Consider the following 72,089-nt stretch of genomic DNA (forward strand, 5'->3'; position numbering starts at 1 on the left):
CGCAGGCGGAAGTCGGCGGAGACACAAAACTTACCAGCTCGGGTGGGTGGTCCCTGTCATGGGGCGCCCGCCCGTAGTTCCACTCCTCAGGCATGTTCGCCTTGGTGATGTTGTTCACCCGGCGGGCGACCTGGGCCTTGGAGACCAGCGCCGTGGACGTCCGGTTCGGATCGAACCAGCCGGACATGTGCCCGATTTTGTGGGTGCGCATCTGGAGCGGCAGCACCCGACGCTCGGCGATGGTGCAGAGGAGGTCCTCGGCGGTCAGCCCGTTCGTGACGGCCGCCCCCAGGAAGTCCCAGAGCTGATTCACCTCAGCATCCGGATCCGCCGTGCGGGCGTTGTAGCTCCAGTTGATCCGGCCGACTGGAGGAACCGGGTTGAACTCCGGAAGGTTGATCCGGTCGACGAGCTGGCCCTCGTTGCGCACGTAGAAGAATGACATCTGCCAGTTCTTCACCGAGTCAACGGTTGGAATCTTGGGGAAAGGCGTACCGGGCCGGGTGTAGATCGAGGCGGCGCCGCAGGCTCGCAGGCGGCCTTCAGTAGTTTGAGCCTTCAAGTAGAACAGCCGGCTCCAGAAGTCGATGTCCGGCCACAAGCCGGCGTAGGCCTCCATGAACGCCACATAGCAGCTGAGGAGGATGCAGGCGTTGGCCGGCAGATGATGCGGCTGCAGGCCGAAGTTGTCGAGGAACTGCCGGAAGAAGGTGGAGGCCGGCAGGCCCAGCCCGCGATCGAGGTGCGCGCCGAAGACGATGCGCTCGCCAGGCTGCGGCACGGGCTCCATCTCCTCACAGGGCGCCCGCGTGACCACCGACGACGGGATCCGGCGGAGGCGCACCAGCCGCGCGATATCGTCCTCCCGCATATACGAGCCCCGCCACGACCCGCTGGCGGAGGCCATCGTCGAGGAAGAAGAAAAAGTTGACCACGAAAGGCGAAAGGGCGAGGAAGAACCTTGCGACGGCGGCGGCGAAAACGGCGGCTGAGGACGCTCCGTAGAAACGCGGGGCCCCGTGGCGCCGGCTCGACGGAGTAGCGGCGGCGGATCGGCGGAGATTCGCTCGCCGGAGTTCGCCAGCAGGAGACGCTCGCCGGAGCAGCAACGGGCTCGAGCGCGAAGAAGAGAGCGAGGAGAGCGGGAGCGCAAGGAATACGAAGTGGGCAAGTGGCCGCCTCGGTACCCTCCCCCGCGGCATTTATAGCCGACCGCGGCGGGCGGTTGGCCTCCAAGTGGCGATCGTGGCCACGTCGCCCGGATCTTCTGCGCATTAACTTCCGCCACAACCGCTGCCGTTACTGGAAACCGCCACACCACGTCGCCCACGACCGCACCAAATCCGGAGGGGACATTGATGTGACCAGACGAACCGGCGGCGAGCCGAGGCGTCGGACCGGCCAAGTCGGGTGCAGGACCCGAGGCGGCGGAGACTCCTGCGCGCCGCAAGCCGGAGCCGGACAATAAGTTCAACTCGGACCAAAAGTCATCAGCAAGGCGGAGGCGCCATCAAAACTTGCGAGAAAGCAAAAGCTTCATAAGTGTAAATAGCAGCCGGCTAGAAGCAGCCGGCGAGAACGAGCCGGATGAGGGCGCAGCCGGCTGAATGGAAATCCTCAGTCGGCCCCTCCAGGTGCCGCCAAGTATATTCGAGAAGCCAGGAAAACCTGCCTAGGTCCTTCTAAACGCAGGACCTTGCCAGCTTCGGGGGCTAATGTCGGGGGGAAGACCCCGGGTAGGGCAATGGACGCGGAGCAGCCGGCTGGGCACTGGCCGGCTCGCGGCAAAGGCCGGCTGAGGAGCAGCCGGCTAGCATCGTGGCCGGCTGGTCCGGAAGCCGGCTGGCTCTAAGTCCTAGTCGGCCTGGCTACGGCCGCCAATGCTGTAGCTGGGCCGGCTTCTACAAGCCATATCCGACTAGGGGTTTGTACCTCAGACCGACTCGAGGCTGGCGAGTCTTGCACCGGAAGGAACCGGGTTGGTGATCCGGGTTCCCAAAGTCCACGCTGACTTCATCTTCCGTAAAGCGCGGGGCACTGTGGAGCAATAGTGCCACGCGCCGGACAGGCCATCATGGCCAACGACGATCCGTACTGGCTACAGTGGCTGATGGCGACAGAGACACCTCCTCTCCATACCGCTGACCTTGGCAGCCGGATGGGACAGGCCATGAGGCCTCAACGGCTCCTGACGTCACTGCCTCGGGAAGGAGCGGAAGCCGGAGCCGGCCAAGCCGGCCAGTAAACTATAGGGTCTTATATGTAAAGTGCCGGTGCCTATATAAGCCGCACTACCCCTCTCGTGTAGGGGATCGATCATTCTCACTTCATTCCACCCTTAGCGCTGCCCTGTGAGAGAGACCATCGTCTCCCTTAGCCTCCCAGGAGCAGCCGGACACAGCTCTAGGAGCACCGTTGTATTGTGTGATCATCATCTACACTCTAGCAGGAGTAGAGGTTTTACCTCCATCGGAGGGCCTCGAACCTGGGTACGTCGCCGTGTCGCTCGTGCCCATACCCGCTTCCGGATACCGCCGTGAGATCCCTCAGGAACCACCTTCGATTAGCCACCCTATGGCATATGCCGTGACGATACCACGACAGAAATAGCAAACTAAAAGAAACACAGAAAAGCGAGATGGCAGAAATATGCCAAAACCTGACAGCAGTACAGAAATCGATTTTTACAAAAATCTTACGTTGCTCAGTTCAAAAAGTTTTCAACTAATGAAAGTTAGATAACAACCTGGGGAACCTGCACAAAAATTGGCTTCGCAAAATAACGTTCTGGCTGCGCGCACGAATTTTTACGGTAACAGCCCAGAATCTGTTTTCAGGCAGCACTTCCCCAAATATCATCTTCCTCTCAGTAGAAAACCACTCAAAGAGACTAAACAAGTATATACAAGTATCCAGCAACCATAATATGCAAAGAATGAGTGATGCCGGTATACCTCCCCCCAAGCTTAGGCTTTTGGCCTAAGTGGAGTTCAACCCCATCGAGGGTTTGGGTTCCACGCCGGTGGATCATACGTGGAGTAGTCATAATAAGGTACCGATGCAGAAGAAAAGCGTGGGGGCTCCTCATACCCAGCTTGTGGATGCGAAGAGCTTGCTGCATCGGATGACGAGTCAAGGTGTTCCTCGACCTCATCCGTGTTGTCTCGTGCACGATGGCTTCCTCCCTCGATGTATGCGTTAACCGCACTTTCCGTGACTGACCAATCCTCCCTGGAATCAAGGTTAAACAGAGAAGGTGCAGGCAATCCTACTAATTTTTCAACTTTCTTAGTCCTTGTCCAAGATTTCTTGTAAAATGTTATTCTATAAGACAGGTTCCCTAAATTAGACGAACCGAAAGAAATTCATGCTTAATCATGGAAGCTATGTCAAGTTTCTCCATGGGGAGCGGAATATCAAGATGGTGAGGTCCTACATTATGCATAGCTAATAAGCGAGAGGCGATGAGACCCCCACAAATTCCTCCTTTCTCACGGTTAATGGCAAGTCTGTTGGCTATCAAAGCTCCCAAGTTATAAGTCCTATTACCTTGTAATGCAGCAGCTAGAAAGGCTAGATCCGGGATAGTTACTTTACCTCCATTCTTTCTCGCTAGAACGCACTTGGTAATGAAATAAGCGAAGTAACGAATAGCTGGGAAATGAATACTACTGATTTTACCATCATCCTCTGAGAAGCTCCTTCCATGACAAATCATCTTGAAGAGGTCCAAGAGCTCTTGCGGCAATCCCTTTATCTTCTCGCACGATCCCCATTGCGGCACTCTGATTGCTGCACAAAAATCACTGAATGGCAAGTTGACGGTTTTATTATAAATTTTGTACTGAACCATGGGGTTGGATCGTGACCAATTGAATTTAAAATCTTGCACTACTGACATAGTCAGTTTCACATATTGGCATGGTTCCCCATCAACAAAATCATCCAATCCTGCACGAGAGATTAAATTTTGGACGTCCCGCAAGATCCTCGCACTTCTCATGAAATCCGCACACGGATAGTAAGTGGGATATACTCCTTCTTCTTGGTGAACTCTCATGACCTGTGGCACCTCCAACTCATGTTGGTTGAGTTGGTGCCTACCTCCTTCCATTTTCTGAAATTTTCAACAAACAATATAAAACTTGATTTGGTGACATATAATTGGGGGGAACTACCATAGGAACTTGCTAGAGTACTAATCATGCATCAAAACTAGTTTCTACCACTTAGAACAAGCATGCAAGCTCACTAAACATGTTACTTACAGCAGCAAAATATTCAAGATATACTCAACCAAACAAAATTCTATTTGGATAATCGAAGGAGTCACATACCGGAGAGCAAATGTGCCAAATTTCAAACAGAAATCTGGGCTGATCAAAGAGATCGAAAAATCCTGAGCTCTTGAGCAAAAACGCGAGTGAGAGAAAGTTGGTTCGAGTTTTTTCGGGAGAGAGAAGATGCTGGGAGAAAGAGATGAAGTAGTGGGGCAAGGAGGGGCCCACACCACAGGGTGGCGCGCCCCCTTGCTGGCCGCGCCGGCTCGTGGTGTGGCACCCTGTGGTGCCCCACAGGTCATCCTCTGGTGCTCCCAGGTGCCTCATTGAAAAATAGGACCAACGGTGTAATTTTCGCGAATTTTTAAAAACTTTGAAAAATGCACATTTCTGGGTATTAAGTTTATTATTACTGGCCAGGAAATTTTTTGAAATCTCAAATCAACTAAGAAACTTTGAAAATTAAAAATGCTGCAGCAACTAAAGCAAGTGGAGGAAGAAAGAGATGTTGTTTACCTCCTCTATGCATATAAAAGGTATTTGTTAACAAGGTTGATCAAGTCTTGCCACCATATAAATTTTACATAGCATATGAAGAAATAAACCTCAAATCAATCATGTTACCTTGAATTGTATTGATATGGATCCAATCACAAGAGTTTGATATTCTTCTTTAGGCTCATATATAGGACAATCGATAGTTCCAACTTTGATAGTTCTCACATGAGAAATAGTATTAACTCCGCATGCTTTTTCAATCCTCTTGGGGAAATAGACGGTGTGTTCCTTATCATCAACATTGAAAGTAACCTTTCCTTTATTGCAATCAATAACAGCCCCTGCGGTGTTAAGAAAAGGTCTCCCAAGAATAATAGACATATTATCATCTTCGGGCATTTCCAACACAACAAAATCAGTTAATATCAAGCGAGTTATTAGTAACTTGAACAGGAACATCCTCACATATACCAACAGGAATAGCAGTAGATTTATCAGCCATTTGCAAAGATATATCAGTAGGTATCAACTTATCTAAGTAAAGTCTCTTATAAAGAGAAAAAGGCATAACACTAACACCGGCGCCCAAGTCACATAGAGCAGTTTTAACATAATTATTCTTAATAGAACAAGGAATAGTAGGTATACCCAGGTCGCCCAACTTCTTTGGAACTTTGCCATTGAAAGAGTAATTAGCAAGCATAGTGGAAATTTCCTCATTGGGGATTTTCCTTTTGTTAGTAACAATATCTTTCATATACTTTGAATAAGGAGGCAATTTAATAGCATCAATCAAAGGGATTTGCAAGAATAAAGGTTTCATCCAATCACAAAATTTATTATAGTGTTCTTCTTCCTTTGATTTTAGTTTTTTAGCAGGAAAAGGCATTTGCTTTTGCACCCAAGGTTCTCTTTCATTACCATGTTTCTCAGCAATAAAATCTTCTTTAGTATACTTTTTATTTTTAGCATGCTTTTCGGGTTCTTCTTCAACCTCTTCTTTATCGAGAGTATCATTCTTATCATTATCTTTATCATGTTCATTACCACTTTCGGTTTCAAGCATCGAAATAGAAATACTATTAGGATCATTAGCAGGTTCAGAGGATTCTACAACATTTTTATGTTTCTTCTTCTTTTTCTTAGATGGAGCACTAGTTTTAGTTTGTTGAGAATCTTGTTCAATTCTTTTGGGATGCCCTTCAAGATATAGAGGATCCTGGGTAGAGACACCACCTCTAGTTGTTACTTCATAAGCATGTTTTTCTTTAGAATTATTTCCTAGCAAGTCATTTTGCACTTTAGTGAGTTGATCAATTTGAGTTTGAACCATATGAAAATGTTTAACAAGCATCTTAACATCATTGGAGGTTCTCTCCACAATATCATGCAATTGACTAATAGCTTGAGAATTTTCCATTAGATGATTCTCTACCCTCATATTAAAATTTTCTTGCTTAACAATATAATTATCAAACTCATCTAAGCATTGCGCAGGAGGTTTTGAATACGGAATATCTTCCCTAGTAAAGCGTTGAAGGGAATTTACCTCAATCATGGATGAAGGGGGAATTATCTCACATATATCTTCTATTGGAGGTAGATTCTTCACATCTTCAGATTTAATACCTTTCTCCTTGAGAGACTTCTTAGCTTCCCTCATATCTTCATCATTCAATTTAATTAAACCCCTCTTCTTCACTATTGGCGTTGGAGTTGGTTCAGGCGTAGTCCAATCATCATAATTCCGGCCTATTTTAGCCAATAATTCTTCAGCGTCGTCTGGAGTTCTTTCCCTGAAAACACAACCAGCACAACTATCCAGGTATGCCCTAGACTCAATGGTTAGTCCACTATAAAATATATCAAGTAAATCATGCTTTTCTAAATCATGGTCAGGCGAGCTCTAATAAGAGAGCAAAATCTCGCCCAAGCCTCGAGCAATTTCTCTTCATCTCCCTGATCAAAATTATAAACTCTCTCGCAAAGCAGCATGTTGAGCACTAGCGAGAAAGTATTTCCGGAAGAAAACAGCAAGCAATTCTTTTGGATTTTTAATAGAACTAGGTGGCAAACTATTATACCAAGTTTTAGCGTCATCCTTTAATGAGAATGGAAAGATTTTAGCAACAAAGTAAGTACGCTTCTTAACATCATCAGAAAACAAGCTACTCAAAGTAGATAACTCAGTCATGTGTTCAACAAGCACTTTCTTTTTCAGTACCACAAAAAGGTGTTTTCTCAACAATAGCTATATGAGATAGATCAAGAGAAAAATCATAATCTTTATCCCTAATGTTTATAGGAGATGTGGCAAATTTAGGATCGGGAGACAGCTTTATATCTAACGAGTATGTTCTGCAAGCAACTTTTTAATTTTTCTTGCATCAGTAGTAGCATGGCATTTTTCAATAAAATCATCATCAAGTTCCACATAATCTTCATCAAGATCATCACTAGAGTATTCAAGTTCAGGTGAATTAACAGTGTAGTAGCATCAGGAGTTTCAACATTTTCAATTTGTCTAGACCTAGCAATTGTAGCATCTAGAAAAGTTCCCAATGAACCACTATCATCAAGCACAGCAGAAATATTATCAGTATTATGAGAGTTTTCAGATTCAGCAGAAGTACCAGCATTTGAAGCATGTGGCGGTGAAACAAGTTTATCAATCACGGATGGTGAATCAAGAGCAGCAGAGGTACTCGAGTTGTACCTTTTCTTGTAGTGGATGGTAATATGGCGACCTTAGTTTCGCGAGTTTTACCCATGATGGAGAATTTGCAGCGAACAATATCAATCCAAGTGAACTTCCAAATAAAGCTATGCTCCCCGGCAACGGCGCCAGAAAATAGTCTTGATGACCCACAAGTATAAGGGATCGCAACAGTCTTCGAGGGAAGTATTACCCAATTTATTGATTCGACACAAGGGGAGACAAAGAACACTTGAAAGCCTTAACAGCGGAGTTGTCAATTCAGCTGCACCTGGAAACAGACTTGCTCGCAAGAGTTTATCAGTAGTAACAGTTTTATAGCAGTAGCAGTAGTGAAATAACAGCAGCAGAGTAACAAAGACAGCAGTAGCGATTTTAGTAAACAACAGGATTAAAATACTGTAGGCACGGGGACGGATGACGGGCGTTGCATGGATGAGAGAAACTCATGTAACAATCATAGCAGGGCATTTGCCAATAATAATAAAACGGTATCCAAGTACTAATCAATCAATAGGCATGTGTTCCAATTATAGTCGTACGTGCTCGCAATGAGAAACTTGCACAACATCTTTTGTCCTACCAGCCGGTGGCAGCCGGGCCTCTAGGGAAACTACTGGATATTAAGGTACTCCTTTTAATAGAGTACCGGAGCAAAGCATTAACACTCCGTGAACACATGTGATCCTCACATCGCTACCATTCTCTCCGGTTGTCCCGATTTCGTCACTTCGGGGCCATTGGTTCCGGACAGCGACATGTGTATACAACTTGCGAGGTAAGATCATAAACAACGAATATCTTCATGAATCAATAACATGTTCAGATCTGAGATCATGGCACTCGGGCCCTAGTGACAAGCATTAAGCATAACAAGTTGCAACAATATCATAAAAGTACCATCTACGGACACTAGGCACTATGCCCTAACAATCTTATGCTATTACATGACCAATCTCATCCAATCCCTACCATCCCCTTCGGCCTACAGCGGGGTATTACTCACACATGGATGGGGGAAACATGGCTGGTTGATGGAGAGGCGTTGGCGGTGATGGCGGTGATGATCTCCTCCAATTCCCCGTCCCGGCGGAGTGCCGAACGGAGACTTCGGCTCCCGAGACGGAGTTTCGCGATGTGGAGGCGTTCGGAGGGTTTCGGCGACTTCGACTTCTCTCCGTGCGTTTTTAGGTCGAGGCGAATAAGTAGTCCGAAGGAGGGCGTCGGAGGCCGGCCGAGGGGCCACACCATAGGGCCGCGCGGGCCCCCTAGGCCGCGCCGCCTTATGGTGTGGGGCCCTCGGGCCTCCACTTGATTTGTCCTTCGGCTCCGTCATTATTCTGGGAAAATAGGGCCTTTCGTCAAAATCCCGAGGTTTTTCCCGAAAGTTGGATTTCCGCACAAAACGAGACACCGTAACAGTTCTGCTGAAAACAGCGTTAGTCCGTGTTAGTTGCATCCAAAATACACAAATTAGAGGCAAAACAATAGCAAAAGTGTTCGGGAAAGTAGATACGTTTTGGACGTATCAACGGACCTCCACAAAAAATTGGCCATTTCAATTGTGATAAATATTTGCCAAATAAGTAATATATGTAGTCAATATTTTATTAAATTAGAGGTAGAAAAAATTCTCTAATTTTGGGGTGGGCCATGGCTCACCGTGTCCACCATGTTCGTATGCCCCTGGTTGAGATATATGGAAGATGGAACACATGGCAACCTTCTCTGAACACATTGAATTAGGGGCATACAAATTTCCTTCCTTGGTTTGGTTGTGCTTAGGGCCAGGCCAAGATAAGTAAAAGGAGTGTTCCAAGCTGACATTGCAAGGCATCTATGAATAGTTACAGCCTATCTTCTGGAATATTTATGGATATAAGATTTGACTTCGAATGATTCACCCTTAAACTAGAGGCACAACCATAAGCTTGGAGAAAAACCTTCAAATGCTGAAGCTCTTGGACATCTGCATGCATGATGAAAAAAGTGTCATCAACATGCTGAACAATGGAGAAAATTGTGGAACATTGCAGGGCCAAGGGCCTAACTAGCTGCCCTTGTATTATAGCCTCATTCACCAGGGATTGCAACAAGAGAGGAGAAAGAGGATCCCCTGCCTAACCCTTTTTCTACATTGAAAGGTGGATCCAGGGATCCCATTGAGCATGACTCAAGAGGTAGAAAATATTAAAATATGTGTAATCCAAGAACACCACGGAGGACCAAATAATTTAGCTTGCACCACAACCATAATAAAGAAATGATCCACCTTGTCACATTTCTTTTGTGAGAACAAATTGGCACTGGTAGCTTTGTGTTTTTCTCCTTTCATGCTTTTATAGCCATTTGGGTGTTGGCTAGCCGTCTAGTTTTCTATGTATGAAAATGGTACGTGAAAGGTAGCTAGTTATTATAAAGAGCCCACGTCTAAGTGTTGTTGAATGGGATGCTATCAAGGTTTCTAATGAACTAGTAAACTTAGACCTGATGTGAAGACCAGGTGGGATCAACCGGATAAGGTTAAACATGTTCATCATGGTCAATGACACATGAAATGTTTCCATCTTATTGCTTACATAAACCATATTGAAAGAACATGGAGCCCCCATGTGTGGTTTTGGTAATTGATGATAATCCCTATGGACTAACGGTTGTATTGAGAGTCTATCTTAGGTCGTGTCCATAGCCATGTGTTGGTTTCAAGGTTGCAAGATGGAGAAGATCGAGTATGATGAAGACGGTGTCGAAGAGAGACGAAGACCGTGTTGAAGATGAAGATGGATGAAGACGGTGGCGTGTATGTTGGAAGAAGACGGTGGCATGTACAATGATGAAGAGGATGAAGACGGAGCTTGCCGACTCAAGAGGAACGCGCAAGGATAAGGTTTGTGCTCGATAGGTTAGTGGGTCGCATCATCGGAGAGAGCTCAAACCTTGTATGCATTGCATCGTGTTTCTCGGTTGTTCTTGGTTCTTATCCTTTAGATGTTCGAGAGCTTGTGTTCATTCTCATGAAAAGCTCTAGCTCATCGGAAACAGATTCCGGATGCATCGCATGTTGCATGTGCGAGGGTGATGATTTCCCCGATATACCATATTGAGAGGTTACACCTCTATGACCATGAGAAAACCATCACTCACTCTTTTCCATATTTTCCGTCAAAATTGGTTTCATGTCATTCCGAATTTCCTAGCTCGAGTTATGGATTTTACATTGCACTGAAAAAGTCCCACATAACAAGTTACGGTACCTTTGCGGTACCTTGAGCGGTAGTACCGCTTGAGAGCGGTAGTACCGCCCCGGTACCGCTTAAGTACCGTAACATATGTTACGGCAGTACCGCTTCGGTACCGCTGCGGTACCGCTTGGGATCCAGTAAGGTTTGGAGCCCATTGCGGTACCTCAAGCGGTAGTACCGCTTTGTGTCCACGTGGACAAGTTCTGTGGGGATTTTGAATCCAGAGCGGTAGTACCGCTTACCAAAGCGGTAGTACCGCTCGGGCGCGAATCTGACCGTTTTTCTGCCCCAACAACTATATTTCTGGGCCCCTATTTATACCTCTCTTCCACCTCCGACCAAATCACTTCTTCCCCTCCATTCTCTCTCCTCCATTGTTGACCTTGAGTTGTTTCTTCCTCCTCTTGATCCCCCCACTATTTCTTGCATATTTTTGGGGGAAAGGAGAGAGGAGACCTAGATCTAGAGCTTCACCAATTGAATCCCTCTCCAAGTGAGGGGATCTTGCTAGATCTAAGTCTTGGAGTTATTTGGTGTTTCTGCACATATTTGTTCTTCCTCCCTCATTCCCCCAATAGCTTTTGTAGCTTTGTTGGAATTTGGGAGAGAAGAACTTGGGCATCTTAGTGGTGTTCTTAGCCATTGCATTAGATGCATCGGTTTGGGTTCTCTCCGGGGTTTCGATCTCATAGTGGGCATGTTACCTTAGTGGTGTAGTTGCCTTAGTGGCCTTGTTGCCTTAGTGGTGTTCTTGCCTTAGTGGCCTTATCGTCTTTGTGGCGTGGTGGCCTTTGTGGCGTTGTTGCCTTTGTGGTGTTGTATCCTTTGTGGCCTTGTAGCCTTAGTGGCCTTATCGTCTTTGTGGCGTAGTGGCCTTTGTGGCGTTATGGCCTTTGTGGAGTGTGTTAGCCTTTGTGGTTTTGGAGCCGGTTGTGGCGCGTTGGTGTCTTGGTGGCTTTGTTGTCGGTGTGGCGTGTTGCAGCCTCTTGTGGCCTTATGCTTGAGAGCCTCCGTGTTGTGGAGTTGCCTCAAGCTTGATACTTGGGAGTTTGCCCAAGCTTGTACGGGTTCGGTGACCACCCTCAAGGGTCCCTTAGTGGATCGAGGCTTTCCTCCTTGGAGGATAGGCTCGAGGAGATACGGTGGCCCTAGTGGCTCATTGGAGTGCCTTGTGCCTCCACACCGCTCCCGGACGGACACGTAGCACCCTTGGGTGTGAACTTCGGGATACATCGTCGTCTCCTCGTGCACCGGTTACTTCTCAACCCGAGCTCCTTTACCTATGCGCTTTACCTTGTTATATCTACCTTGCTTGATGTGCTATACCTAGCTTGTTATCACCTTGTTGCTCATCATGCTAGCATAGGTTGTTGGTGCTCTTAGGCAAACCCCTTGTTGATAGGTTTTGAGCTAAACTAGTAAACACATGTGTAGTTTTATTCCGCCTAGTTTAGCTCTCAAGTAGAAGTTTTTATAAACCGCCTATTCCCCCCCCCCCCCTCTAGGCGACGTCCTAGTACATTCACATATAAAGTAGAAGATTTTCAATAAGAACAAAATGAGTGATCCATAGTGGGAGAGAAAAGCTATGTGATAGGAAAATGAGTAACTGCTGCAACTTCGTAGAGATGAAGAGTCAAAGTAAAACATGTCCAATAAGGGGTTAATAATAATAATAAATATGTTCATCTAATTTCTAATGGAAAACATAGGAGGAAAAAGATCTTCCAACTAGAGCAAGATGAAGGTACCATAGTGGGAGAGGAAATTCTTAGTGTCTATATTACTGATTATTAGAAGAAATTATTTGTAGCATCGGCTAAGTATGATTTCGCTCTTATTAAATCACAAATTCATGATGTCCCACAGATTTTTGTTGGAGAAGATTCATTTTTAACTGCTGAATTCACCAAGAAGAAGGTAAATGATGTTTGTTGATGCATGTAAAATGCATACATAAGCTTTGTCCTTTATAGAATTAATTCCCACATATTTGCAACATATATGATGATAATATCATGTTTTACATTGATTTATAATGATTTACCAATGATCCTCTTTATTTGTATTATAACTCTGCAGAACAGGAATCCCCTGTTTTGTGTACTTTTCACTTTCAGAGACCTATACGGAGTCAAATTGAGCTATGATTTTTGGAGCATCATTTTTTTATCGGGAGAAGCACACCTGGAGAGACCTGATGCCCAAAAGAGCCTAGGTGGCGCGCCCAAACATGTAGGGCGTGCCACCCCCTCTCTTTTGGCCATCGATCGTCGAAATCGCTTGATTCTTTCGCCCACCAACGTATTTTGACCTAAAAACCACTATATATATGACCCCGAAGAGTTTTCGGGAGGAGAACGCCATAGTAAGTAGACACACGAAAACAGAGGCTGCAACAGCAAATATTGGAGGGGGAAACTCCACCGGGATCACTGCCGGAGGGATCTCCACCTTCTCCAACACCTTCTTCATCATCAACATGATCAAGGGGGAGTAGTCCACTGGACTAGGAAGTAGCTTGATCTATTTCTCTCAAGTTCTTCATAGTTCTTAGTACCATATGAGCTACCCAACATGATTATGGTCATATTTGTAATACCTATGTGGTGGATCTTTATTCTATCAATGATATGGTATTATGAGAGTTTGATATACTTTGTGTAAGATGGATTGATAGATGAATATTATGTACCACGTTGTTAAGTATTGGTTCAGATCCAACTTGTATGCAAGAACGTGTGTGGGGTGATGTGTGTGTTAGATGGAATAACATGGTTTTAGTGATTGAATAGTGACAACAAATTCATGATCTATTATGGCTTTGCCTTCTATATTCATTACATGAAAAAAGTAATAATCTTATTTTTTCAAGGTAGCATATTTGATATTTAAACACCATGTCAAAGTTTTCATATAGCTATGCTCTGTTAATTCTTAATACAAGATTGCTTGAAGTTTACTCATATCTTGTTGAGTGTAAGAGAGATGTGTTGCATCATCTCTATGTTAGGACGAGTGATGCCCATATGGATGCTCATCTTATACATGTTAAAGTTATTTTCTTCATATCTCATTGATGAATTGTTATTGTCCACTACAACTTAAAAGAGAGAATGTTCAAGTGAATCGATGAACCCCGGTCCAATTTTAATCATAAGAAACACCTTTCTATCACTTTTATCTTATGTTTTATTTCCAACACTATTTTAATCCGAAAATACAAAAACACTTTTCTTTCTTATTTGCACTCAAAACCCAAAACAAACAAACCTTTACCGATTTTATCTAGTTTATTTTAGTTACTTAGTTTACTTTACTTTAGTTACTACCTTTTTTATTTTTACTTATACGAAACCTTGTGCTTGACAAGAACACGGTGGATTTGGGGACACAAGACTTTATTTTATTTTGCAGGATTGCTAGAAGAAGAGAGAGAGATAACTCTTTATGCCGGTGATTTCCCAAGAGTTCGATATAAACCCTCGAATCATCATTGTGGGGAAAATACTCTGCTGACAAAACACTCTGCGCTTGGAGTCCCAACGTCATCATTTACAGATGGAGAGGAACAAAACTCCGGGACTAGATGGGTTCCCTACCGCATTATGTTTCATCGAGGAGATCTACGTCTTCCATCTTAATTTTGGAACGATTATTTTGCTTCCTAAAAAGGAAAAAAATGATTCAAATTTAGCAATATAGGCCCATCTTCTTGCTTAATATTTGTTTCAAGGTATTCACAAAAAGTGGTATGAAGCCTGCAATAAGCCTAGCTCATAAATTAATTCGACCCAAATAAACTACCTTTATTCCAGGCCTCCATATTTAATAAGGAGTCTTTATCGTTCATGAAACTATCCACAAACTTCATCGAAAGAAATCAAACATTGTTCTTCTCGAGATAGACTTTGAGAAAATATACAATAAGGTCAGCCGGTGCTTCTTACAACATGCACTCTAGATGAAAGTCTTTGATCAAAAGTGGTATCAGTAGGTTTAATATTTTGAAAGTAAAGGCAGCATTGAGATTAGTGTTAATGGTGCCATTGGGCATTATTTTCATACGCAAAAGGGTCTCAGTCGGGAGATCCTCTCCCCGTTCAGTTTTTAACATAGTGCTGGATATACCTGGGACCACCATCGTTAGGGCTAAAGATGATGGTCATGCCGAGGGTTTAGTACAACACCTAGTTGATGGAGGTATTTATATCCTTTCAATAAGAAGATGATACAATTATTTTCATGGAACACAGTTTGGACAAAGCTCTAATTATAAATTTAATACTTTGCTTATGCGAACAATTATCATGCCTAAAGATAAACTTTCATAAGAGCATACTATTTGGCTTCGACGACGCCAAAGAGGTGCATGATCAATATTGGGATCTTTTTGTATGTGAAGGTTGAATCTCTCCCATTTAGGTATTTGTGGGTTCCTATTCACTTTCAGAGGCTCAACAATGTGGACTGGAAACTGGTGGAAGATCATTTTTAGAAGAAGCTTAATAACTGGATTGAAAGTTGTTATCATATGAAGACCGATTAGTGTGTATTAATTATGTTCTTAGTATCTTTCCCATGCTCATGCTATCCTTTTTGGAAATGCCAAGGGGCGTGCAAAAGATTGGATTATTTAATCAATATTTTATTAGCAGAGTGATGGCACAAAATAAAGTATAGACTTACTAAGTGCAATATCATATGCCGCCCCAAATATCAAGATGGTCTTGGGATAGAAGTTTTAGAGACAAAAAATAAGTGCCTACTCAATTTTTTTTGTTTAAGCTCTTAAATGAAGAAGGGGTGTAGCAAGAGTTTCTACACAACAAATACCTTCAATCTAAAGCACTATCATACATACAAGCTAAACCCAACTCACCTTTTTGGAAGGATTTAATGAGGTTCAATATTTTTTTTATCTAGGAGTTCCTTTAAGATGGTGAATGGCTTAGATATGATACTCGTTTCTTGGAAGACACCTGGCTTGGAGACATGCCTTTAGCCCAACAATATCCATCTCTTTATATTATTCTCAACATAAAAATGTATTGGTTTAGACTGTTTTATTAGAGTTTCCTCTAAATATAGCATTTAGAAGAAACCGCACCTAACAAAAATGGATGTGATGGATACACTTGATCAGCCATTTAATAGAAGTAAACCTGACTCAAGCAAAATATGTATTGATTTGGAACTTGACCGCCTCGGAAGGCTTTACAGTGAAATCTATGTATCTTGGTTACTTTTTTTTGAAAGGAATACGGTAGGGGAAACCCCTACAGTGATTTTGTTTTTTAAATAATAAGAACTCAAATCCGCGTCCCTGGGGACTTGAACCTGAGCGTCTGAGTTGTACATCCAATTTTCCTAAACAAGTGAGCTAGGCTCACTTCTTGTATCTTGATTACTTAATGGGCACACGGTGTTTTTGCGCAGATACATATGCAAGATTAAAGTGCCACTAAAGATAAGGACCTTTATATGGTTCTTACATAGAAAAGTTACTTTAACAAAAGAAACCTAATTATTTTTTTGCATGTTAACATAAAATTTTATTTTTGTGACAAGGAGGTAACAATAAGGCAATTTTTTTTTGCATGTTAACATAAAATGTTCTTGATGTATTTTTCATATGGACTTTGGTGTATCTCCGCCTAGAAACATTAAAAGTTTATTTGGAAATTGGTTGCATGGATTGAACAAAAGAGTCAAGTGCCGTACTCTTCCGTGGGCAATATGTCATGTGCGAAATAATAACATATTTAACAAAAATACCTTTCTTTCTCTTTTTAGGTTATCCCTCTTGCTACACACTGAACATGTATATCGTTATGTCTCTAGCCGGTGGATCAGCGTTTGGACATGGATTTTGGGTGCAACCGAATTGAAACGATTGCACAAGATTTATGTCTCTAGTAGCCAGCTTGATCGTTGATTTACATGTTGATCTATTGGTGCCTTTTCAACTTTTCCTTCCTTAGATGGTCAATATATGTATCGACCCTAAATGATCCATGAACAAGCTTGTACTTTGGAGACTTGGAGACTATCTTTCAATAATGAAATAAGATTCGTTTGCATCGTCTCAACGCAGAGGCTGGAGCTTCGTTTCTCCTTTTTGAAAAAATGTAGTGGGAGAAAAAATAGTATTCCACCTTCAAAAGTGAAGTATTTTTTAAGAATTTAGAGCAAATATCCAATAAAAATTGTTAATTTAATAAAAATTATATCAAACTTTAAAAAGGAATAGTTGTGTTTACAACATATCAACCTCTTATTGCACCGCCACGTTATGTTTTTGCGATTTCAGGATTCTTCATGTTTGCCCCACCAAGTATCTGAAAGTCACGTCTTTACACCCACTTAGTTGCATCTCGCTAGCACGCCTTCTTGCGCCTGACGCCGAAGGGAATGCTCCTTTGACACGTCATAAACGTATTTATTCATTTCGAATGATGGCATATTTATAATAGTATATATTATTTCATTAATCTGTTGGACTTAACTATTAATAATTGTTGGAAGGCAGAAATCCTCCTTTCTTTATAGATACTTGATGAATCTTCTAGAAAGAAAAATTCGGGTAAATTTTAGGTGTTCGCTTTGAAATAAGATGAAGATGCATGCGAAATGAGCTAGACGAGGCGGAGCCCATGGGTTCTGTTGAGGCGCTCGATGTCCTAGGCCATGCCATAGGGTCGTGTGGACCGACCACTTGGCCACCACTACCGTCTTTACCTTTTTATTGGTTCCACAACCTAGAGTTGCCACTTGAAAGAGAAATGTTGCTACTACATCACGCTCGGAGTTCCAACTTTGCCATCAACATCCACCAACACCCTCTAGGCGGCCACGGAGAGTAGGAGGAAGTGAGGCCCGGAAGCTGGTTATGGGATCCCGACAAGCTGTTCTCACTACTTGGAAAACCTCTTTCAGCTTTAGCTGAATACTGATACTTTTTTCCGTTTCATAATTTTTTGTTGTGGTTTAGTGTAAATTTGAAGTACAGGCACGGCAAGAATTATCGAACGGAGGGAGTAATTTGCAAGAAATATTTCTCTTCCATGAGTTTTTTTTAGATAAAAGGGATCATCCCCGATTTCAAAACGAAACCGTCATACTACATAGTTTTCCATCCTCACACACCACAACACAACTGCACACATACTACAAAGCAAACCAGCTAACAAATTCACATCTCGATCACAACTTGATCATTACTAGGTAGTCTCTACTTACTTATCTTAACGGTACAGCAGAAACACTACTAGCGGAAACGAAGTAGAAGAGAAAAACGAATGTCTAACATCATTAGTAGGTAGTTTCTACTTACTTATCTTCTCTTCCATGAATGCTTGAGCAAATGGTTTTATTGATCATCAGGGCTTCGGCCCTACAAAATTCCTCTGGGTGAAATTTGTTCTCTTGCGCGTCAAGCCGGCCGGCCACCGATGCGAGGTTGAAATTACGGAAGCAATGTTGCTTCTCCGCCCTTCCATTTAGTTGCCTCTCTTCCACGTCGTGGCTTGAAGGCCGCCGCAGCATTGAAAGTTCAAAATATGCCGACTGCCGAGATGTGATCGGACACCCGATACAGGCGTAGCATCGCTCGCTGTCTATTCGCGCTGCACCAGGTTCCAAACAGCATTCAAGACCCGGTCCGTCCCGACGTGATCCCGGCACCAAATTCAAACGCCGTACGTCGACATAGGAGAAACATAACACCTGCATCCTCCTGGCAGGAGGCTGCGGCCACAGCTCACTGCTCTGTACGTCTTCCTCTCCCTGCATATTCCGGAACTACTTCTGAACTGCAAAGGTGAGCTTACTTCTTCTCTATAGCTCTTTAATTTCCCTTGGGCTTAATTTGTTGAATCCGGCACGAACAAAGAGATTTACATATAGTATAATGCAGAATCTTGGGTGCAATCGTTCGTGAATCGAGGTGCGCAGAAGATGCCGACGTTGATCGTCACGCTGGACATGGATTGCTGCCGCTGCAGCTCCAAGATCCAGAAGGTCATGTCCTCCATCCAGGACAGGGGCAAGTTCGACATCGAGAAGATCGTGTACGGGGAGGACAGGGTGCTCGTGTCGGGCCCCTTCGACGCCGACCAGCTCTCCTGCAAGATCTGGTGCAAGGCCGGCAAGAAGATCATCAAGAACATCGAGGTCGCCAAGCCGCCGCCGGCGCAACCCAAGCCCAAGCCCGACCTTCCCAAGCCCAAGAAAGACGACGAGAAGCCGGCCGAGTCCAAGCCGCCGCCCGCCCCGAGCGACCAGGCGGTACAGTATGCGTATCCGGTACCGTACCCGCAGTACCCCGCGACATGGCCGTGCGGCTGCGCTACGCCGTACTGCGAGTGCCACTCCAAGCCAGCTCCTCCGGCGCCGGCGCCGACGTGCCAGTGCTCGACGGGGCCGTCTTGCCACTGCTCCTCTTACCCGCCGTACCAGATGCCGATGCCCATGCCGTGCACGCCGATTGTCATCTGCGAGGAGAGCCCGCCTGCCTGCGCCGTCATGTAACTGAAAATAAGAGAACACCTAATTAGCCACCACCGTGGCACCGGCACCGGCAGGCATGTAGCAACGTTCGTGCTCGAAGGTTTACCACCTCTTCGAACGAAACCCTCTATGTATCTACAGTTCTATACTCCATGCGTAACTTGCCTGTAATTCTGTCACGAATACCTTAATTAAGCAGCTTCAAGCCATGTTTTCTGAAGAGTAATAGGGTGCTATATACTCCCTCTGTTCCATTTTATAGTGCCTATTGTTTTTTGGCACGGAAATTAGCGCAAGAGTATTTTTTACACAAGACCCCTAGCTGAACGATTTAAGATTAACGTAAAATTTGGAAAATCCATATCTTCCTAACTTACCATAACAAATTTGGAAGCTGAACGATTTGGGAGCTGAACGGGAAGGGGGTAATTGAAAGAAAAAAACTAAGCTAAAACCTTATATTCTGAAACAAATGCCAAAAATCTATAGGCACTATAGAAAGGAACGGAGGGAGTAGTATATACTATATCCTCCGTGCATGTTATTTTTTGACAGACTCTGTACATGTTGCTAATACTCCCTTCTTCCCAAAATGGATGCGTATAGATTTTGGTCAAAATTAAACTTCTTCAAGTTTGACAAACTATATAGAAAAAAATGTCAACACTTGTAATATCAAGCCAATATTGTTAGAATAATCGTGAAATATACTTTCATATTATGTGCATTTCTATCATAGATGTTTATTTTTTTGTATAGTTAGTCAAACTTCAAATTGTTTGACTTTGACCAACAAATATATGCATCCTATTTTGCAAATGAGGGAGTACTGCTTGTCCGGTGCCCGTCGCCCGTGGAGCAGACCCAGAACTTCATGGACAAGGGGCAAATTACACCTAGGCAAAATTCGGGACGGGACCAAGAAAAGCCCAATGCTGAAAACGTAGGCTCCAGCCCGGCCTGACCGTTGGGCCTATAAATCAGGCATGAGCCTGGCCTGAACATGAAAAAGCCTAGCCCAACTAGACTCTTGCCTAAATTATGCAATTTGTAAGCTTGCCCAACATTTAAGCTCGAAATTTAGGCCTGAGCCCAGCCTAACGTGCAATCCCGGATTGGCCTAGGATTTTCAGGTCGGGTCGGGCCATTCGGTATAGCTGCCCATGCCTAGGTCTTGTCTGAATTTTGAAGTGTTTTTTTTTTTACATATGTTGTCATCTGCAGGAACATGGACATTAGGGATACCAGCGTACCTTTTTATTTGTTCGGTATTGGGGTGTCTAGTTCAACCATGATTTCTTCACAGATTACTCAAACAACAGAACAACATGCCGGTTTATCCAGGTTCAGGCCACCCGGAGGCTAATAACACAGATTACTCAAACAAAACATGTCGGTTTATCCAGGTTCAGGCCACCCGGAGGATAATAACTCTGCATCCTACATTTCTGATCTGTATTGCTTCAATGTGTGTATGAACTTGAGGATTGCCCTTGGACTGGGGTATCATGGTAGGGAATGAACTATCCTTGGACCTCTCTCTCTCTTTTTCTCGGTGTTGCGCTTATCCTATTCTCCACGGATCTCCTCCTTCTAGCCTTGGTGTGTCCTTTCTTCTCTCCTCAGCCACGGTCCTCCTTTAATACTTGAAGGGGATACCACAACCACCTCTTGTTCCCACGCCGCTCCCAATGAGCTCATATGATGGGGGAATGTATGATGACAACACAACACCAACGCCTGTTCCCACCTCAGAACTCTAGTCTTTGCACTTTTACCCCTTTCCATCCCGAGGTTTTGGCCTCACCCTCCGGTCAAATCGCAGGAGCCTCCTATACCGGCCTAGTCGTAGACCTACAAATTATAACTAAGACACAATTGGGTATTCATATTCGGCCCTTCTTGCATCGTTCACCAGAGGGGAAGCGCTGCACAGAGGGCCTGCGTGGCGATCCCTACTTTGCTTTGATCCCTCCTCAACACCACACTGATTTGTCCCGCTGTCCTTTGTCCAAGCTACAAAGTACTCAAGGAGGAGTTATTGCAGACGCATGCTTTCATGGGGACGAAGAGGACCGTCATGGCTGATGTTTCTTCACTAGGAAAATAAGGACTCATCATGCGTTCCTCCTTGGCTCCTTCGTGATCGACGTGAGGCTCATGCTGTGGCTTCCTTGGGGGGGGGGGGGGTAGCGTGCTCTTTTGGGACACAAAGTTGGTTCGGGGGACCCTGGTTTCCTCGGTGACGATATTTTTTTTGAAACTAACAAATAATTATTTTAATATTTTTATAATTTTAGTGGCCTCTACCTGGGTCCATTCGTATGGAACTTCGCACTTCATTCGGATGATCACGGGCAAGTACATGTTGGGGCGACTTGGGATGTTACCCCATATGTCCAATAACAAAAGCCTGGCACATATGACTCTGTTACAAGGAAGACCAAAACAATAATAATGAAAATTAGTATTCGGGTTCCATTAAAAAAAGGTAGTGCACTAGTTTCTTTTGCTCTTTGTTGGTAACCTCAACGATGTAATCAAGACATGTACTATGTTTTTTCTTTGCAAATTAGTATTTTAGAAGTTTCTCGCTAATACGTTATGTATATTCTGTGGAAAATATTATGTATTTTGTGACATTACGACTTAAATATATAAAGATGACATTGTTCATGTTGTGGTTCTATTTGCTGAATAAAATTGTTGTCATCGATACCTGTTTCTTCTTGTGTTCTAAAATATGTAAATGTGTTGTAAAATATGTAATTGGGTGTAAAGGAAATATGTGTTCACCAAACGCAGAATGCACATGAAAAACACAAATCTATCATCGAGTTACCACAAGGCAAACGGTGCTTCATAGCTCCCATTTTTTTGTATGGTCCAACATCGGCAACATACATATGTTCCCGTTAGTGTTGAGGGGCTTCCAATTGAAAAAGTTGTGCCTCCATCTTCGATGATCCCTCACAAGAGTGACATCATTCCGACGACGGGCCCTATCTCTGTTGTTGATGAGGCTTTTGACCAGGGTTCATAAGGTCGTTGTGTACTAGTGTTGAGTGGTGTTGGTGGTGGAAATGATGGTGTTTGGTGTGTTTTGTTATGATGTTACCTTGTTTTGTTATTTTATGGTCTTGGTCTTCTCCGGCCACACATGATGATGAATCGGTGTGATTCTATAACTTTACTTTTGGGTACGCCCCGACAAAAAATGAGTCTTTGTTTGCAACGGCGTGATGATGAAGTAGCGATTCGATATTGTGACTACGGGTGTGTCCTCGGCCACAATGGGTCCATCGATCCTAGATTTTATCCTATTGAGCTGAATGGCTCATGCAACACCTGGAAACCTTTGGCCCAAGTTTGGTCTTCTGGAGTTTCTTCACAAGCGCTATAGTGAAAAATGTTGAGATGCACAAGGTGAAGTTAGAGATGACGACTTTGAAGAATCTTGTTATAATTAAGTTTTATCAGAAAACGACAACACATTTATTTATTTTTCGATGTCATGTGAGTACTCTATTTAGTTAATCATTCAACAATGGATCGTTTCTTCTGATAAAAAGAAAAGCAATTAGATTACGGCATCGACTCATATCACCATATACCAAGCTGGTCGAAAGTAAACCAGTGTTTGTTGGAACGAACACTGTCTATACGATAGCTTAGCGTAGGTCCTAAACATCAGTGGATGTCGTCGCCCAATCTGCAAATCAGTATAGGACATCGACAGTTTGCCTTCAGTATAGGAGACTTTTCCAGCCTAGTACCCTACACGAAGACACTCTGTTTCTACGTTACGTAATCATCAGTGGACAAAGATAAAGACGACCCAACACGCTCACACTAATGAACTGTATGGAAACATTTTAAAACAAAAATCTTGTACGAGTATTTTTTTATAGTGCATAATATAAATAATAATTTGTGAATTCCATCTGTTTGGAATGATATAGTTTCATCCCTAATCGTAGAAAAAGATACATTTTGCTCATGCTCACTTGTCCAGCCATGAGTTGATTATACAAAAACTCCTTTATACTTCCTGAGTTTTAGAAGTACATCACCATGTGTTACCGCAATATCTGCGCGAAACACAGCCACACACAGCGAAGGAGTCGGCAATATGGACGTCCCTTCTTCGTATGCAAAACGAATTTCTGAACCAAGCAGATAAATAAAATCTAGAAAACGAGTGGAACTATCGTCTGAAAACGACCAAATCGTCCTTTCTACTCGAGACGCGATCAGACGGACCAGACTCGACATCACCATTTCTTTTGGCAGGCTTCGCCGTTTTCTCATCATAAGAGAACGCATGGTTCACCTCTGCCTGCTTCATCCACCTCCGTTTCTCCGCTGCCGCTCATCGGCTCTGCAACCTTTGTCCTTCAGAGTTATGAGGTGAGCTCGATTAATCCCCCAACAAACAAAGACACACAGTGCTCTTTTGCTTCATCAATCATCTGTATGGCTGTTTGCAGATGGGTATACTGGTGCTTACAGTAGACCTGCAATGCTCCCGCTGCAAGAAGAAGATCAAGAATGTCCTGGAGTGCCTCCAAGGTAAAAACCAGGGCTCAGTCTCAATTTCTCAACATATAAAATTGTTTCTTGGAACCGGGAAACTATTCTAGACGTACTTGCTGTGGTGTTATTCAATCATACTAGGCATAGAGGGACTAATAATTTGTGTTTTAACAGAGGACTACTGCATCGAGAAGATTGAGTATGAGGACAAGGACAACCGGGTGATCGTCCGCGGCAACTTCGACACGGATAAGCTGTGCAAGAAGATCTGCTCCAAGGCCTGCAAGATCGTCAAGCAGATCGAAATCGTCGACGAATGGCCGCCGAAGAAGCCAGACCCACCAAAACCATGCCCTAAACCTGATCCATGCCATTGCCCGAAACCTGACCCGCCAAAGCCATGCCACTGCGAGAAACCTGACCCGCCAAAGCCATGCCATTGCCAGAAGCCTGACCCACCAAAACCATGCCCAAAACCTGATCCACCAAAACCGTGCCATTGCCCAAAACCTGACCCACCGAAACCATGCCCAAAACCTGATCCACCAAAACCGTGCCATTGCCCAAAACCTGACCCGCCAAAACCATGCCCAAAACCTGATCCACCAAAACCGTGCCATTGCCCAAAACCTGACCCACCGAAACCATGCCCAAAACCTGATCCACCAAAACCGTGCCATTGCCCAAAACCTGACCCACCAAAACCATGCCCAAAACCTGATCCACCAAAACCGTGTCATTGCCCAAAACCTGACCCGCCAAAACCAGACCCGCCAAAACCAAAACCACCACCGCCACCGGATCCCAAACCAACATACAAGTTCGTGCCGTACCCATACCCGTACCCGTACCCCATGCAGTGCCAGAGCTGGCCGTGGAACTGCTCTCCGCAAACGTGTCAATGCTGCCCACCCGCCCCACAGCCAGCACCGCCGCCGCCACCACCTCCCCCACCGCCAGTAGTGGAGCCGCCCAAGCCGAAGCCCTGCCAGTGCTCGCAATCACAACACCACGGCTGTGGCTGCGGCAGCAAACCACCTGGGCCGCCGCCTATCTGCTGGCCGCCGCCCACCTGGCCGCCGCAGCAGCCATGCTTCCCGCCGGCATGGACGACCGAGGAGATCCCATCCGAAGCCTGCTCCATCATGTGACGGCTGATCTGTGATTACAACTATGAACACCGCAGTTGCCTTGGATTATTGCGGTGGTGCTACTTTATCTGCCGTGCCTCGGAAACCGTAATAATGCAAGACTTAGTGCTGGTCTTTGTTGTCTATGTACTCTACGTGCGGTGTCGTTAATTTACCTCTTCTGATGTCCCAAAGTTTATTTGGTTGTACATGTAATGCGTTAATTTGTCAATGTAAATTTGTTTTCTTACTGTATTAACTTGTGAACTATTGTTGTTCACATGCTTCTACTGAAGTTTGATTGGCCCAGAGTTTGTGATCATTCCTGTATATATACTCAATATCTGTGATTTTCGTACTCTCTGGGTAGCTGTTCTGAGGGTGATATGGAGACGATTTCGTTTATATGACGGCCTAGATATCAATTGTTTGTCAAAAGAAAGATGTCACTTTTTCTAACTGATTTTTTTCTTCAAAAAAGTAAGAAGATTAACAAATTAGTACATCAAAGACTTGACTTTTTAAAGAAAATATTAGAATATTCTAGGAAACAGAAAGTTAAAAAATATTTGTGTGAACGAAATATAGCCATATTCAACTAGGCTAACTTGTATATGAACCTATTGTTATCTTAACATCAGAAAAGCTTTGAGTGAAGTCCCAGTTGTAGACAATTTTAACCAAGAATACCTAAGTATAGTGAAGGAGCAAACTTAGGTTTTACGAGTATTATGTTATATGTGGAATGCCTATCTTATTTTCTCAGTTCATAATTTTGATCTATTTGTTGGTGCATGTAACTTAACATAGTATCAAAGCAAAGGTCTTGGATCTAACTCCCGGTTTTCACAATTTTAAAAATTGCTCTTACCCCACGTATAGCACATATTGAGTCATATGTGAAACTCTATATATTCACATGTAGGCCCCACCAAGTCACTCTTGAAAGGGGGTTTTATGGTATACAGAAATTGCCACCATCAGTTTGGACTCTTGGTTCTACTGTTTGGTGCATGAAACTTAACAAAGAAAATTCATTGTTTGTTTTTTTGCAACAGGTTAGGACCAAATGTTGACATTTTGCTTAGAAGAACAAAATGTACCAAACTAGGCAGCTCCATCTAAATTAATTTGAAAATAACAAATAAGGGGGAATGGTGTTTTGGCACATGGGAGCATATGCTCCCTTTATTTAAAATGCATGTTACATATATTTTGAAATTTCAAAAAATTGAAACGGAAAATTCGAACGTACATCTTCACGTGCTACGCACTCACAAAGTTGTTTCATAAAAATCCAACTTGCCATGTGACGTGTGTAAAAAAGACAAAATTCAATGCTGAAAATAAGACTTTTCAGGAGATTAATTTTCTCTTTTTTACACAGACCACAAAACATATTGGTTACTCGCGAAACTTGACGAACGTACGTATATTGTGGAGATGTACATGTAGAATTTTTTGTCAAATTTTTTTGACATTTCGAAATATAGTTTTTTGATAGAGGGAGCATATGCACCCGGGGAGCCGAATTGAATTTCCGCAAATAAGGAAACTATATAAGTAAAAAAGATTCGATGGTTCGGAAAAAAACATCGCTTTGGGTTTTTCTTATTTTCCGTTGTTGCGAAGCCACCATAATGAGTAGGGAGGCCAGCCCTTTGCACATAACTTTTGCAGCATGTATCTAAGAAGCCTACCAATCGTCCATGAAAATATTAGGGATAGCCAGATATGGAAGACGCTCGTTTAATCCGACCGTAGTTCCAACCACTCACAAAAACTAGAAGTCGGCAACACACATGAAAATTTGTCCTACACCTATTTTGGTAAAAGAGATGGGCTATATTTGTGGTACTACATAACACATTTACAGCTCTCCGTAAAACTTTGCTTTGACGTTATGCTGACTTTATTACTCTTCGCACACCTTTCGTCTAAAAAAAACCTATGCTTTGACAATTTTGACGGCTTTGAGTGGTTTAAATTGTTACATCAACTATTCCAAACAATATGTTCAACGTTCATCAACCCTTGATCACGAGTGAAAAGGCAGAACACATGGAGGAAAGTACATCTAAGTTCAAGCCAAGAAGAACTCGAACTTCGATGGCCACTCAACCATTAGCTAGACATAGTCTCATCTTACCACGAGTCATCATCGTCCATGACACTCAATTTCGGATCAAGGATGGATGGATAGAAAGATTGTGTAGGTCAGTGGCCAACAACACAGGGAGCCCCACAATACAACTAGAGGACGGAGAGAGATTGGTAGCCAAAGTACAGGGCAGTTCCTGCTAAAAGGAAGATGTATTATGGAGTGGTCCTACGGTGTCAATTCTGTACTTGAATTTTCTCAGGTAGAGACCATACATATGCATCCAAGTATATCACGTTTGGCCAGTGACACTTGCATAGACTTGAGCGGGATTCATGAGTAAAGTCTGATTTGAGTTGCTTGACACAAAAAGTGATAGTACTATTGGAATATTACTCATACGACTACTTGAAATGACATCATTTTTGTGTCAAACAACCTACGTAGCTATATTTCAATGATGGAATCGTGGGGACATCATATGATTCGGAACGAACGGGGTGCTGAGATATCTTTGTTTCAGTGTGCCAATCACATTCATCTTCTCTTAATATAACGCTAGTGAGATAGATATGCATGTCGATTCCTCTAGAACGTGGTAAGTAACAACATTGGTGAAGAAACTCTGCAATATGTAGATGACGGTTACATGTTATGTAGTACTGAAAGCTTTAGGTGTATCAGTGTATTGGATGCGCAATAATTACCTATAATTATCTGAAACTTCTAACGACATGCATCGACGTTGTCAAGAACTTGTATATAGATCCAAATCTGATCCACGTATTGAGGAAGGGGAAAGATAAATCGTTCTGTGAAAGGTAAATAAAACTTGTACTTCTAGCGGGTGGGGCTGCAAAATTGAGTTTCCTACTTTGTATTTGTTGTCTCTCAACAAGTGGGTGAAATTCGACTTTGAGTGCCAAGATTTATACATATTGCTGTCAAAATAATTGTCAGAACCATGGTGGTAGCGCGTCCTGCACTGTGCCTTGCTTGGTGTCCTAGCTACAGGCTTCCCTCTTGGCTCTAGCTAGCACAGCGGACAAGGCGGTCGTAGACACTTGTTTCGTTCTCGCTTGGGTATCCATCGGAATTGGACACGGTACCAACTCCAGCGACTCGCGGCATGGCTGTGATCGACCGGTCCACGTCCACCATTCGACTGGTCCTCAAGGGATCGAGTACGGGGTGCGCCGCTACAGTAGCGAACTGGCGATTGATCGGCTGTCCGAATACAAACCTCGTTCGTACGATCGACCTTAGAGCATCCCCACTCGTTGGCGCTCCCCACGCTTAAATCCGGCGAAATTTTCGTCCGGATTGGAGGAAGATTTGGCGTGGGGAGTAGTAGTTTCCCAGCCGCGTGCCCAGGCGAAGTCGATGATGCGAATTTAAAAAACGGAAACTTGACAAACTACGGCTAAAAACGGGTGAATATAGACTAAATTTAATGATATTTATTATATTACGGGCGGAGTTCATACATAGAGACCGAATTCGACTATATTTCGAATTCGGCTAGGGGAATTCAAACGCTAATTTAAAACACGGCGCTCTACATGCCGAAATGGCGGTAGAACACCGTGTAGTCGCCGCCGTCGTCGTCGGAGCCGTCGTCGTTGGCCTTCGGCCGCGCGGCCCGGCTGCTGCTCGCCCCGGCCGGCGTCTCCCCACCTCGGGGAAGGCTTGTACCGGCCGTCGTCGGAGGACTCGAGGTCAACGACGGGGACGACGACGCCGGATGGAGGTGTCGCGAGACGGCGGTACCGCGCGACATCGTCGTTGGCGGTTGGACCGGCGCGGGCGGCGAGTTGGCGTGCGGCGGCCGGGTCCGGCGGCCGCCGGCCGCCGCTCCGCCTCCTCGCGCTCCCGGCCGCGCCCGGCCCGAGCCCGGCCGCGACGTCGTCCGCGCGCTTCTCCTCCTCCATGTCGTGCAGCGACCCGGCGATCGCCTCCGCCATCGCGGCGTCCTCCGCGCGCTTCGCCTCCTCCTCGGCGAGCCGGCTTGCGGCGGCCTCTTCTTCGTCTTCTTCCGGCCGCTCCGCGGCGCGGAAGGCTGTTCCGCGGATGACGAGGGCGCCGCCGCTGCGCCCTCCGGTCGTCGGCGGAGACGCCGGCTCCTTCTTGACGCGCAGCGCGCGTCGAAGGCGACGTCGCCTCCTCCTCTTCACCGGCGCCAAGGATGACCTTGACGCTGATCCGGAAGACGACGAGCTGGCAGCCATGCGCCGTGGCTGCCAGACGCTTCCCCGACGGCGGCTCGCCGACGCCCTCGATACCGATGGAGGGGGCATCGTGAGCACCGGGAAGTTGCCGCCCTCGATGTGCGCGAGGACGTTCGCTAGCGTCCTTTCCGGCGCGCTCCACCACCGTCGGCGGCCCACGGTGTTGTTGCGCGCAGGCGGAGGCGGCGGGCCGTCGTAGGCCGCCAGCTCCCGCTCCCACCGCCGGAGGAAGTAGGAGTTCCACGCCGTGTAGTTGTCGGGGTGGTGGCGTGGCTCGGCGCGCTCCTCGTCGGTCATCGTCATCCTCGCCTCCTCGATGGCGACGTCGAGGGCATGGCCCCGCGGCGGCGGCGGGATTGGAACGCCGCTAGCACTTAGCCGCCAGCCGCCTCCGGGAGGCCTCGTGTCCGGCGGGCAGGGGTACCCCGCCTGGTGGAGGAGGTGCCCCTCCCACGCGTGGAGCGACCGACGGGGAAGCCGTTGTTGGCTGCGCCGTCGTCGTCGTAGAACGCCATCTTGGGAGTAGAGGGAGAGTGGAGGGAGAGTGGAGCACGGGGTACGCCTCGCGGTGATCGGACCGGCGTATATAGGCGTGGCCGGCGCGGGGATTAAATGCCGCGCGGATTGCGACGCGTCCGCGGCGAGCTGACCGGCGGCAGCCTTTAGTGCGCGCGGAAGATGATGCGTGCGCGGAAGACGACGACATTAACTCGCCGCGTGGCCGGCGAATGCAGACCGGCGGCAGGCTTTTACAGCGCGCGGAAGACGATGCGATGAGGACGACGATCGGTTTCTCTCGCCGACAAGTTGGGGCCACCAGACGCGCGGGAAGTTTCCTCGCCGTTTCGCGCGCTTTCCTTTCGTCCGGAGTCCCCGAGCGCTCCCGGGGGCCGGGGATGGCGTGGGATCGCCGGATGGATTTAGGCCCAAATCCGGACGAAAACGAGAAACCGGGGGCGCGACTGGGCCGAATTACGCCGTCCGGATGGAAAAAACGCTCGCCGGGGGCCTGTTCGGGGGGGACGAGTGGAGATGCTCTTATCCCGGGCGCACGCGCACACATGACACATGCACACGCATGTGAACCAAGTGTGTTAATCTTGTCCTGGATAGTCTTAAACAAAATGTACTTCAACAAATAGTAGTCCCATTTAGAACTTCGTGACACTTATGGTTAGGGGAGAATCACCAACTTGCATATCTGCAATAAATAACGGTAAGGTTGGGGTCAAAGTTATATACCGTTTTGTTTTAAGCGGGCGAAGCATGGGACTGCATATTGGTTTCACGAAAACTGAGAGAGTAATTGCAAAAATTTATTTTGGCTGCCAATCCAATGGCTTGGAGGATGACCGCTTTAGGTCCCCGATCGAGCGACCGACGCCTAGCATGGGCCTTCTTTTTACGGGTCTCGCCTTCGGTACATGTTTTATCACCATAGCTACTAGTGCCAAAGCTCTTTCTAAGCACCAAGAGATCAAAGGAGAGCTCTCACTACCGGTAGGAGTCGGACCTCTGTTACTATTCATCTCTTCCACCAAAAAGTCGAACTCGAGTTGAATTTTGAATTCGACAAGACAACAAGCAACCAGTCTCCATGAATTTGAGCCTCCCGAGCGAAAGGTAAGGCGAGATATAAATTTTGAGAAATCCATGTTAATAATATACTGAAGTGCACTTTTACTTAATTTTATAACTTTACTATGTATTGTACCGCTATTCCGAATAACGTATAAAAATATATCAAATATTAATAATAAAAGAACAAACTTATAGCACTAAAACATGTTTGATAGTTAGGAAAAAAATTCATGATTGATTCTAGAATATTAAACATCAACTGCTACCAGTGCATATAAAACAACAACCATAATAAATGAGTATATCGGAATATGTCGCATGTACTCATCTTTGTAGACAAAGTAGGCATTGCTGCATTGGTGCATCGGTAACGTTGTTTATGATAAAGTTGGTGAAGACCGGTCGAACAAGACAGGGCGGAGATGGTGGTACAAGACACTGCCTGACTTGGATAGTAGAAGACCCATGGCGACAAACGCGAGCATTCGCGCGAGCGCCTCCCAAGAATCTTGTTTGTCCTCGCATACATGATTACAAGAGTAAGACATTTCGGAAACCTGCTCTCCTGTTTCCAACTAGTGGACCATTCATGTGCATGTGACACGCCTACTCCGTGCCCGAGCCCAACCAAGCAAGGCAAGTGAGAACGTGCATGTGGTGTTCGCTTTATTTGGTCTAACTATCCTCCCATTATCAATGTGAGCCTACAGTTTTCACCTCCAACTCTTGTCACGCATTGGCCTTCGAGATTTATTGTCAATTTTTGATATTTCTCGGGGTCAAACTCATATATTAATATTACCTAGCAATCCCTAACAAATCTCAAATACCCATTTAAAGATTTTTCTATTCCCACTACTTTTTTTGTTTATATCGGTGTTTCAGCAGATATTGAAGTTGAACTTCTATCTAGATATTTAAACTAATCCATCCCTACTTGAAAAATAAACTACGTCTTAAATGGAAAGTTTTGTGTGAACGGTTTCACTCAAAATTATAACTAGGGCAGCAAGTAGACTAGCTCACGGGTGGAGCATTTACGTCACACTCTGTGGTCTCTTCGTGAGCTTACTAGAGTTCCCTCAATTATCATAACTTGCAAAGTTTAACATCCAAGATCGTTCATATAGGTGTGTTCTCTCAAGAATACTTTGTATGACAACATCCTTGCTAATCATAGCCAATGAAAAATACATTAATACTTGTTGCAATCTTCCTTACAACTTATTTCTTAGAGCGGGTTTTAAAATACTCTATGATGCACTGTTCTTCTAGGGTCTTATTTCAGGGGATCTCAGATCACGAAGGTTGAGTTACCACTATGGCATAACACTCATGGGTCTCAAACACATCTCTCTTGATGCACTGTCTATCACATTATGTGATAGTCCCTTTGTAAGTGGATATGGCAGGTTTGTGTGTGTTTGAATATACACACATTTATTACTTCACAATTTATCAATATCTTCACAGACTCCAAAGGTCTCTCCACATGTCCTAGTTGAGAATTCAAAGTGTAGGTGCACATAGATAAGCCTAACATATATAGGTTTTTTTGCTTCAGAAGCTGAAGTATTAATCAAGACAAAACAGTAAATGTTTCTAATCACCTATTCAAGTCCCCTCTAGGAGGCATGTAGGTTCTTTTATAGTTCATCCATGTCCCGTTAGTTGTCACTACTGAAATGTACGGTGTTTGCTAATGTGGATGCAACATTGTTTTTATCTTCTTCGAGGATGGGGATAAGCGTTGTGATCATGAACCACATCAGTCGCAAATGCATCATCAAAAACCCGTTGGGTTAGCCTTCTTAGAAACTAGGGACATATCTGTAAAAATTTACAAAATGAAGGGGTTTTGTAGAAAAGTTGTGGGGTCATCTCACCCCCCAGCTTCACCATTGAAGCTGCTCGTAATGTGTTTGGTTACATGCAACCAAGTACTTGATGAGTTTATGGCACCAGTGTTAGCTGAAGCACTCATTGTTAGGCGTGCATTGACCATTGGTTAAGAGAAGGTTTTGAAAAAATCATCTTGGCGTTCGATTGTCTCTGTGTGGTTCAACGTGTCATGTCTCATCCTATCCAAAATAACTTTTGGCCTAGACCTAGATCCATACTATTTTATGATTATTGTCTGGGCTAGAAGTTAGTTTGGATACCCTTCTAAAAGGATTGTAACTTAACTACTATCTCTGTCTATAAATAAACATCTAAGATTTGTCTGTATGTAGACATTATTTAGTTTCTAGATGCGTTTAGATTTAGACAAACCTTAGAAAGAGGGAGTATTATATCTTAACACAATCTCCTTACCCCTCAAAAAAAGTGTCATGTCTCATGCTACGGAACGACCTGGCACACGTGATGTGTTTTAGAACATTATGGTGATCGCGGTGGGTTCTCATCTGTGCCATTCTGTCACGTCAATTGTATGCTTAATGATTCAACAAACATTTTTTGCTCTAGAGTGTACACTTTGTTTTACAATCTTGTCGTGATGGATTTTTGGAGTGTACCTGTAATGCTCTTTGTAATTATTGATTTGGATTCTCTAAGAAAAGTAATGCATTGTCGATTTGTAGATTATTCAAGTGTTAAATTCTCAACAAACATAGCTTCTTAGATAAAAAGGGATCACCCCGATTTCATTGACGAAATCATCATACTACATAATAGCAACCTCACATGTAACGATCCGACCAGATAATGGTTGAATCTATGTGCTTAAGGGCATCTCTAGCGGCGCGACGCATTTCAGACGCCCAAAAGTGGTCGCAAGCGTCCATTTGCGTCTCCCCGCGGACATATTTTATCCGCGCGTCCGTTTGCGTCTGGGTGTGCTCCCACCGGGGCGACCCATTTTTTGAATTGCAACATAGTTAAAAACTTTCAAAGTAGTACATAAAAATGCATAAAAACTATATAAAGTAGATCTATAGGCCTAGACTACTTGCTTCCTGACGGGCCAGCACCATCGTTGCGTCGCTCCGTCGCCTGCTTCTCCGCCGCCTCCCGCGCGGACGCTATGGCTCGGTGCGCCACCGCGTCCTGGCTTAGTGCCTGCTCCAGCCTCGCGTTGGTTGCGTCGTCCTTGAGCGTCTCTAAAGACTCGACGATGGCCCTCTGCTCCGCCGCCCTCTCCTCCGGCGTAGGCGCATCAGGGTCATCGGAGGACCAAGATATCTCCGAGTCGGAGTCCTCTGCTGCAGCGGCGGCCGCCAGCCTGCGCTGTTCCAGCTCGGCGTCCAACGCCGCATGGCCCGCCAGCTCCTCCTGTGCTTCCTTCTCCGCTTCAGCCAGGGCCGCGGCGTCCCTGACCGGGTGGAGGAGGTCGGTGCTGTCTTCGGAGTCGAACTCCTCGGAGGAGCTCGAGGCCGGAGAAGGTGGAGTGGGAGGTGAAGGTGGAGGTGGAGGCGCGGCAGCCTGGCCGCGTCCGGCGCTGCTCATGGTGGATCTCCTGGAAGCTGAGAGGAAGCGGCGCTACGGCAGCGGCGTCTAGGGTTTAGTCGGGAGGAGATGAGATGCTCGCGCCCCTGTATATATTGCCCCTATGTGTGGTTTTGGTAATTAATGACAACCGCTATGGACTAATGTTTTCATTGAGTTTATATGAAGGAATATTCCATAGGTACTACTTGTATTCCATGTGTTGGATTCAAGTATGGATGCCATGAAGATAAAGATATACCTTGTGTATTGGCATCAAGATCATCGATTTGAAGATATATCTGTGATATGATCAACAAGAAGAAATGAAGATAGAGTTCTTATGTGGAACTCAATATTAGCCATGCTCTAGCTTATGTGATAAGCAATGAATGATCAAGATCTTGAGAGCTTGATTCCAAGTGAAGAATTCAAGTTATGGCTCTAAGTCGGTGTCATGATAGTCTCATAAGTTGAGCTATGGTTTACTAAGATTTAGAGCATGCAAACAAATGAAGAATTCTTTATACACCTCAAGATAGTATGATAGAGCATGAGAAGATACAAGGTTGACCAATACAAAGAGTGAAGAATAGATTCAAGTTTGGTCAACACATGAAGCATGAAGAATGTGCCACGTGAAGTCACGTGGTATGGTTAGCCTTGTCATTTATGCTTTATGAACTAACCCATCATATATGTGCCCTTGTGTTGTCTATGTGGGTTAGGTATCTTTCCATGGGCATGCATCAAAAGTGAGGTCTCATATAGCCCATGAGAGGATGACGTCAAGTGGTGATCGTCATCAAGGTTGAGTTGGGAAAGTTCAAGTTGAGCATCTCAAGAGGATCATATGCTTGAAGCTTGCCGTCCATTTGGTGATAATGGACATGTGAAGATGTGCATCAATGGAGCTTTCCCATCATGGTGTATGGGGGAGCATTTGTCAGTCTTCACGAAGCAACAATGATTAAGTGAGGCATTCCGGCTTGAGTGGAGCTTGAAGAGTTATCATCAAGATCAAGCGGGATGCGCAAGGCAAAGGTATGGCCTTGATAGGTTTTCCTTTTACCAGTCTCAAGGTGGTTGATGGGAGACCGGATTATAGGATAGATAGCCACACTATCATGAGGGGCTATCGGTTGGGTAACTTGATCACATCGTCTTAGGGAGCTCAATTCTTTGCATACTTTACATATGCCTATTGCTTCTTGGTGTTTCTCTGTGAGAGGTTCTTGAGCTTGTTGCTAGCTTTACAACAAGCTCAAGTTCATCGAAAACGGAATCCGCATGCATCTTCTATTGCGTTTTCGAGTTTGGACATCTTCACCGTTTCTTGATGGTGGGAGACTCCCTCTCTAAAAAAATCTAAAAATATCCTGTGAGGAGTCTCCATATTTCCAACATAATTGGTTTCATGTCAATCGGGGTCCGGACACAAAAGTTATCACAGTTTTTGTATAACATGTTTTTCATGCTGGCCCGGTTTCTCGCCCGGCGTGATCGGCCGTCCCACCGGATGGCCCGGTTCAAACCGGCCTGTGGACTGGTGCCAACCGGGGCCATGTACTGTAAGACACAGAAGTGTCCCGGTCATGGCCTGGTCATAGGCCCGGTTTGGACCGGCCGGGTCCGGCCTGTGGCCCGGTCTGACCGGCACCTGGACCGGACGGCCCGGCCCCAGGCCCGGTTGACCAGCCTCCTCGAGTGTGCTGAGCTGAAACTCACCCAACGGTTATTTTTCTCGCTAGACTATAAATAGGCCTTCTTCCACCTTAGGCTGGATAAGTTCTTATACCCTCCCTCCTCCATTGTTTTCTTTGAAGAACTTTCCCTATCTCTTGATTCCCCCATGATTCTTGCTCATTCTTGAGGGATCTAAGAGAGGAGATCTAGATCTACAATCCCCACCAATCCATCTCTCCTCTAAGTGAGGGGAACTCTTTAGATCTAGATCTTGGAGTCATTTATTGATTTCCTCTTTGTTCTTCCTCTCTAATCTCATCCTAGCATTTGTTGCTCAGGTGGAATTTGAGTGTGAAGGACTAGAACACCTCTAGTGTTCTTGCTTTGCATCATTGCATAGTGTTGAGCTCTCCACCACGATTAGTTCGAGTGAGAGACCGTGAGCTTGATACTCTTGGAGGGAGACCTCCTAGTTGGCTTGGCGGTTGGTGCTCCGGTGATCTCTTCAAGGAAGATTGTGAAGAGGCCCGGGCTTCTCCTTCGTGGAGCTTGTGAAGTGGTCTTGGAGCTTGCCATCTCCAAAGTGGAGGAAAAGCTAACCATAAGAAAAGGTCCATTATCCTTCGTGGATTTGGCTCGGAGAATAGGGTGAGCCTTCGTGGAGTTGAGGAATCCTTCGTGGGACCTCCATCCCTCCAAACGTGACGTACCTTCTTGCAAAGGAAGGGAACACGGGAATACATCCTCGTCTCTGCGTGCCTCGGTTATTTCTATACCTGATCTTACTTTCCTTGTGATAGCCATCGTGCTTGAAGTATCTATTATATCTTGCTATCACTTGTTGTTCATATATATTGTGCCTATCTTGGTTAGCTCTAGTTGTTGTTGTTGCACTTTGTTGAGCCTAGCTTATTTAGGATTTGTGCTTGTGAAATAAACGCTAGTTTAATTTCGCATTCTTACAAGCCAAATCCGTAAGAGTTTTTAAACGCCTATTCACCCCCCTCTAGGCGACATCTCGTCCTTTCACATTCAAACAACAAAAATCAAGCAAGGCAATAATTTAGAAAGATTTGTTATTTATTTTATTTTAGTTTTCATTAAATTGATGGTTAATTGTGAAATTGAAGGTGTGGCAGAGGTATGGCTTGCAAGATATGAATTTGAGATATTGAATGGATGGGTCAAATACTTGGAAAGAAAGTGGTTGTCTAAGTCAAGTGCTCAGAAGAAAATGATTGATAAGAACCTATGGTCCATGGTTGTTTGCTACTCAAGGATGGATAATTATAATGATGATTGTGTTTTAGAAAATCTCACAAGCATCGCAAGTGCAATTCAAAAAGCAACTTGACCTAGTGTGAAAACACTTATCAAAGTAGCACAAATTCACACATAGACTTGGGTATGAACTAATGGTATATTTAATTACTCAAATGACTTATTTGTAATTTGAATAGCCCAAGCTTAATAAATATGATCGAATGGCCTGAGATTGGATAGACATGAATGATAATTCAAGATGTGGATTAAAGATTATAAAAGATGTTAAGGTTTCAACACATGTGTAGAGTGTCTCCACAACATTTGCACAGAGAAAATTTATAAACAGGATTTGTCACAATTTACTCAAATAACTCATGTGTAGTTTGAATATTGTGAACTAGGCAAATATAATTAGGATAGATATGATCTTGGACATGATGAAAATATCTAAATAATTTTGGTAGATGGGTATGATCATATGATTCACTTTGGCAAAATGGAATTACGAGTTTAAGCTTTAACCTCAATGTTTACAAAAATTAATTATGATAATGGTTTCGATGGATATTGATAAGTAACACATATTCAAAAGAAAAGATATGATCAAGTAGGGTTTATGGATTATGTCGTATGCATGTGAAGTGAATATGATCAACTAAAATAAACAGGTGTCCTACTGGATGGAGAGTTCCAATGTGATTCAATTGCAAAAGGAATCATCTTAAAAAGATTTATAGAATTTAAGCTATGCCAAAATTACTCAAATCCTCATGTTTGAATTTTCAAAATTTCAAAAAGGGTTGTACTAGCTTGGGAATTGGTGTTACTGGTTTGCTAAACTTATTTTTAACCAATGGCAACAGAATCATTTCAAAAATGATTCAAACATTTTATTTCATGTCGCAAATACTCAAATTCTTAGCTTTAAATGAATATTTGCAAATGGTTTCAAATATTTTTGGCATTAATATTATTGGATGAGGACATTGATATGATCCATTTGCAAAAAGAATCATTTTATTTATATTGCTAGAACTTGGATTAGGTTAAAAATACTCAAATTCACATCTTTAAAATTTGAATATTTTCAACTTGTCCAAAAGCCAATTTTTATTTCATCATTGGGTTCTACTCATTTTTCTGAATTCAGGGGTATATTGTTTGCTATATTTGGTCATGTGTACATTTATCTATAATGTTTACAAGATTAAACACGTAGGGGTTAAATTTTGATGTTGTACGAAAAATTGTCCGGAAAATTTTATCGGGATGGAAAATCTCTCTACACGAAAGTCGTAAGTATTTTAATTGTAAACTCAACGCAAGAAGAATCGTTGAGAACCGATCTCTAAATTGAGAGATATGAAATATTCAAATTTTCTTATGTGGATAAGTTAGCACAAAACGCACCGATTCATCAATCGGAAACGTGTAAGTTGGCTGCATCCTGATTAGCTGATACTTTGATCTATTTTTAGCTGTTGGATCACAATCTGACCGTAAAGAGTGGAAGATAGCAGCAGCTCACCGTGGGGAGTAGTCCCAGTCTCGCAGGAAAAACACGGCGCGCGGCGGTCTCGGTCGAGGGTGTCGGCGACGCTGCGGGTGATCCAGCGGCCAGTAGAAGTAGGGAACGGCATGCAGAACGTCACGGCAAGGTCGTCTGCGTAGTTGTAGTGTCCTGTCACGGTCTCCTGCGGCGGCGAAAGGCGAACGGAGGCGCTCCCGATAGCGGCGAACTTGAAATCAACCGAGTCATCGATTTGTTGCGCGATAAAACAAACCAGGAGGTTCAGATGATGTGCAAGTTCAGAATAAGAAGGTTGGATCAAATATTGGTCGGCGGGGCTTACGAATTTTCGTCGGAATCGACGGAATACTGCAGCGGTAGGCGGGGCTCCGGTGGCGAAATTGGACGGCCTGGCAGCACCAAAATTAGGGTTTCGGAGGGGCACAAACAGAGATGATATGTGGGTATTTATAGGGATTTTATGCGTGGAAAAGGGGCACGAATTCGTTGCGATTTTCGTGGATTTTGGTTCACTATCGTTTCCGTATGCGAGATGGAATCCGGATGTTGAAGATGCTTGGTGGGTCCCACTGTCAGCAGAAAAAAAGAAAGAAGGAGATTTTTTTTTTTTGAGAAAAAAAGAAAGAAGGAGATAAGGAGTGGAGCTGCCGCTCGGCTTTGCGCGTACGCGCGTGCGCGGTTCCGGCTTGGCCGGCCCAGCCGGTCGTTCTGTTTTCATTTTTCCTTCTTAATTCTTCTTTCCTTTTTCATGTTTTAATTTTCTTTGTAGAATTAGTTGCAGAGCTCGAGTTCCGACTAAAATAGTTTCTGGGAGTTTGTAAAATTTAGAGTGACATTTTAAGATATTATGGAAGTTAATTTACTGTCCCACAAAAATATAAAATACATTTATATGCACTCGACATAATAGACCATTAGCAAAACTAGAAATAGAATTTGGGTCTTATGCAAGAAAATAATTAAAATATTTTCGAAACCAAAACATTCAGGTTATTTTGTATTGCAGGGCTATTTGGAGAACTTTTAAACACCTTTAGGTTTAAGGAGCAAGCCAAAATCAATTATTTCAAAAACTATGACTTTTGAATATTTTGGAAATTAGTTTGTTGGTTAGGGGAAATCGAAATCAAATATTTTGAACACCATTTCACAAGGTTAAGAAACGATTATAAAACTTTTAGTTTTCTTTCTGATATTCAATAAGGTCTTGAAAAGATTTTTTTTCTTTTCCCCTTTAAAAAAGTCCTTAAAAGTTTTATTTTCATTCATAATTTTTAGCAAAGTCAAGAAATTCAATCAACTTAAATCATTAATTTAAAAATCCAAAATCTAGAATATTTTGGGATGTTACATCACACCTTACAACGCAATAGCAAACAAGCAAACTAAACATGTTTTTGAGCATTTACCGATCAGACTACCAACAGGGTTTTTGATCATTTACAGCAAACAAGCAAACAAACATAGCTAACCATGAATAACCACCGAGGCATTTTTTTCCATCGAGGCCTCTACCTGTGTATGGTACTATGGTGGTGCTACGTCACCAACAGCTCACGAAACATAAACACCAGGGCCTGATCAGCATTGGGCCACAAGCGCTTGCCAGTTTCACTTTGTTGGGCGCTGGTATAAGACGCTATAGGGCGCGAGCAAGCCTTGTAACTTGGTGACCCGAAAATCGGTGGCCCATGTGGTCGCTTAGACTGCATTACGGCATGCCCTCGTTGATGGGCCTAACATTGAGGTGAACGAGCCGACTAATGTGTTAGTGTCAACCAAGCTTCATCTTAGACTTTTCTGTTTTTTTTTTGTATTACAGAGTTGTTTTGTACACTCATGTTACCAATGCCATGCATGAGCATTATGCATCATGCTATTTTATCTTGCATATGCTAATATGTCTAAGGAGCTTTTCTGAAACTGAAACTTAGAGCGACCCTTTTTTTCTAGATGACTTCGAGCAACCCCACGGTCATAGTCCGTAGTTTTTTTTCAACAGCTGTAGTTGCGACCGTAGTGCGTAGACTATAATCTATAAGTGAGTTCACATTTTTGTTGGGAAAGACGTCAGAATTTGTGATTTACTTCCTCTGTTTCAAAATAAGTATCACAATTTTTTTCAGATACAGATGTATCTAAACTCATTTTAATGTGTAAATACATTCGTATCTTGAAAAAGTTGGGAAACTTATTTTAGAATAGAGGAAATATATCAGAAGTTGTGTTCGTGGGTACAAGCAGCAAGGCCCAGCCCGTCGCATGAAGATTATGCACGGCCCATTCTTGCAGGGTACAATGTTTTTTCTAACCTTCCATTCCATGGTCACACATATAGTAGTAGCATCAGCTAGGAGCTGTTTTCATCTAAAAAAAAAGGTAGGAGCTGTTCCCAAATAAGAAGTAGCATCACAATTGATACTAGTTTTTCTCACGCGGTCAGAATTTAATTGAGGAAAAAGAAACAGATCATGAGTGTCATTATGTAGAAGAATGCATTCCTGGGACGAAATCGGAAACTTGCTGACAGAGTGGCATTTGATTTCTCATGTTTAGTGTATTATACGATGTACGATCAAAAATGGTGCGGGACTTTCCCGCAACGTTTTAAAGTCCCGCAAAGTTTTCAGTCGTATATCGTAATACACTAAACATGAGAAATCAAATACCAGAAAATAACGAGACAAATAGTAAAGTAGGTTGATAAATATGAATGTGTAAATCATAAGACAGGGATAATATTACACTGAAGCGCCAGCAACACACAGGTGTATGCCGACTGATCATATTTGTACATACAGAGGAAGCCCAAAAAAGCAAAACGTAGTACAGCCCAATACAAACGGCTCATGGATCTCCAGAAGGGAAGATTCAGGCCCATAATGTAAAAAAAAAGGAGATAGTAAGCGCATTATTACCACGACACGTATCAAAGTAAGTAAATTAACTGCTAAGCACACCCAGCAACTCACCACACCGCAGCACAAACGGCGGGCGCGGAGGCGGTCGACATGGCACCGACGCGCACGTGATCGAGATGCATCATCAGTAGTAGTAGGAAGACGACGAGCCGCCGAGCTGGAACCCGTCGGCGCCGGCGTCGTCGACGGCCGGCATCGGCGAGAAGAGCGGGCTGTGCACGTAGCCTTCCTCGAAGTACACCCCGTGGCCGCCGCCCGGCGCGGAGGAGTACGCTCCGAGCTCGGACGCGTCGCACCACCCTCCGCCGCCACCGGCATTGGCGCCGTTGCTGCTGGTGTCGTACATGGAGTAGTCCATGTCGCCGCCGCCGTCGATCATGGGCAGGTCATCGGGCATGGCGATGTCGTCCATCAGCGACGACATGTCAGCGGCACCTCCATACATGTACTCGCTCCCGACATGGTGGGCGCCACCTCCAGCCGCTTGCTGATGCGTCGGCAGGGGCGTCGGGTCGGCGTAGAATGGCTGGAGGAGCTGCACGTTGTTGTCGCCAGAGGTGAGGTCCGGGGAGAGGTAGGGGGTGATGGAGGAACCCGGGGGAAGGTCGGGGTATGCGAAGTTGGTGCGGGCGCGGACGCCGCGGAGGGAGCGCGCGGCGCGGTCGTAGGCGACGGCGGCCTCCTCCGCGGTGTCGAAGGTCCCGAGCCAGTGACGGTCCTTGGTCGCTGGGTCACGGATCTCCGCCGCGTACCGGCCCCACGGCCGCCGCCGTACCCCGAGGTAGCGCGTCGGGTTGGAGTCCGGCTGCTGCGCCGCCTGCTGCCGGCGCTTGGAGGACGACGACTTCTTGTCCGATGACGAGGAGGATGAGGAGGACGAGGAGAAGAAGTAGGACGAGATATTCATCTTGCCTGCGATCGAACGAACCAGAGCTAGAGCTAGCGAAACAGAGAGTGTGTGTGAAAGATGGTTGACAAGTGGAGAGGAGAGAGATCGGAGGTCAGAGGTGGTTGAAATGGTGGTTGGATGGATGCTGCATGGGACGGTGTTGCATGGTAGTATATATAAGCGCGGGAAAGTGGAAAAAAGTTCGTTAAGTGGGGTGGAGGTTGGCCATGACAAGCTAACGAGACTAATCAAGGTGTGATCCGTCCTTATATGATACTCCGCTAGCTCCTTTTGCTAATCAATCGATCTTAGGAAATAATTAGTTGGAATATATAAACTAATCTTGGGTACGCATATCATATCATGCATGTATATGGGGGCGGCGAGCTAGGTGAGCTCGCCATAGTGAGAGGCATGCAGGGCAAAGGTCACTTTGGGTTTGATTCTTTGTGGGGACGACCAAAGGTGGTCAACCCAATGATTTGAACTGGTGGGTGCAAGTTGGGCACATGATTGTATATTGGAGTAACGACATCATCAATTATAGATCGATGTAGCAACTTAAATCTGATGGGGAACTATATTAATTCTCCGGTAACATGCGCTTCCATCTTGTTATTGAATATTGAATCTTACCCCCGGGAGAGGTGTTTTTCATTTCATTCTTCATTGTCAGTCAATCTAGTTGCGCACTAGATCTAGATTTGACTAATACTACACTTGCAGAATATGAAATGATTGTTTTCAAACCATACCGCAAGAATGAAATATGTGTAGGAACCAAATGGAACTATGAACAAATTTGGGCAAAATGGAGACTTAATTCCACCTTGTGCCTCCAACAGTTGCATTTGTCACAATAAGTTCCTTTCTGAGAAAATTATCAACAATAATAGTTCATTTAGGAATAGTAACACAGAGTAGCTTTTTTTTACTAATTACATTGAATCTGATGGGAAGGACCCTTTGTAAGGTTAATGTATACATATATCTTTTCATATGTATTTATTTAGCTAACAAAATAAGTTCACCAAAATGTATTGGTTACACGCAGTTAAGTTTGGATTCCAACTTTGATTCATCTCTATGTGACAATGCCGTGAACAAGCCATTGGTCATGGCACCACTCCATGCCCCAACAGAGGAATCATGGGGTGGGTAAGGTAAGTCCTAGGAGGGGAGGCAGTTAGTGTTGTGCAAGGCGGTGGCAGGCCCATCGACTTTTGGTTCGGCAGGCTCCATAGCTTTCGGCATCCCCTGGGTAGCGTGTAGGATGGAGGGCCAGTGATTAGCCATTCCAACCTAGCCCTAGGAGCCCGTGGTGTGGGTATGAGCCTGCACCTTACATTCATACATAATTCATTGCTTCATCAATGGCTGCATTGACCGACCGAGCTAGCAAGATGCGTCCTTGGTTTGGCTGACGAATTGGAGCTAAGTTAGTTAGAATGTTCCATTTTCCTGCTAGAATTCGCAAGCCACGAATGTGCATAAAAATGTGGAATGCCTCGTTAGCCCAACGGATGGTCCATTCTTATCGGTTTGGGAGAAATTAGTTAAAAGGAGTACACCTTTGTCAATAAGTTTGCAAGTGGGTACATTGTGTCAACAAGTTGGCAAATATGGAACTTACTTTCACTAACTTTGACTATGGCAGGCACAAAGTGGAATCTACTCAAGGAAATATGCTTATTACCAATAAATATTTCACTATTTCCGAGATGACCGGAAACTATAACTTCTTATAAGTCGAGGTTTAGGACTGTGCAATACTGCAATGTAATATTGATAACTCCACAAGTATTTCTGAAGTCGAGGATTAAGAAATAACTATTTCTAACTCGACCGATGAACGGTAACACCTCTCACGGAAACATAGCCTCGCTTAATCTGTCCATTTGTAAAAATGCAATTCTGAATTCAACGAAAAGAATGTACACATGAAAATAGCAAGGAAAGTAAAAGTCACGTTCTCTCGTAGCATCATGGTAATTTGAGCAGAATATGGTGGTCAAAGACGAGAGAGCGCAAGTTGCCAATATATGGCATTGGGTACCTCCTAGCTAGGTAGCTGACTACTGTATTGACATTTTTGATGGAGCACTACCGGCCGTACCCGTGCGTGATGTGATGGTCGGTCGTCCAAATATGGATGCATAGCGTCCGTCGTGCATGTGGCCCAGCCGTAGGCTGCATCTAGCCCACGACGTTCGTCCCCAGGGCGAGACGCGCTACACCGACCAGACACCCCGCGCATGCACCATGCACCGCTTTTCCGGAGTCTCAGCTCAAGTGTGATTGTGTGAACGCGTGCATGGCCGGCCACCAGCAGTACGTGCTTCGTCGCCGGCCGGCCGGCCACCAGCAGTACGTGCTTCGTCGCCGGCCGGCCGCCCGATGATCTCCGCGGGTCCATCGGACCATCGCGCTCGTCTCCCTGCCCAACCGTACGTCAACCAAAGATCCCCCACAAAGATCTGTGTTCTGCGGTACACCATTGTCGAAGCGACCAACGCACCCAGGACCCAGCACAAGCCTTTCTTAACTTTGACCGGATGCAATGCACACGACACCGATCCAAGCACAAATATTTGTGCCAAGCATCGGATGCCCGGCGTCTGACTGGCCGGTCGGCCGTACGTGCGGTGTTTCACCTTGTCATCTATTTACGCATGAATTCTCGCTGCAAGAATCACGCATCGTGCAAATCTAACGGTCCTAGAGTCAACCTGAGAGCATCTCTAGTAGATAGTGCAAAACTCGTACTGTAAAACTCGTATGCGGTTAACTAAGTGGCATCCGCCTAAACAGAACGGGGAATTCTTGTGTGAGCCCTACCTTTTTCTTCCCCCCTCCAATCCGTTGTTTTCTTTTATTTTTAATAAGAAGCATATAATAATACAGCGAAGATATCAATTACACACGATCTCTGCAATCCATTGTTTTCTTGGTTTTCTTTTCCATTTGGGAAGCCCTAGACCACTGTTGTTGCTGATCCCGGCGCCACCATCTGTTCCAGGACCACGCCGCTCCTGCTCAAGCATGGCCTGCTCGAGTATCTTGCCCTTCAATCTGCTGTTATTTTGCGGCTTCGGAGCTTTTATTACAGTATTTGCTAGGGATGCTCTAAAACTAACTTAATTCTAGATCGACCTACAACTATAGTAGTACATAAAGGGAGTATAAAATTTCGTACGTCGGTACCTCTAATGGAGAACCGCCAAATGCCTGGGGCCAGGACAGATCTGGGACCTGCTTTCTTTAGTTGGGGTCCAGCAAGTGCATATGCAACCGCCACAATCAATTCTCGTTACATGGTGCTTGTATTTCTGTTGGGAATCAACACCGTAGGATCAGGGATATCGTTTTTCGGTACTACTAGCTACTACATGGAGGAGCCTTAAATTTCTGGTTGCATCTGCCGGCAGGGTGCATGATCAACGGCCCTGCATGCCGGCCAGGGCCAGTGGCTCATCGGCATCCATGGATGGACCTAGCTTGTGTTTGTGCCCCGCCTGTGGGCGCCAATCTGCATGTATATTGTACGCAACGCCATGTTGCCTTGTCAGTTGTCCCGCTATGTTTCTCGGATCGATCTCGATTTTCATTTCTATTTTGCTCTCGTACGTACGTTCATCTGACATGTGCAACTGCCATAACTGTTCTCAGATCTTCCTGTCGTCGAGAAACGTCGGTCCTTATCAGGCATAAATAATGTATGCCTGTTGCCTGATAATGTATACTCCGATGCTTGCTAGATAGCTACTCCGATGCTGCTACAACGTCGAAATATCAAGATCAAAAGAGATTTTGTTCCTTGTTAAATTATTATTATGCCTACAAAATGTATTTAATCGAATCACTTCTTTAAAAAACAGATAGAGTTCCACTTCTTAAGCTGCTTTGACTGCTTAAACAAGTTAAGCAGCTACTACTCTTCCCTCTGGGACATATTTATTTTGTGCTCCGCCCACCCAGGGGCACCATAACGTGGGACGTCGTACGCGCAACGAGCCCTGGACCGACCATGCCCGTGGTCCTCCCATGCATATGCCCATCGATACTCATCTCAACCAATTGCCACTTGATGCTCTCTCGGTCAAGGTCAAATGGCAGTTCTGCTGCTGCTGCTTCTTACACTGTCGCTGCTGCTTCACATGCCATCTTAATTGCAACCACTTTTAGATCAGTGATCCATGTATAATTAACAAGTCCTAGTGGTGCATTTGGGGGGGCCATATGGATCTCTTCTAGTAGGACATGCTGATATTGTTGACCACGATGTATCGGGATCATGAATTCTACTTTCTTCTATTATAATTAGTGGTGTACGAAAACTAATAATGGTATTATATTCTTAATTACTTTGTAGTTTTTTTTGAAATGGGGGAAATATCACCCCAGCTTCTGCATCCAAAGGATGCACACAGTTTTTTTTTATTAGATTATTCACAGAACCTTACAAAAACAATACAAAAGATCAACCTCGAAGCCACCTCACTAAACCTACAGTGGGATAAAGAGGGTGACAATACACCTACTCACATCATCCAAAAAACCAAATGTCTTTCCAAACCGCCCAATAGCAGGTGAGAAGCACATCCAGTCAAGCAAACTCTCAGCGCACGCCAATGCATACGCCACAGAAGTTACTACCGCCGTCTTCCTCGACTCCATCTTCAAGAGAGATTATCGTATTAACCTTGCAAGACCTACCGTCGATGCCACCATGACGGCAGACGGCTCCACCATCCTACACGCATACATCATCCCGCATCTGTCATCGATACCCTGTAGCACCATGCCACCGAGACTCAGCGCCAACAATGTGGTAGATGAATACCACTCCACCAACATCCGCCAACATCCAGCAGCTGCTCCAAAAATGATGCCCCAAGAGGTAGAACGACGCAAGTAGTGTCGCCATCGTCTGATCTGAGAGACTAAGATTTAGAGTTTCCCCCGGAGCAGCACGAGTGAGTAGATGCAGGTTGCGACGGTGATGCCTTCAAGAAGGTAACGATGCGTAACGTTGCCATCGCCCGCCATGACCAGGGTCAGAGCACGATTTTCACCGGCAGCCACACATCTCCAACTCGCCGAGTGGAGTGACGAGACAAGCAAAGAAGATGCCTTCGAAAAGGTAACAACGCCAAAGGACACCGCCATCATCCACCAAGCCCGAGAGCGAAGCACGGTTTTCACCAGCTGTCCCGTCACCCTAAACTCCTCGTCGACTGGATCTTCACCGCCGGAGATCTGTGTGGGATCCCAAGATCCCCCACCCCAAATCCCAACGAGCCCGTCCACCTCCGGGGAGGAGGTCGCCGCCGCCATGCCCGGGGCCGTCGCCCCGGCTCCCATGTGATGCGGACAGAGCATCCCATCACGCAGAGGAGAAGGCGCAGCAGCCGGTCGCCTCCAGGCCCCAAGGGCCAAGATCCGGCCACACCACCACCGCCGCCGCCTCGCCTTCCGACCGCCGACGCCGTGCACCACCACCACCAGAGGAGATCATGGGCACCGCCCCCACCCCCCCATGATCGCGGCCATCTGAAGTCCCCGCCACCGCCATGTCGCGCGGGCTTTGCCCGGCGACACCTCCGGGGGCGGCCGCGAGGGGAGGGAGGGGCAGGAGGGGGCCGGAGGCCGGTGAGGAGGGCTCCCCGGAGTGGCGCGGAGCCGCCACCCGGGGGAGGGTTAGGTCGGGGGAGTGAGGGTTAGGCCTCTCCTTCATGTCTGATGTACCATTGCTTTTCCTGTCTATAGTTACTTAGCGTTATAGAATTAGTCAAAGTTAAACTTTGTAAACCTTGACCAAATATTTACGAAAAATATCAATATTGAGTGTGCTTATCGCTCAATCTCCGCAGTTTATCTATTATGTCTCCCCTCCCTGGAATAGTTGTGTCCAATGATAGTATTCATCCGGCTGATTCCGATAGAGAACATTTACAATAGAAACCTAAATACTTATCAAATCCAACCCTTATTCCGTCTCGAGGATGTTTCATTCAATGTTTCACGATACATTCTGGTGTCTTTTGTTAGGGCAATATGCTTGTTGTATTACCAGGGGGCCAAAGGCCACAATATATAGTACATGTACAGGTGCAAATATGCAGGAAGCCTCCTAACATATGGGGAAACTACAATATACATGAAACTGATCGTGAAGATGAGCCTTAACAAAGGCAATATACTCAGGATTATCACCAGTAATGATCATATCATCAACATAGAGAAGAAGAAGAGTACGTTCACGAGGAGAAGTGTGAACGAAAAGTGCTGGATCATGAAGACTAGGAGAGAAACCAACAGCAGTCACCACAGAGGCGAAGCGCTCAAACCAGGCACGAGGGGCCTGTTTGAGACCATAGAGAGAACGTCGAAGACGACAAACCATCCCATCGGGAACAGAATACCCTGGAGGAGGCTGCATGTAAACCTCCTCACTCAACTCGCCATTAAGAAAAGCATTCTGAACATCAAGCCGGGAGACGGACCGGCGGCGAACGTAAGCAACGAGCAAGAAGGATACGCACGGTAGTCATATGAGCCACAAGGGCAAAAGTCTCATCATAGTCACGGCCGTGCTCCCGCTGAAAGCCACGAGCCACAAGACGCGCTTTATAGCGCTCAAGAGATCCATCAGAGCGAGTCTTAATTTTATAGACCCACTTACACGTGATAGGACGAACACCAGAAGGGGGAGAAACAAGATCCCAAGTGCCAGTGCGCTCAAGCGCAACGATCTCCTCAGCCATGGCAAGCTGCCATTCAGGATGACGCTCGGCGTCCCGATAAGAAGTCGGCTCGGAAACAACAGAGAGACCATACTGACTAGGAGAGTAACGAACTGGAGCACGACGCTGACAAACAGGCCGTGAAGGAGGAAGCTCATCGGCAGAAGACAACTCATCAGAAGAAGAGGAAGAAGGGACAACATCGGAAGGATCCGAAGCCGGAGAACGAGGAGTACTAGGTGGACTAGACGAACGCGAGGATGGCGCCAAAGGGGGCGCATCAGAAGTAGGAGGGAGAGGAGGAGAGGAAGCCAGGGAGAAGGTGCGGCGGCCGGAGCAGCGGCCGGAACAAGCCAAAGAGGCCGTACGGACTAGAAGAAAAAGAGGACCAATTTTTGCTCTGATACCATGTTAGGGTAATATGCTTGGTGTATTACCAGGGGGCCAAAGGCCACAATATATAGTACATGTACAGGTGCAAATATGCAGGAAACCCCCTAACATATGGGGAAACTACAATATACAGATATATACATCTAACATCTTTCACTTTTCAGTCAATCCCTTGTGGATAAAAAACTAAAAAATGTCACGGAAATCCAATGAACAATATGTTTCACTTTAACTTACCGTTTTTCTACATCGACTCTAAAACATGTGTAAACCTCAATGAAACATTTTATAAGGATCTATGTGTAAATATTTCATAGCCAACAGATCGGCTATTCAGGGCATCAAAAGAAGGGCACGCGGCAACGGTAATTTTGGTGTTGTTAGCTTGGCTCAACTAGTAGATGGTGCATCAAAGCCCAATGGGCATGGATGACAACTGTAGTGCATAACCATGGTAATGGAGGACGGTCGTAGATGCATAGGAAGTTAGGGAGTTTGCAGCTGAGTATGAGAGAGGGAGAGGATGGGTTGTGTGGTTGGTGGGTTTAAGGTACACTGAGGTACATGGTGATGGCTGCAACACTAAAATTTGAGCATCTATCATTCTAGAAACAAATATGGTAGATGTGATTCGGTAGCATATGATCGTGCGGAAATTTATAACTGTGGTACTAGAGGGGGTAAATGAGATTTTTTTAGCTTCAACCCAAACTAGCTAACTTTGTAATGGTGCAAATCATTGCTTTACATTGGTTAAAACATCAGACTCAAGGAAATCTGCCGTGCAAAAAAAAAAAGAACTCAGTGAGATCTCAAACATATTCTAACCACAAAAATTATAAGCATCATCGGCGCTCACAACAGAGGCAGTTAATTGATTAAATAATCAATGGCTTTACGTCAAAATATTGCCACAAAATCTAAGCTTGTGCTCTTCGATCGATTCTTCGGAGTGCATGCGCCATGCTCGTCTAAAGGCCAGATTAGTGGATGCATCATGCATGCAAAATCACTTTAGGTCCTCTTATGATTGCTCTCTGATGCGAACGAGAACTTTCTAATCATGAGATGAAGAGATGTAGTTGGAAGAGATGAGAGAAAAAAGTAACATAATTTTTTTCATCTCAATAGAAAAAACATATTTTCATGCATGGGACCAAAGGAACAAGTGAACTCACATGATTAGTTGGGCTCCGATAAATGATTAGCATGTGCCATTGCCTTTCTCTTAGATGCCCTTTCTACTCTTTATTTAAGGCCTCAAAATAATTTCATCACAAAAGGTTTCTTTTGATTCATTGTACCTCTCTAAAGGCTTCTGTTAAAATTAGATACTACTCGTATTTCAGTACGTACAGCCCTTTTTCTTGAGGCGCACTGGTTCTCTAATTGACAACGATAGCTTTGCATATATGGAAGCATCTTCCTTAAAAGGACGTTGACAGTAGTATGTTAGGGCATTTGGTACTATGGCTTTTGCAGCATTTGGTATCAGGCACCGTCTCTCTGCATGACATTTGGAAAAGCAGACACTTAGCCCATGTTACTTCTGAACTAAAACTATGACCAGCTCAATTAATTCTGATCCAAACTTGATTTGTTTTTCTTTGAGTCGCCCCTCAAGGGTCCAGTCAAGGGGGCAACAGAAGACCAAAGTCTTAGATGAATGAAGTGAAATTCCCAGGCCTGGTCATGTCTCCAATTACGTACTACCAGCTGATGTACCGAACGGTGGCTATATATATGGCTGTTGGTTTGAATATATTCAGCAGATCAGATCGGTCAGACAGAATCTCTGATTTATCAGTACTGAATACCATGTGACGAAAACCGACACAAGACGCCCAAGTAGACTACCTGAAATAAGAAATGGGCAATAATTAAGCTGTAATAGCGCTAGTGGATTTCCAAGAAGAATTGGAAAACAGACGGGTACATCAAGATGAGTATTGAAGAACTGCTACAACGCAGCAAACTAACGTAACGCCAGCGGCTACAAGACCAGAAGGGAAAAGGACAAAGTAGTAAAAAATAAGCCAAGGTGATCTGGATATACATATAACTATCTCTTTGGTCTCAATCGATCATTAGAGCCATAATATCAAAAAGAGGCGACTCCTTATATAATATTGTGCATCACAAGAATGTAACGGTAGCCCATGTGTTAGCCCAAACACCTCTAAATATCAGTTTTAGAAGGTTGTTGGTGGGAAACAAATGGACTTTATGGTTACAGTTATGCCGAAAGCTTATGATGATTACTTTATCTGATGCGAATGATAAATTTGTGTGGAATTTGACAACAAACGGTCTATTTGCAGTGAAATCTATGTATGAGGATCTTATGAATGACCATACACCTTATTTGAGAATATACCTATGGAAAGTTAAAAGCCCCCTTAAGATAAAAAAATTTATGTGGTTCTTGAGTAATAAGGTGCTGCTTACTAAGGATAATTTAGCTAAAAGACGTTGGAACGGGTGTACAAAATGTGTTTTTTGTGGAGAGCAGGAAACTATTGAACACTTGTTTCTCACTTGCCATTTAGCTAAAATACTATGGCATACGATTAATTTTACTTTTGATCTTCCTCCTCCAACCAATATTACGAATATGTTTGGTAATTGGTTAAATGGAGTAGATAGACTATCTAAGGCTTTTATTCGTATTGGGGTTTCTGCCTTATGCTGGTCTATATGGAGGGCGAGGAATGATATTATTTTTAACAAAAAACCTTCTTTTTATTTCTTGCAGGTTATCCATATGGTGTCACATTGGGTCCAGTTGTGGGCTCTTCTGTCACCAGAGGAACAACGGGATGCTATGGATACTGGATGCACACGACTCCAGATGGTCGCTCAGGATATCTTGTGCCAGCCTGGCTGGCGTCACAATAGACGGATACAATGAGGCATAGTCTGTTCTTATTTGTTTTCTTTCGCTGGTTGATTTTTGTATCAACGCTTGGCGATGCCTGAGATGTATTAAACTTTGTACTCACAGATTTTGTTTAATAAAAGGCCGTGTGCATCATCATGATGCAGAAGCCGGGGTTTCACTCCCCATTTCGAAAAAAAATGCATGCATGACAATTTGAACAATGATGCAAATGAGTAACCTCAGCTTGCAGGTAGAGTGTTGTATCACTTTCGGTTTTGTTTTTTAACTTTTCTGGGAGCGTCAGTTTTGCGGACCATGACACCAAAAAAATTGAGAATATAATTCTGATCCCACATTTCACCTCACTTTATAAGGCAGTAAGAATAATAATCAAAGCATCCCAACAAGATCGAATTTTTTCTGTACCTTGCTCTAATGAACTCCCAAGTACATGCACAAATATAATTAAAAGTTGAAGTTCCACCCCAAAATAATATTTACCTATAGTATCCACGGACGGGGTCATGTACTAGACTAGAATTGCCAGACGGTGCCTTTTTGGATAATAAAAATATATTAATATCAAGAAAATATTAGCTACACCTGTCCTCTGCATCAACGTGGTGTGGTGTCAAGAACTAGTCGAGACATCAAGTATACATATAGCTCAAATAAAAAAAGAAATAAAGGAAAAAAGGCCCGACAAAGTGATCAAAGAGTCGTAATAGCATCAACTGATCACCCCTAATGACAACACCCGGACTGCCAGCACAATGCCTTCACGAAGAGAACAATGCACCAACTCTATCGTCGTCCGGTCCAACCATAGTCATACCATGGGTTTTCACCCTAGAGAAAGAATGATGTCTCAAACAGTGCCTTCAACAAGGTAACGATCGCCATTGCCAGGGACAACTAATGTGAGTTAGACCTAGGGTTTTCACCCTGAAACTTGAGCCTAGGTACATCGCATCACCAAAACCGAAGTTTCCTTGTGATGTCGCCCCCACATTTCAAGAACACTATTGCATTTGCGATCACCAGGCCCACAATCACCAAAAGAATGGTTCGACGTGGCCAGGCAACCAATTTTTTGCATTGTGAAGCATCATCTTCACCAGATCCAACTTAACAGCTCCGCCATCACTTGGTAATCTCGAGGTCAACATGAGCCATTGAGATCATCTAGACACCATCTTGATATCCCCACCACTATCAGCAACATGATAAATGTGGCTAGTGATGTGGTGGGATGTGCCCGATGGTGTCGACAAAACTGAGTCTTCATGATGGGCCGCCTCTAAGCCGCAGAGGCAAAAAGTATCATTCCTTTTGTCGGAGAGATGCACGCCTTAGCCCGATGTTCTCATGCTTTAGAGCACGCGCCGCCGACTATCCAAAGTGACCGTTTGCGGCCGCACATCTCCAGCATGGGGTGCGATGCTGCAGCTTGTGTTGTTCTGTTTCAGACTCATACGATAGTAGTCAAGCATGGTTAGAACAACATCTTGCAACACGGAAGGTTGGCGATCACCTAGAACCACCTGAAAAAACATATCAATCCAGTGGTCTTTGATGCGGGCCAGATCAAAGCCGCGATCCGGAGAGACCACCCGACAAAATTTTAAATCCAGGGATCTCCCACGCGACAAGATCGATCCGACACCTACATAAGCCAACTAGAAAGATGGAAGAATAAAATACAGAGTGTTGCGCGAGTGGAGATGGAAGTATACCGCTCAGGTAGAAGGAATAGAACTGGCGAAACGTCCGCCAGCGGCGGCGGAGTGAAGTGAGCAACGGGGGGAGGGACATTTTGAGGCGGCGGAGACAATGCCTCCATACTTGCTCGAGAGCGACCCGGGAGGTAGGGTTTGAGTTTTTTTTTTTTTTGAAGAGTTGATGCATCCGAAGGTAGATTGTGATATTCTGCCATACAGTACCAAGAGGTCAAGTCTCATTCGGCCACAAAGACTATCACAGTCACACCCCATTGTTGTCGATGATTGTCAGGACGTGATATTGATACAATGGTTGGTTGTGGTAGCAACCGTACCTCAAGAAGATATAAAGTTTTAGATCAGAGAAGAAGCTAGACGAGAGAAGGTGTAGTTTTGTTCTATTTGATGCCCTCCTTTGTTGTTGTTGCAATTTATCTTTCCTCATACGAGTGTTGCTAGTTGGGTCAAGCCCATGTACAACAACCACCAAGCCAAGCTCAATGTAGGACATTGCTCTGACAAGACGTTGCTTGTCCCCAAGTAATGTCTTGCACCCATGTGGTAGTTTCAATACGATGTAACTCCAAATTCTGAAATGTAATATTTGCAAGGAAGAAGCACAATCACCTACATTCCTTTCCTCAGATTCAGTTATCGCGAGTGATATTGCACATACTTATGAGTGTATGCCAAGATCCCTAATCATGTACTGAAGTTTGTTTTTCGAAATCATCAATGAATAGAAATGCTTACACCCATGTATACTATCGAACACCAAAAATTGCCTCCCTCTGAACACAATAAATGAAGCAATGAATTGAGACCGAGGCCCAATTTTATGTCATATTCAATTTATTTGGAAGATCTCCGTAGTTTCAGACTAAGCTCCCAATCTCCTATGTGCATATCACAAGAGTTTCTTGCACCAATGACTGAATGAGAATGATCGAAGAGGCACAAGAAGCAAGGAACTGAGACGAGTTCTTAAGGAGCACATAATTTTTGGACTGAATCATCTCAACATCACAATTAAAATGTCCATATGTTCAGCCATAGCAAAGAAGTAATGCATGCAAATGGGATGCCAATGTTGGGCAGATGGTAGGGTATTTTTCCGTCCACACTTAATTTGCAAATGCCAGTGCGGGTTATGCTTGAACTTGTTATGTTTTTATCCACTAAGACATGCATGAGAGCTCTAAAACTGAATTTCATTGTGAGTCCAACAATGCTAACTCTGTAATGTCACGCTTTGGCTCTCTCACTAGTGTGCTAAAAAAATTCCTGAATGATTTGACCTGGGATATAGCTAGCCTGCTCGACCTGAAGTATTCCATTGAAGTTTATAGTCTTTTTTACATTGGTCAGTCCAAGCTTGTTTTCCTTCCATGGAAGCTAGTTATATATTATCTGGTGATGTGGTATTAACCAACCATATACTAGATATGCCTGGATCCCAGATACATGTAAAATATATCAATCAACTTTGGTGCTTTTAATATGATACTATATGATATATGCATGAGATGTGAGGTTCCCCAGTTGTTGTACATTGACTGGGGATTTCCAACGAAGTTCTCTACCATTTGTTTTTAATGTTGTAGTACATGAAACACTTGTTTTGCTTAATTTTGAGTTTCAGAGACCTTATGTAAATCAAATTGAGCCAGCTTTTTGGAGCATCATTTTTTTGGGAAATAAGGTGAGACTAAGCCACAGAGGAGGCAAGTGGGCCAGAGAGATGGCCCACAACATGGCCCACCCTTGGACACGTTGTCAGGCCAATCTTGGCCCCCTTTTCGCATCTGTTTTCACGCTATCCGATGAATTTTACCCTAAAACCATCTATAAATATGACCCCATCTTGAAGTTGGGAGGAGGTGGATGCAAACAGAGGAATATACGAAACAGAGATGTCATGCATAGATCGGTTGGAGAAACTCCGCAGGAGTCTCCCCGGTTTTCTCCTCGGCCTTCATCAAAACATCACCATCGCCACCATGGCGAAGATGGAGTAGTCCACCCCTGGACTATGGCTTTGTGGAATTAGCTTGTATCATTCTCTTGATGTGTTCTCCCCTAATTATTATCACATGAGCTACCTATCATGATTGTGATAATCCATGTAATGTTTTGATGGTGCATCTTTTGTTATGAGATGAGCAATGAGATGAAGTATTTTGTGATTGATGTATTTATAGATGCATATGTTAATGAGACGTGCATTTTAAATCACCAATATTGTGACTCATATGATTATTTTTGAATGATACTTGCCATTATCCATCATTATTTATGCATTTTTGATTGATTTACGAGACTTTCCACAAAGCCCCTTTTCATTCGTATTTAATTTCTAGAAGGCAGAAAATCTACCTTTTCATACTTTGTTGTTTCAGGGACCTTCTGGACACCTAAAATTCGAAGTAAAAAATACATGATCAGTTTTTCACCGAGAGAAGGACTGTGGGCCAAAGAATCACGCGAGGGGAGCCACGAGGGCCAAAATGGACCAGGTGGCGCGCCCTACCTGGGTGGGCGCGCCACCCTAGTCCGTTTGGGCCTTGAGCATCGTCTCGGCTTCCCCTTTTTATAGACGTATCCATCTCACCAAAAAACATAAGACATCTTTTTCCTGATATTTATTGAGGCGGCGAAAGAGGCGAAAGTCATCTCCTACTACGGGAGAGGGAAGATTGTGCCGCACCGGAGCCTCCGATGACGAGGGATCACCTCGTCAATGCCTACGTATTGTATACTTGGGTTTCGGGAGAGAGCGACGATGGAGATTCCGGGAGCGAGATTAGGCACACGACGTACCAGCTTCGAGTCCCCTCGGTGGAGGATCCCTACGTGCTGCTAGCAATTTAGTATATGATCATAAGTATCTTTACATGGTGCCGCCGTAGCAGAGCTATGTTGTCTATCTGTTGGCCCTCTTCTATCGGGTACCCTGGCTGGCTTTATATATGCAACCAGCCTAGGGTTTTACAAGAGTCCTAGTCGACTACTTCTTCGGGTTGCCTTGTTGGGCCTTCTCCATATTGGACCGAGCCGAGCCAGGTATACTAATAATGGGTACCCGAAGGGTATACCCATGTCATCCGGTGAAGGGATATCGACGCCATCGTCCTCACCACTCCTTCTTGACGTAGGGGGAGGCATCTCCATCAACATCTCCATCAGCACCATCATCACTACCATCACCATTTTCGAGATCGATCAACTCCATTCCCCTCATATTTTGTGATAGATCGAACCCTGGATATTGTTTTAAGTGCTATTGCATGATTGTGATAGGCATCTTGTCTTTATTTGGTGGAGAGATTATATTTTCAGATTGTGTTGTAATCATAATGCCTTTGATCCACACCATGTTTGGCACTTGTGAGTAGTCTCCATGTTCTTGAGGGTATAGGATGATCTGGCTATGATTCTATATGACGTGCAATGAGTATTTGGTCAAGCTTTTATCTTTTATATATATGTTGTTCTATGATGGTTTTATGCGAACATCGACTGCATATTACTTCACCTATATGGGCTCATAGGGTTGCACTTTAATGCAATGATGAGGGTTGGAAGGGACAGAATGATAAAACCGTTTTCCAATACTTTGATTTGCATTAGAGTGGTTTATGTCGGGCACCCATGAACTAAATGTTATGATGGATATTTATGTCTTAATGATTCCTATACTTGCTCATGAAAATGGCTCTAGGACCCATCATAAGGGGTGTATTTGCTCATATCTATGGCCGCACCTAATTTATGCTCCGCCCCTAAGGGAATGAAACTTGACAAGATATTCACCATGTTTTGTAGAAATATAAATGCCAGTGAATCCATGCCATCCTCGGGAACACTTGACACATATAAGTTCACACACATAGTTGAGCTTGTCCTCTTCTTGCATAGAGGATTGGTCTTTTTCTCATTGAGAACATTTACTTATTGCTATTTACTTTCAGTACTTTATTTTATTGCAAACTATACACTCAAAACACCAAAGCTACTTCATCCTTTTTTATTATTTACCTGTCAAACTTGCTAACCAATACCTTCAGCTCCTCGTGGATTCGACAACATTTCTTGTTGAAAAGTACTATAATTGATCTTCTCCACTTGGGAGCCATCAGTTACCCCATTCATGTATGCTATTTTATGATCCAACTTGTATTCAAGAACAAGAGAGGGGATGTGTGATATTTGAAGTAATCTGATATTATGCATGTGAAAGTGACAACACTCTGTGTGCTAGTAAGGTTTTTACCTGTCCATAGATTTCCTTAGTGCAAGTAAAAGATTATACATGCTATTGTTCATCTGGTGACATTCTAGGCGGCCTTGTTTACAAGATGGAACTATTTTAATCCACTTTATGTTGAAGTTCTTAAGGCAATACTCTGCTTGTTCTTAAATTTTGGTTTAAGAAATTTTCCTTTCCAAGGGGGTGTAATTAGCGAGATGTGTTGCAAATGTCTATGATAGCAACTGATGCCCATGTGAATGCTTATAAAAAAATATTACTTGATATCACTTGTTTTTGTTTACTAAGTGAATTATCCATGTCACCATGTTTATATGTTTATGAGAGAGACAGATCAAGTGCAACCATGACCCTGGTCCATTTTAAATCATAAGAAACACCTATATATTTACTTTACTTGCACTTTTACCTTCAACACTATATTATTTTGAAAATATAAAAATATTTTTTTATTTGATTTATTGATTTATTTAATTTTTGTATTACTTACACATCGTTCTACATGACAAACACCTCAGTGGAGTTGGGGAAAACGTTTATATTACTTGATAGGCTGCTTGAAAAGGATTGAAGGAAGAACTGGAATTTCCCCAAGAGTTTGATATAAACCCACTAGCCACCTTTGTCGCGAAAATCAACCTTCCTACATGGATCTACACTTCGACTTCAAACACATTGGAAAAGGTGTGTAGTTTTATTGCCATCAATCCCACACCCTATAAATTACACAAAGTTGATGCATGATTTCTACATTGATGGAAGAGTATATACACTCCATTTGGAAATAATGTTTATGCTCAAATTTTCCTTAGACTAAAGCCAGTTAGTCTCCATGGTGGAACTTTACCCAACATATGATCCGTGCTATTAGTTGTGCCACCACTTTTATCAAGCTTTGGGTGGTGAACAATGAGCTTGATATAAGTGGGAGCCTTATCGTGAATCTTCATGTCCCACATCATATCCATGAGAAGTATTCCCTCAAACACTTTAGCAGTACTATGCACGCAAAGTTCTAGAAAAGTGACATGCCACTCGCATGAGTGAGCACCTCGCTTGACATTCTAACCTTGTTAAGAAGCATTGCATCACACACCTCATCCACGACATACACAACATGTTTTAAAAATAGAGAAGATCTTTCTATATCACTCATAATATCTTGTGAGTCATCTCTGCCAATGGTTCTACCAGATGAGATAATGCACTCCCCCCCCCCCCAAAAAAACTTGGCACGCATCTCATTATATGTAGCTCATATGTATCATGATGCGTAGAATCGACTATGTGCTCCAAAGTACATTCATGGATGTCATTAGCCAACATGTGGATGGAATTCTCCTAGCCTGCAATTCTTACCGACTTATTGGCAATTCCATCAAAGATAGTTAGTCTCTCAAATGAAAACATGTTCACTTGGATATCCTAATGAAAATCTGCAACACCAAAGTTTTTTTCCACCGTGTCCATGAACTCAAACCAATTACCAACAAGTTGAGGCAACTTGTATGCGTCGTACAAGTTCTTGGCTTTACCATCCATGTGTATTGGTGCAAAAAAAAAAACTCACGTGCATTTATGTAAACTTAAGTGAGTGTAGTACTCAAGACAGAGAGTTCACGAGAGGCGTGGATTTCTACCATCAAAGTGAAGACAGGTAGTCGCCAAAATTAGTGGAGTCAAAACTACGGAATGCTCCTCCACTTTACAAGTATAACTGTGAGTAATCCTTCTTCGACATTGCTACTGTTTGCACCAGGAACATCTTGCAGCCATGTGCGGACATGCGTCGAACAACCCACGGTCGTGTTCATGCTAGCCATACCTACATCTTGGAGTGTGCAGCTCCCGAAACCATAATGAGGACCTAGCATCTAGAAGTGTACTTTCACTGGATGGGAACACGAGTACAACATGGTCCATGTCGGTGTAGTGTCCTGACCTTTTGGAAAACACCTGGTGGGCATGGCGGAAGCGAATATAGTGTTTGCATGCAAAGCACCACCAATGAATTGAATGGACGAGAAGATCTAGGATGATGAACGGTTACTTATTTGTTGCTCTATTAATCGACCCGGCACGAGTAGTGGCGTGGTTGTCATGATGGGCATGACTACTGTTGTCATCTTTTCTAAAAAAAACTAGCATATGGTCCTGCCTGGCAGCCATACGAATCAGTGTCACGTTGAGATGCACCGCTCTTTTTGATAGCACTCAAGTTTGCCTCTGTCGTTTTCATCGTCACCTCCGTCGTGCAAGACCGGATCAAATGGGGTAAAATTTGTGGGGTTTTTTGTGGAACGGAAATTTGTGGAAGAAACATTGCGCTAGATGCCAACTGTCACACCATGTTGCCTTGGATGATCGTCGAGATGTGATATTGTTACAATGATAGATATAATGGTTGGTTGTGGTAGAAGCTGGACCTGATGAAGATGAAAATTCAGATCATAGGAGAAGAAGATAGATGAAAGAAGACCTAGATATTCTGTTTTCGATGACCTCTCCCCTGACTTGTTGCACTTTATATTTCCTAGTACGATTGTTGCTAGCTCGGTCAAAACCATGTACAACCACCACAGCCCATGCCCAATTCAGGGTGTATGTAGGTGTTATAGAGACTTGTGGCGTAGCCACATGAGTACACACAACATGGCAAGTGGCCACCAAAAGCAGTGCTCCACGTACCTCCAATGCTTTCTCGAACAAACTTGGCAGCGTGCCAGTTTTACTAAGAAAAAATCTATAAGGTAATGTTAAAGACTAAATACAAACATTAAATGAAGCTTAAAAGAAGGAAAAGGAAAGGAAATATGAAGGGAACAGAAAAGAAAACACAACCATCGTCACAAAAAAAACCAAAAAATGATATGTCCCTACTGATTCCTAGACCTAGAAAATATCACACAAACAAAGGATGAAGGTATGGAGCACCACTAGTGCCTCTAGATAGACACACCAAAACTCAACATAGTACATGATCACTAAAGGTTGCAAGATCAACACAAGGAACATGACCTACAACAAGGACAAGAACACCCATCGATGCATATATTTGGCTAGCCTAGGATCATGAAGGTAAAAAAAAAAAGACCCCACTGATAATCACAACACGACAACAAGAGTGCTCCCCTTCTAGCATCCAGCCTTGAATGACAAAGCATATAAGCACGTGGGCTTGAAGACTACTTCATGGAAGCTGCCCGACACCCCTAAAACACGCCATTGTTACCAGACCACCCTAGATACCCCACAAAAGTCCTATGGAGAGAGGGACAATATGGAAACAAACTAGCAAAAAGGAAACTCAGCTAGAACTTTTGGAAAGCTACTCATTCATGATAGGCTAGAAACAATGTATATCGTCCCCGAGAGCCCAAGAACATACACACAGAACAACAACATCATGTCACCATAGTACTAATTCATGCGGCCACACTGGAAGTCTCCAAGGGATACCAAGGATGTCTCCAAGGAGGGGGTAATGATGACATAGCACCACCATTGTATGGTTCACCGAGCCAGACATAGGGTTCCCTCAATATCTCTATGAGAAGGAAAGTACATGGCTAGAGGTTGCATGAAAGCTTCCAGGGAGGTATAGCATATCCCACAAGTGTCGCATTGTCAACAATAACTGACATCAAGTAGGAATTTCTCCCTAGATCATGACCACTGATCATAGACAACCATGTACATTTAAAGGAAGAATATGAGGGAGGGGGCAAAGAGAAGCAAGCTTGCCACATTTTTCTATTATACCTTGATACCATGGTCATCGACACTGCCATACATGTCATGCCCCACCTCAGATCTGTAGGACTCAATGTACACTTCGGTTAGACCGCCATACTACCAATGCAACATGGAATATAGCCCCTTCTCTAGAAGGAGGGCAGATGAGATTCCATAGCCACTGCAGGCCTGCTAGCTAGCATTCATCGGCTATGTCAGCAATGGGAAGGATGTGAGGTGAGACATATGTAGGATTAGGATTTGTGTTCGTTCCGTGAGTGGCCAGAGGCGGCACAATAGATGCACGAGGAGGAAAAAGTGATGATCACCTCCTCCAAACTTGTGTATCTTATCAAGAAGCAACCATAGAATATCAACGTGGAGCATCTCTAGGACTGGGTGGCACCTTGTTCTTCCTGAGGAAAAAAAACTTGGGCCTTTGAGCCAATAGATTAAAAAATAGCATGCTATGAAGTTTTTAGCATGATGTAGCATGCTATTTCTTAAATAGTGTTGTAGCAAACAAAATTCCTAAAAATCAAATATGGCTCTCCAAATATGTTATAACATGTTGTTGCCACGAAAATGCCGAGCTATTTTTTCATGGCTTAGTTTACGTCATGCCTAAAACCATTTTTTATATGTTAAATGTCTTTTAATTCTCGTTTTTACCTCTTAGTTCTTAATTTAATTTACGGCCTTCTATAAAGAAAGCACAAGACAACTAATTGATAAACTCTAGTTTAAATTTGAATGCGACTATAGACCATGACAACTCTAGTTAAGGTACAGGAAGAACGACTTACCTTAGCTCAGACTCGATAGATACCGGGAGACGTTTCCAAGGTAAATACTGCGGGGATCCATGCACTCGTCATCCTGTAGCAGCTGTGAGTTTATCATGATGTGAAGAAGGGAATATATGAAGCGAAAACATCAAATGTAGTCCGGGCTACATGTAGCCCAGGCTACATGCATGCATGTAGCCCGGTTTTGTTTTTCCTTTTTCAAACTTCAAAATTTTTGATTTTGAAGTTTCAAACAAAATTGAAACAAATATGCAGACGTAGAAAATATTGAAATCTATTGTTGTGTAAATTTTCATATTGAAATACATCATTTATTACCCTCACTAGAAATAATAAAGTCATACAAAATAACGAAATCTTGATTTTAGTGTACTGTTTATTACTGTTCACCAATGCTGAAATCAAGATTTGTTATTTTTGCTGAGCCCAAAATACAACATATTTCAATCTGAAAATTTACACACCAATATATTTCAACATTCCCTACGTCAACATATTTTTTCGATTTTTTTAACATGTTAAAATGAAAATTTTGTAGGTTCAAAAAGTGGCCTACATGTAGCCCGAGCTACAAAAGTTCATTCTCATATACGAAGGTCGTTGTAGTCATGCACCCAGAACTAATATCAACAAACTATTCCTAGGTTAACACGCTTGCTTGACAAATTATGTGGTAAGTAGCAATGTCTATGTGCATTTCAGGGATAGTTTTTCTTTTCTCTTATCAATTTGTTTTGTCAACAAACAGAAAGTTGTTTGCCGACATCAATAGTTTAGCACATAACTACAATCTGAGAAGCTGCATGTACTTGCATTGTGATACCTTATTGGCCCTTTAAGACCTCCCTATCACGTTACTAATCATGCAGGTTACTAGTTTTCTAATTTTCCATCATAAGGCAATGATGGTTGCACCTTTCGTATGCATGTGCCTTGCAATCTCAGCCAAATTAATCACTGGTCACTGGTTCCATGAGCAACCATCACCTTTAAGGCCCCCATGGCAACACTTTTTATCCAAGCTCACTCATGCCATGGAAGCTAGGGGTTAAAATAACTAGATGATACCCCGCGCGTTGCTGCGGAAACTTTGCGTGATTTCTTAGAGTGGTAATCCTATAGAAAATAAGATGAGGTGCATAGCGCACTTCATTAGCATGCCAAGCTGATTTGTGTAGTAAAAGCAGAAATAACCAAAAAAAAAATTATTAGCATAATATCACTTACAAATCAACCTCAATAGCTGATGTGACCAGCAGTTTTGTCTAAATAAGCGAACTTTCTTGATCGGATATCATACAACAAATGTGAGGAGCCGGGAGAAATAAGAATAACACACACCTGTTACACTTCGAAAGCTAATGAACTTATCCTTGTATTAACTTTTCTAAGGAGCTTACAAAATACTTTCCTATTATATTAACTATGGATAGCTTACACAGCAGAAGGTCCATCGCCCGGTGAGCTCCAACTACATCACATATGAATCATCAAACATTATGAATTTGTATGTGGAAGTTTGACAAACAATTGATTTTGCTGCTAACACCATGAGGAAACTACACACATGACATATCAGCTCGAGAAACTGCACATGAAGCAAAATATCATGTTAAGAATATAATCTCGCACAAAAGTGGTGTAGATGACAAATTGTTACTCAACAGCCAAATTGATTATTAGAGCTAGGTACGTAGAAGGCAAAATCAAAGAGATCAATCAAAAGTTATTAGTACTTTAAGTGGAATTCATATCAAAAGTTTAGGGACAATGTACCTTTTGTACGAAAAAGTTCATGCCTAGTACTTCATATAGAAACAAAAGAATATGCCAGACTTAAATAATATGATAAATTCAAATATAAATTGGTGGTGGAAAACTACACCAGGTTACATTGTCCATTTGATCTGTTCTTTGGAACTTAATATTACTTATCAAATGCCACTTCTACACTCAAGATCAAGTTTGAAGTCAGATCATCAACATGTATATATCTCTTGCCACATCATCATCTAAATCTACAGAATTCCATAAGAGACTACTTCCCTTATATGATGTAAGACTTTTTTGGATGGAGATTGTGCGATGTTGAGAAATATCACACCTTCCGCATACTGTGCATAAACAGCTACAAAGAAAATTGATTTATTGACAGCAACTGAAATATTAATATTAATGAAAATTAAGAATATAATACTGTCATTAAGTTAGAATTACTTGGGAATCAGCAATGTCAAGATTTTGGTGAAAATGCACATAGAATAAACAGTCTAACATCAGATAAATTGACGGTGCTAGATGATTCAATGTCAGCGTATATTTAATTCTTGTTGAATCTGAATGGGCCGACTTGCTGCAGAGAAATACCAGGTACAACACATAGAATTATAGAATATGGTACCACTGTAATCCTGTACAAATGTATAAGACCTTATGGTGTACTGACATGTCTCTTGCATAACATAAAACCGTATAACCGTATAACCTGCAACAAAACATCAATTTCTGAATGTGCCTAAAGATTTCTATACATCAAAGTTCAAGTGCAGGAAGACTAAAATTAGACCATAAACATCAATTACAGGGAAGTATGCAAAGCTCGATTGCAGAAAACAGAGGAAACAATTTCCTGCAACATACCCGAGTCTTAGATTCCTTTCTGTATGTATAGTTTGGCAGACCTTTTTCTGCATTTTAAACTTCCGAGTTTCCATCAAAAAGAAGTGCAAAGGTACATGAAAATACTCCCAAGAGACATGGGAAAATAATAATAGCCCAGCTGTAGAACATACTGGTTGTTAAGCAGAAATACAACTGAGGAGTACTGGACTAACCTCAATTATACACCGGAGGTGAAGATGGCGTCACCAGATCCATCCCATCTAGCATGTGCGGCACCATTAAGTGATAAATGTGAATCAGATGGTGGAGATGGAAAACCATCTAGCAAAATAGCTCTCCAGGGGAGGACTCTCACGAATCAAAAATTGCCTTAGGGTGGAGAGAGATGTTTGGAGAAGAGAAGGGGCGGCTCAAGGTGATGTTGAGATTCCGATCAGGGAGGGTCTCAGCCACGCATAATACAATCAATTCGAAGGGATTTGACCAAGCGGCATCTACAATCCAACAAAATCAAATCAAATCGGGTGGGTGTGATCAAAATTTCGAGCTGAACCTATTCCCCATATTAAGAGACATGTCTTCGGGGAGAAGTAAATTGGGAGCGGCCAGATCCCAGAGTGGAGGCGCAAGCAGGCGGCCGCGCTTGCTGTCGATGGCAAGGGCGTGTAGGCTTTTAACATGGAGGCGGCGACGGTTGAGTTGAATCGAGTTGTTTCTGGTCGATGAATGTTGGATACCTCGGGCGATTTCATGAGCATTTGCTGCAAGGATTAGTGGGGAAAAGATGTCATGAGCATTTGTTGCAAGGAGTAGTGGGGAAGCACGGCGAAGGGCTTCTGCCGTGTCGGTCTGCCGAACAGAATCGCCCTGTACGCCTGGGAACAGTGCGGAGGAGGTGAAATTTGTTAATAAGGCTACGTGGCTCAATGTGAGACCAGGAAAATGGGACCATCTATTAAGAAAGAGAAGATTAGCAGAAGCTCAACTTCTCTCTCCTACATACGCATTCATGTAAGGAAGGCAAGAGGCTACCATTGCATCGGTCCAAACTAGTTATGGGCAACATGTGAGGCAGGACTCTTGGTTCAGTTTTCTACTAACTAATTAAAAAATTAAGTTAGTAGCCAGTGGGCACCCCATTGCAAGCTTGTGAACAGAACTCTTAGTTTAATCTTGAGGAGATGTCCTCCACTTTGCTTGGTGATCAGTCTAATCTTGAAGAGGAAGGCTATGGAACAGGCCCAATTAGGTGCTTCCTCTCTCTCATAATGTGTGTGCCATCTTCTAGAAAAATCTTCTGACACAAGCAATCTTTGCACAATCCAAGTTGCATGAAAAAAATGGAAGGTATATCTTTTCCAGATCGGAGACCATATTAACAAACATAATTGCAGCAAGATCCCATAACCAGGATCAGTGAATCTGTTTTGTTTTTTGTTTCCTTTTGCATAGCCATGCGTATTGTGTAGTACATGACCACTTGTTGTGCGACTCACCATGATGATCTAAAGCGGTCCTAAATTTGCTGGGATAAAATGATATGTAATAGTTGACCGTATGTTGAGTTTAAGAATTTATCTGAAAATCTCGTTCCGGTATGAATTTATGGACGGTAAGGTGCTCAATATTTAGCATTTTGTTTGGACAAACTCTAATAAAACTTGTATGCATATTTTCAATTTAGAGGTTGGAGATTTCAAACTCCTTTTCAAAAAATAAGCATTTAGCAATCATATAGATGTATAAGATACAAGGTGAATCTATCAACATTATGCAGGTTAAGTCAATGTGACTGCGAGTCTTGACTCTTAGTGAGTCACACAATTTAAAAGACTATAATAAATTATGTCTGGTATGAACACTTTGCATAGATTAGCCACAAAATTTTTGTTTGCAGGAAAAAGACGGTGAGCTCTGTTCTTACAGAATGATCACTAGTACAGATCGGTCATTCGCATGCAGCTGAAATGGTCCGTCGCACACGATAAACCTAACCATCGCTATGCACGGGTAGCGATATGCCCAAACAAAGCACAAGGTTCTGTGCGACCGGTTACCATGTCGCACACGTTCTTTTTAAAGAAACCGTGTGCGATATAGAGGCCCGCGCAAATGCTATGTAGTACTCTCCCTGATAATCGGAGACAATATGTTTACGTAAATTGTCTGCTTTACAAATACATCGCAAACAATTTTAGATAGAACGGGCTCGTTGTAGCTGCAGAACCATGGTACTAGCAGGTGTATGCCCAGTTGAATGCTCATTCAAATACAATACCAAATCTCAATTATATTGCACATCTGACACATCATTTACATACATTACCGACAAAAAAGAGAAAGATATACAAAGAAGAGAATTTGTAGCATTTCTTGGTTACAACTTTGTCTCCGTGAGGAAAGGAAGGTGGAAATTACTCAAGGATACTAGATTTCTCTACTTAACCTTGCGAAGAGACGACTGGAAACAAGTCATGTCTTCGAAAAGATACGAGATTCCTCTATTTATCCTGCGAAGATATGAATGGTGAAGTTTAAGGTGCGCCGCTTGTTATTTTGCAGCGGAGTTCCTTCTATGTTGCTGCGACCGTGCCATTGCATTTCCTGCAAATAATTAACAAGAAAGTGAGAAATGCTAACAAGAAAATAATAATCAAAGATTTAAAGTCCAAATGATTAGTAATCATACGATCGAAACACCAAGGCAAAGCGATCCCGAACACGACGTCGCACACTTTTTCTTTCCATTATCTTATGCAAAGTTACCAAAATAAGATCCTTATGACCAAGTGTATAGAATAGAGATGGAGTTAGCTGTGGTTAAACATCAAAATTTCAAAAGAATGAACAAACAATATATGTGCATCATACAGTCCGCGAGATGAATTTGTATCTACGCGTTTGATGTAGAAGCATAGTTATTCAACAGAACTAGGTAGATACATATCATCTCATCAATATTTTAATCACCGCATCATAAACTCAATCAAAACTTAATAAATATATAAACATATTTATGCGTGCCTCATATAGTCAGCAAGATGATTTCTACATCTACCAAGTTTAATGTAGAAGCAAAGTTGTTAAACAGAACTAGGTAGATACATGTCCATCTCACTAACATTTTAATCATCGGCATCATAAAACAAGTGACATGAAGGAACCACATATTAAATGAATGCCTCATATAACCAAACACATGCAATGACACAATTGATCCACTCGAACCAAGTATTATGCAGAATGAGGATTGCTTGTGCAAAGCATAACGTTCGAACGAATCATGTGGCACTAATATGGTGTGCAAGGTTGGATAGAATCATCCATTTGTGGCACTTAATTTAATCATTGGCCTCATAAACCTAGTCAAGGCTAAATGAATGTATAAACAGATTTGTACGTGCCTCATATAGTCGGCAAGATGATTTCTATATTTACCAAATTTGATGTAGAAACATAGTTGTTCGACAGAACTAGATAAACTAGATAATTGTGTTGCAGTGGAACATCTACTAATAAGATAAAACACATCAAAGAGAAATGTAATAATGGAATTGAAGTGGCATGACTCCCCCCATTGTTGGTGCAGAAACACTAATTAAATAGGTAAAAGGTACCGTAAAAGAAGCCATTCAATAGTTTCTTTAAAAGGAAGAAATAGCTAAATGAATCTTTTATGATGGTTAGATCAAATATGCTCCATGATAGAATGAAGAGCAAATACTGAGAAAACTAACAAAAAAACAAATCAATACATAACAGATTACGAACTGCTCACAATACACATGTATGCAAAGAAAAAGGAAACCTGATTCGGTAGATAGCCACTAAAGTGAAGTTTCCTCTGCTCAATTGGCAAGCAAACCAAAACTAATTAGAAGTGACTGCAAAAAGTACATAGTTGCAATATGTTACCAACCAGTTTTGTAATATCTATCTACAGAGAGGACGAAGCTTTTGCAATCTTTGAGAATAAATAATCAATCCTCTCCAATTTTCATGAGAATAATCTCACGCTAATTTTGTGGTCTCCCATTCTGGTTGTTACTCTAGAACACCAATCCTTATGAAACACAGTTTTCCAAAAAGGAGAACCTAATGATCAAAGATTATTGATTCGCCTCTAGAGGCACTTGTTCCTTTAAAAAGAGAAGAGGATGGAAATTATCGTTAGTGAGAGATGCAATGAACAACCAATAGCAGTAGTACTCTGCGGTAGAAGGAAAAGGGGAAAGTTTTACACCAACTCCAAGTAAATAATTGTCTGTTTTACCTCACCCAAAAGTTGCACAATTGGCACTTCCAACATGAATAAAGAAGAGATGAACTGTCACCCTAACCATGCCAAAGCCCATAGCAAACGCCTGAACATAGATAATCTGAAAATTAAGGGCAGTGGAGAAATCAGTATCCACGCACGCATAGAGAGAGCGAGAAAGAGCAGAAAGGTGTCTGCCGAAGCTAGCGAAAAGGCCAAGGGGTCCGCCCAACATCCACCGGGTAAGATTTTATTCTAGCAGATGTTTCCCCACAGGACCTTAACTTGTATCTCTTGTTCTTTTTTTCCAATCCAGAATTTTCTTTACCGACATGTTAGGTTAAATGCTCTAACGTCGACCTAGATGAAATTCTAGCAAACTTCCCGGCGGTCACAGACCCCTTCCCCATAAAGTATTTGGGGCTGCCTATTTCTCTTGGACGACTCAAGCGGGCAGATCTCCAACCATACATCGACAAAGCGGTTGCTCGCCTGAACCCTTGGAAAGGCAGATTTCTAAATCGTGCGGGTTGCACCGCTCTTGTCAAGTCGGTGCTCTCCTCTATGCCGATCTTCCTGTTGACGGCCTTGAAAGCTGACAAGGGCATCCTTAAGGCCTTTGCAAAGATCAGCCGTGGCATGCTTTGGGCTTGTCAGGAAACGGTCAGCGGAGGGAAATGCAAGGTAAACTGGCAAAAGGTTTGCCGACCCAAGGAGCTTGGCGGGCTTGAGATTCTGGACTTGGAAAAATTCTCTCGTGCCCTGAGACTCAGATGGCTTTGGTACGAATGGACAGCACCAGAAAAGACATGGGTGGGTTCAGAAACACCAACTGATACATCGGATTTGGACCTCTTCAACGCCGCTACTTCAGTCACCATCGGCGATGGCGCTAAAGCCTCCTTTTGGTCTTCTTCTTGGATTAATGGCACCCCACCTAAAGACCCGGCTCCTCTTATATATGTGGCGTCAAAAAGGGAAAACCGGACTGTCCGAGACGCCCTTGAAGGTCACAACTGGGTGGCTGATATCTCGGTCGAAGCTTTCACCGTCAATCATATGGAGCAATATGTTCGCTGGACTGCTGACCGTCTTGCCAAACGAGGATGGCCGCATCAACCTTCTTGTCAGCTATGCAGATGCTCCCCGGAAACGGCTCGGCACCTGATCTTCGAATGCCGCTTCTCTAAGAGAATATGGATTGCTGCGGCTTCCTGGCTGGACTGCCCAGACCATATCCGCTGCCTCGGGGCGGGGAGGTCTAGAGTGTTGGACTACTGGCATGCTATCGCAAAAACTCCCACCTCCTCTCCCAAAGGTTTACGAACTGCAATCATGCTTATCAATTGGGAGATATGGAAAGAGAGGAATGAGCGTGTCTTCAACAACAAATCTTCCTTGCCCTTGATCGTCTTGCAAAAGATCAAGGATGAAGGGAAGGACTGGATCCTTGCCGGCGCTAAGAATCTGGCGGATCTTATAGGCTGATCGTGCTTGTACCATTAGGGGCGGGTTCTTCTTTTCCCGGCTTCTCTCTTTTTCTTTTTGGCTCTTGCCACCCCCTGTTTGCTTCTCCTATATTAATATAAGGCAAAGGATTTTTTGCCCGTTTCAAAAAAAAAAAAACCCCAGCCCTACTCTTAAGATCAGCCGGAGCGCTCTAGGAACAACTCCTTCACCTCCCAAGTCAACTCCAACACCACAACCAGAACCAAGCTTCCAAGTGCCTAGCCCGGCTAAGGCCAAAGCACCCACTGGCCAATTCCCTTTACCATGATTCACCGCAAGCGGGCCCAGCACCAGCTCGGTGCGGCCTGACACAAGTGAGGGGAACATGGCTCCGGAAAACAAAGATCGCCATGGCGGGGCCGATATTTCCTCGGCTTCGGAATGAAATGAAGATATTGGCGCCGGCAACATGGGCGCCAACACTGATAGGACCGAGCCGGCGGAACCAATCGTAGTTCAGACGGCTCCGGAAAGCAGCACCGCGACAACGCCGCCGACATCATCGAAGCCAGTGACACCTTCTTAATCGACAACACCACCGCCATCCAAGTCAGTGAATCCTCCACTGAGACAAACTCCTCCAGCCTCAAGAAAACCGTC

The 72,089-nt window shown here is 43.8% G+C and overlaps 3 protein-coding genes across 5 annotated transcripts; 2 read left to right on the forward strand and 1 right to left on the reverse strand.

The window, feature by feature from the left end:
- The first annotated feature begins 18,290 nt into the window (after positions 1-18,290).
- Positions 18,291-19,467, forward strand: LOC124677667 (protein PYRICULARIA ORYZAE RESISTANCE 21-like). 2 transcript variants are annotated; one of them, XM_047213630.1, is made up of 3 exons: positions 18,291-18,397; positions 18,482-18,558; positions 18,655-19,467. In XM_047213630.1, the coding sequence occupies exon 3, from the start codon at positions 18,696-18,698 to the stop codon at positions 19,266-19,268; it is 573 nt and encodes a 190-aa protein (XP_047069586.1). In that variant the 5' UTR covers positions 18,291-18,397; positions 18,482-18,558; positions 18,655-18,695; the 3' UTR covers positions 19,269-19,467. The 2 variants fall into 2 exon arrangements, with proteins under 2 accessions (XP_047069586.1, XP_047069587.1); XM_047213631.1 differs by having other exon boundaries at positions 18,685-19,467.
- A 4,055-nt stretch (positions 19,468-23,522) lies between these two features.
- Positions 23,523-25,235, forward strand: LOC124670367 (protein PYRICULARIA ORYZAE RESISTANCE 21-like). 2 transcript variants are annotated; one of them, XM_047206879.1, is made up of 4 exons: positions 23,523-23,657; positions 23,738-23,819; positions 23,958-24,111; positions 24,241-25,235. In XM_047206879.1, exons 2-4 carry the CDS (start codon positions 23,738-23,740, stop codon positions 24,932-24,934), a joined length of 930 nt encoding a protein of 309 aa, XP_047062835.1. In that variant the 5' UTR covers positions 23,523-23,657; the 3' UTR covers positions 24,935-25,235. The 2 variants fall into 2 exon arrangements, with proteins under 2 accessions (XP_047062835.1, XP_047062834.1); XM_047206878.1 differs by having other exon boundaries at positions 23,958-25,235.
- A 16,545-nt stretch (positions 25,236-41,780) lies between these two features.
- LOC124670195 (ethylene-responsive transcription factor LEP-like) lies at positions 41,781-42,563 on the reverse strand. The gene has a single exon (XM_047206707.1). The coding sequence runs from the start codon at positions 42,561-42,563 to the stop codon at positions 41,781-41,783; it is 783 nt and encodes a 260-aa protein (XP_047062663.1).
- Positions 42,564-72,089: the final 29,526 nt, after the last annotated feature.

The sequence above is a fragment of the Lolium rigidum genome, chromosome 7, assembly GCF_022539505.1.
Source record: "Lolium rigidum isolate FL_2022 chromosome 7, APGP_CSIRO_Lrig_0.1, whole genome shotgun sequence".
Lineage (NCBI taxonomy): Eukaryota > Viridiplantae > Streptophyta > Magnoliopsida > Poales > Poaceae > Lolium > Lolium rigidum.

Excerpts from the sequence above, each read along its gene's own strand:
- LOC124670367 (XM_047206878.1), top strand. The coding sequence starts at position 23,738 with ATGGGTATACTGGTGCTTACAGTAGACCTGCAATGCTCCCGCTGCAAG. Across the intron at positions 23,820-23,957 it reads TGTCCTGGAGTGCCTCCAAG|AGGACTACTGCATCGAGAAG; the intron begins GTAAAAACCAGG and ends GTGTTTTAACAG.
- LOC124670195 (XM_047206707.1), bottom strand. The coding sequence starts at position 42,563 with ATGAATATCTCGTCCTACTTCTTCTCCTCGTCCTCCTCATCCTCCTCG.
- LOC124677667 (XM_047213630.1), top strand. The coding sequence starts at position 18,696 with ATGCCGACGTTGATCGTCACGCTGGACATGGATTGCTGCCGCTGCAGC.